The sequence below is a fragment of the Prosopis cineraria genome, unplaced genomic scaffold, assembly GCF_029017545.1.
Source record: "Prosopis cineraria cultivar Desert tree isolate PC_DT_omini unplaced genomic scaffold, ASM2901754v1 PC8, whole genome shotgun sequence".
Taxonomy (NCBI): Eukaryota; Viridiplantae; Streptophyta; class Magnoliopsida; order Fabales; family Fabaceae; genus Prosopis; species Prosopis cineraria.
This window is the reverse complement of record NW_026555339.1, coordinates 31,599,384-31,671,472: the sequence shown is the minus strand read 5'-3', so window position 1 is coordinate 31,671,472 and position 72,089 is coordinate 31,599,384. Positions and strand designations below refer to the sequence as shown.

General features: G+C 34.3%; 2 protein-coding genes across 6 annotated transcripts; one reads left to right on the top strand and one right to left on the bottom strand.

Annotated features, from left to right (window-relative positions):
• Positions 1-11,680: 11,680 nt before the first annotated feature.
• LOC129317533 (uncharacterized) lies at positions 11,681-12,538 on the top strand. The gene has a single exon (XM_054961846.1). It carries the CDS (start codon positions 11,681-11,683, stop codon positions 12,536-12,538), a length of 858 nt encoding a protein of 285 aa, XP_054817821.1.
• A 23,030-nt stretch (positions 12,539-35,568) lies between these two features.
• On the bottom strand, positions 35,569-50,885 carry LOC129317698 (uncharacterized). 5 transcript variants are annotated; one of them, XM_054962052.1, is made up of 11 exons: positions 48,181-50,702; positions 47,830-48,069; positions 44,391-44,520; positions 42,942-43,094; positions 42,560-42,804; positions 42,350-42,410; positions 41,674-41,880; positions 40,815-41,050; positions 36,804-36,882; positions 36,597-36,734; positions 35,569-36,426 (listed from the first exon to the last, which is right to left on the bottom strand). In XM_054962052.1, the coding sequence occupies exons 1-11, from the start codon at positions 50,376-50,378 to the stop codon at positions 36,226-36,228; spliced, it is 3,888 nt and encodes a 1,295-aa protein (XP_054818027.1). In that variant the 5' UTR covers positions 50,379-50,702; the 3' UTR covers positions 35,569-36,225. The 5 variants fall into 5 exon arrangements, 4 of the variants coding, with proteins under 4 accessions (XP_054818027.1, XP_054818026.1, XP_054818028.1 ...); XM_054962051.1 differs by having other exon boundaries at positions 42,350-42,419; positions 48,181-50,694; XM_054962053.1 differs by lacking the exon at positions 42,942-43,094 and having other exon boundaries at positions 42,350-42,419; positions 48,181-50,699.
• Positions 50,886-72,089: the final 21,204 nt, after the last annotated feature.

The window sequence follows — 72,089 nt, the reverse complement described above, 5'->3', positions numbered from 1 at the left end:
TTATTACTGACATATAAATAAATTTAATTCTTTTATTGTGAGAGATTTTGAAATCTCCGTAGATATTCAGAATGATTGCATTATTATATGAGCCAATAAGGCTCTATAGGAACTGTGATTAAATTCTCAATCATAAAATATAAAAAAATAATTTTAAATCCTTTTATTTTCCAAAAATTCAAAGATTAAGAAAATAATTGAAATTAAGTTACTTTTTGCAATTTGAAACACATATATCAAAAATTTCAGAAATTGTTTTATTCGCAAAAATGGTAAATTATTTCTAATTAATTTTTCTTCAAAAAATATTTTCACCAACAACTTATAAGACCCGAACTACATGGACTTTGATCCCTATCACAGGGTACGTAGGCCTCAGAGCCAGGTTCTGAGTCAAGTCCTCCCCGTAAATAAATAAACATTTCACACTTAATTCTTATTATTTTTATATCAAACACATGAATATAAAAGGGATAATTAAAATAATTTTAAAACCATATTTATATAGCACAATAAACTTCAGGTAACCGTTCTTACGAATGGGTGTTGTGGGGTGCCTAACACCTTCTCCACACTCAATTGACTCCCAAACCTATTTTCTATTTGCGCAGACCACCCTTATTCACCTTTAAATGGTTTCCCGAGATTTCCATCAAAATCTTGGTGGCGACTCCCATTTCTCCGTTCTTCCTTCTGAAGGCCAGAACCTCCGCTCTCACATCGTCGGCGTCGCATTTTCGGGTGTGACAGTTGGCATCTCCACTAGGGACAGTTAGATTCAAGCCTATATAAGTTTGTTGTGCTCAAAATATAATATACTTTTTTTATTATTATTATCTCTTTCAATTTGTGTGTGCTTTTTTTCCCCTTATTTATTTATTTATTTATTTTTCTCTTCTCTCTCTGTTTATTTGTTTTATAACATGTCTTAGGCTAAATGACATGTGGAATAAATCCTAAGATTGAAGACTTTTATATGAATATATATTTATCTCTTTATTTGACTTGATTGGTAGATGAGGGATGGGTAATATTAGATCTGCATATACTTACCCTCACACACATAACGGGCCCTATACCCGGGTCTAAGGGAGCCTTAGGTTAGAAGAAGTTGTTAATGGTTTTCCTGAGGAATGTTTATGTTCCTGGAGATTACTATGAAAACTTCGCCCGAGTTGTTACTTATTTATTAAGTTTACTCCCTGAAGGGTTGAAAAGCTCTCAGAGGAATAAATTCATTAAATGAGGTTTCTAACTTCAAGGTGGAAGCAACTTGGTTGCCCATGCTAGGATTGTTAGATCAAACCAAGAACTTTGCACATAATAGGTCAAGCCTGCTAATATCCCTATAGTATGTTGATGAAGCACTCATGAGATATCCTGACTAAGGATAATATTTGATGTAGGACAAAAAAAAACTTTATTCCACATCATTTCCTTAAACAAATAATAGGTAGCAAATTTTTTTTAATTTTTTTATGAGTATTAAGTGTTATCAATGTTAAAATATACTATTTGGGATTATAAATATTCTATAAAAGCCATCGGTAATATATATATATATATCATTTAATTGATGGGCATTTTTCCTTAAGGAGCAGTAAGGATTCAGAGGAGTGAGTAAAATTGTTAATGAGTTAGTATTTGTTAATTAGACTTGCAAAAAAAAATTAACTATAATTGTGAAAATACTCCATCTCTTGTAAAATAAACTTTAGTTTTTACTCCCCTGAAATTCAATAAGGATTTGGAGGGATAGAAGCTATGATATTTGTGACATAGTTCCTTTTCATTTATTTTCTTTTCCTTTTCTTTTCTTATTTTAATAGGAAATAAAGTGGATTGATAAGAAAGGTTAGCATACAAGTGAAAAGCACCATGAATGTCATAGATGCAATTCCAACGGGAGTGGTGTATAGAGGCAAGGGAATAAAGTTGGAGGCAATGATGGAAACATTAGATGACTTGAAAGAACTTTCTCGACACATCAAAAGGAATTCATTATCTGATTTTAGGAAGAAATATGGGGATCTTTTGGACTTGCTTTACATACCAGTTCAAATTGATGCCATGATTGTTTTAGGGCAGTATTGGGATGATACGTTAAGATGTTTTACATTCCCAGACTTTCAACTCGCTCCTACAATAAAGGAATATGGAGCTTTCTTAGGGATGCCTCTTGAGGAAGGAGATCAAGTTTATAAATACCCAGGATATCTACCATCAAAAAATCAAATTGCCAAGCTTCTTGATATAAATATTGAGGAGGTCAAATTGCTTTGTCCAGGAAAGGAGGAGGGGATTTCAAGGGCATTTATGGAGAAATACTTGGTCAAATTAGCTGAGCAAAAAAGATGGATTGTTTTCAATAGGGTTTTTGCTATGGTAATTTATGGAATAATCCTATTCCTATTTGTTATAGGGATAATTGATTTACATGCAATCAGTGTATTTTACATGGTAGAATATCATTGAATTAACCCCGTACAAGCAATTCTGGTAGAAACCTACATGACTTTAAGCCATTACCATGCCAAGAAAAAGGGAAGATTGAGGTGTTGCCTTCACTTATTAAATGTGTGGATCATGAATCACTTGTTCGGAAAAGAATTCCAAGAATGGCATGATTCTTATAATCCACTTACTGCATTCAAGAATAAAGAAGGCAGGACCATATTAGACTGAAAAGGGTGGAGCGAAGTTTTTAACCAACTTCAAGAAGGAAGAGTTTATTGGAAATTGATATGGTGGAGCAATGAGGAAATAATTTATCAATGCGGGGATTTCTTAAATGTTTCACTCATAGGGCCACGGGGAGGCATAAACTACAATCCTGTATTATTATTGAGACAACTGGGTTTCCAACAAAAAATTCCTTCGGGAGATGAAGTTCAGAGTATTCAATTCCTTCATGATGATGCCACAACTAAGGATCTAAGCCAAAAGGTGGTAAATGCATGGGGTAAAGTTCTATATAGAGGAAAGACGGAGTTAGGGGTGCGTCTGATGAGGGCAGATGAAGATTATCTAACTTGGTTAACAAAAAGAATTTAGGGAACTAATCCAGCATTCACTCGCCTTGATCCTTTACTTAGCAGTGACACAACAGAAGCACAAAAGGAGTTAACAAGACAATTTGAGAGAAGGGGTGAGGAGATAGAAAGATTGACCAAAGTAGATCAGGAGAACAAAGAAGTTTTAACCCACCTACAACACGAGTATACTTCCTTATAAGAGCAAATACCAAGGATGAAGAGACAAGATGCATGGCAAGAGAGTACAAAGATAGATCAATTGAAAAAGGAGAACTTGAAGCTCAAACGCGCATATACAACTTAAAGAGCATGATCAGAAGGTGAAGGATAACCAGATTAAGTTGATAAAGGTCATTAAAGAAAGGAACGCTCTTAATAATAAAGTACAAGCCCTTCGTCCTTTAAAGAGTTTATCACAAAAGTGGAGATGGTTACTAAGCAGTTAGAGGCAAAGGTGAATGAATTAGCAGTAGTTAGAAGAGATACATCTGGCACAATTCAAAATTTGATAGAACAAATACACCAATAAACTGACGCGTTAGATGATTGGAGGACACTTTATTCCAGAAAAGCAGAAGAGGCAGAAAAATAGAGGGATCAAGCTGAAAGTTGGAGTCAATTGGCAAATATAACTATTCCAAGATTCTAGGATGTTTACACACAAGCAGAGCACATGAGCCATCCCTTTAATACTTCAGCAGAAATATAAGATTTCATTATGCTATGTGATGACGTCATGGAGGAAATAAGGGTATTAGCGCAATCATGGTGATGTGAGGGAATTATATGTAAAACGTTTGGGCTGCTTGTATTTTGCACCAAGAGATTCTCTTTTGTAATGGACATCATTTATAAAGAAACTAGAGTTCTATAATACGTATCTTAAGGGAATAAGGAAACTATGATAATTCTTCAAATAAGTGGTGATTCACATTCAGGTGACCTAGTATTTTGTATGCCAACTCTAAGTGACAATCCACTAATTTCCATTTTTTTTAAAAAAAAAAAGATCTATAATTTATTTATTTATTTATTTATTTTTAATCAGGAAGATAACATTGCTCCGGTAAAGAATTCATTTAACCAAACTCATCACCCTACCCGAGTTTATTTGACTCGTGCCTGAGTTAAGGCTATGGCAATGGAGGTTCGTGACATTGAGCATGAGGAAAGAATGGAAGAAGAAGTATCATCTTTGAAACATCAAGTGACCCTTATACAAGCTCAAATGGGTGAAATGATAAAGTTGTTGCAAAATATGAATGCAAGTGGGATAGTTAACACTAGCAACCCCCAACCCCCTAGTGGAAACTAAGGAAATGAGTCTTTACAGCCATAAGGGTGGGTTGTTAATAGTATGGCAGTCGGTAGAAGGATTGATCCTATAGCAAAATCCCCTGAACAACCTACCCAAGAGTAGAATAAGGGAGAAGTATATACATATAACATTCCGGTTATAGATCCAACTAAAGGTTTTAATAATGCATCACTAAAAGGCATGGAAGACAATTCCAATGATAGCTGGAAAGAAGAGATGTCAGAAATGAAGGATCAACTTTAGGCTTTACAAGGTCCAGTCACCTAGGGATCCCTTAAGATTGACGAACTTTGCTTACCACCGGAAGTGACTGTTCTAAAAAAAATTTAAAGTACCAGACCTCACCAAGTATGATGGTAATGGTGATCCTGAATATCATTTGGTTACTTATTGCACAAAGATGTTAGTTTGGTCAAGGGAAGAAAAGTTCCTCATTAATTTCTTCTAGGAAAGTATCACAGGGAGTGCATTAAGGTGGTTTATGAAATTTGATCGCTCCAAATATAAGAAATGGGGTGATTTGGTTAGGGCATTCATGAAATAATACAAGTTTAACCTAAGCATAGCCCCAACAAGGGAACAGTTAGAAGGGATGAAGAAGAAGGCTAATGAGACTTTTAAGGAATATGCCCAAAGATGGAGATCAGTTGCCTCCAAAGTTCAACCTCCTCTAATTGAGTCGAAGTTACGAACTTATTTTATTAATGCTCTAGCTGATCCTTATCATAAGATTATGTTAGGAATGCAGGCTCAAGATTTTTCTGATCTTATTGAAGTAGGTGAACGAATTGATACAAGCATACAGAGAGGAAGATTAGAAAATACACCCTCAGAAGCCAAGAAAGCACAAGTGGGGAAGAAAAAGGAGGGAGACATTAATTATGTGCAAGAACCCTACCAACAATCCTTCAATCGCGTCCATAACCCTTTGTATTCCCAACCAAACAACTTTGCACGGTTTGATTCAACACGACCAAGGGCAGATTTTTATCATACTCCTCCAAATGCTCAATTTAATCATCAAATGGGTAATAACACCATATTGGAGCAAGACCAGTAAGGCCGCCTCGGGACGAGCGCCATTACCAAACTTTAATGTTACACGGACAGAGTTGTATAAAGATTTAGTTGCAAAGAATCTTATAGTGTAACATCCCAATTTAAATTTTAATAGTTAATTTAAGTTAATAAAAATTTTGAAAAATATTTAGAGGTAAGCAAATTAGTAGAAAATGATTATTAAATCTAATTTAGGATATAATTCTAAATTAAAAAAATTTAAAAAATTAATTAATTAAAAAAATAAATAAATAAAATATTATTAAAATATTATTATTATTATTATAAAAAGAAAGAAAGAGAAAAGGTATGAGAAAGAGGAAGGAAAGAAGGAAGAAAACGTGAGCGCTTTCAGTGCAATCATTGTATATAATAATAATATAAAAAAAGGAGAGAGAGAAAAGAAGAAATAATAAAAAAAGATGTGGGACCCACTGAATTTTTATAAAAACTCACTTGTTTCCTTCGTTCCTTCATTCATTCCTTCGTGCGCGAGCTGAGGCAGAGTGAGCGTGAGTCGCCGGTGCGGGAGATCTGAGTTTTTAAGGTAAGAGTTTTTAATAGGATATTTAGGGTGTGATTTTAAGCTTTTCAAGACTAAGTAAGTGTTCTAAAATTTTTTTTAGTCATTCTTCTTCTTTAGTTTCTGAGTTTGTAGTGGTAGAAAATTTAAGATCTGGAAGAGGGATGAATTTATGTTGAATAAATATGATTTTTGAGGTTGTCAGTAGTATAATAAATGTTCTAGAGTATAAATTTATTGATGATCTTTGAATCTGTGGCTTATGGATCAAATTCTAAACTAGATCTGAAAATATATGTTGATTTATTGAGGTTTAGATGATTATTTGGGATGAGAAATGAATTATTATGGCTATAGGATTATAATTCTAAGCTAGAGACTCAATTTTTAATTTTTGGGTATTTTAGGTGCGAATTTATAAAATAAAAAGAAAATTTTGATAATAGAAATTAGTTTAAAATTTGATTTTTAGATTTTTAGATTATTAATGTTTATTGATAATTAAAAGAGGAGTTAAAAATTTTACTTAATAGTATTAACTATAGATTTGTATTAAGATTGAGATTAGGAATTATGTTATATTTTTAATTCTATTATTAGAATTATTTTATTAGTTTCAAAAATTGAAACTAATATTTATAAATAATATGTTATTTGTAGATTGTATTACTGGTGAAGATTGTGGTGAGAGAGAAATTTTAAGGAATAATTTATTAAAAAAGCAACAAGGTAACCATGCTTTTAATTTATGATTAGTGTTACTTCATGTTAATTGGGTGATTATTGAGAAAATTATGAATTTTTTTATATTGTATATTGTGCAATATTATTATGAATTTGTTTGATTATTGTGGGAGGTGTTGGGAGACTTGCTATTATTGTTGTATTTATGTGCCATGTGGTACGCCCCTATTGGAGCTCAATAGGTGGCTTATAAGGGCTCGGGCTAATCTACCTTTGGCCGGGTAATTTAGTACCGAGTGAGGGCTACGGCTCGAGGTTAATGGAGGGATATAAGGATGGTTGTTTGTGTGTATTGTAATATTTCTTATATTTGTTGGAATTATATTATTTTTAATTCTCACTTAGTAAGCACACACTTAACTATTTGTATACACTATCATAAATTGGCTTTGGTTACTGGGACTTTTGAGTCTCATTATGTGGTTAACAATTTTTAGGAGAAGAGCCACGAGTGACACGTGGAGGAGTCCCAGAGGCTTAGTAGTATAGATCCACTGTCTCTTTTGGGTATTTAATTTATGATTTATAATGTGTTATATTGCCAATATTAGAGCTTTTTGTTTATTGTCAATTATATGAATATATAAATGTAATCATGCCTTTCAAACTATTTCTATTTTTGGTACAATTTGGATGACTGTAATTTTAATATTTGGTTTACTTTGGATTAGTTAAAATGGCATGATTATAAGGCCAAATAACTGGCTTGTGTTGAAAATTGACTAAATTGCTTATTTTACTTATTGGGAGTATAAGGATGGACAAATGTGATTTAGTTTACTTATTGGGAGTATAAGGATGGACAAATGTGATTTAGCCTAATGGCATGTGGGAGGTAAAAATTTATCTGAAATGTTATAGTGTGTGAGTTGAAGCCAATTATAAAATATTTTATATTGAAATTATTGATATAAAAATGTGTTGGGTGGCTGTAACCCAACTATGGTTGAGTTAAATTATTTAAAAAAAAATTTTTTTGGTGTGTTACATATGGGACCTTAACCTATTAAACCTCTCCAACTACCTTTCCCAGCTTGGTATGATCCGAACACAACATGTGAATACCACATGGGGGTGGCTGGCCACTCTATTGACAAATGTGATGCTTTCAGAAGACATGTGCTTCTTCTGTTAGATAACAATCATATTGGGATCAAGACAGGTAGCAATCCTAATATCACCACCAATCCCCTACCTGAGCATGAGAAAGGAAAGCCAGTTGCCATGATAGATAATGACATTAGCCTCTCAAAAGCAGTAGAGGACATTCCTTGCACCATGAAGCAGCTGTATGAGCACTTAAGAGAATTGGGCTACATCCAGCAAAGATTTGGGAGTAATGAAAGAACTTCTCGAGCTATGTTTGATTTTTGTGAATATCACTAAGAGGTTATAGGTCATGATATTGAAAAATATATTCCTTTCAAAGAGTTAGCTCAAAAAATGATGATATTAGGGATTGTGGTCATTGACAAAAAAAATACGAGAAATGTATGTGCATTAGATGGGAAGGTTACATATTTTGTAATCAATAAGGAGTTGCAAGCTACAGAAGGAGAAAATTCATCCTTTTCGATAAATAAGCCAATTTATGAAGTGAAGGAATCAGCAGAAAAATCCTTTTTGCTTATTGGCAAAACATCTCATAATGTCAGTAACAAGAAACCTATTGCTCTCCTTCACGTACCAGCACCATTCCTATATCATAGCAATCATGCTGTACCCTGGAATTATGGCTTAAGAATTGAAGGCCCTCACGATTAAGGGATACTAAACAAAGCTAGTAATGTTGACATTACTGTTGGTGGAATTACACGAAGTAGTCGAATTTACACCGACGAAACCTATACGCTAGGGGGTAAGGGTTTAAAAGTTGGAGAAAGCTCAGGCATTAAAGAATTTACCATGAAAGGCAAAGAAGAAGGGACCGATGAATTTTTAAAGATTATGAAACAAAGCGAATATAACATTATAGAACAATTGAATAAGACCCCAACACGAATTTCAATATTGTCCCTCATTTTCAGTTTTGAAGTACATTGAAAGGCTTTACAAAAGGTTCTAAATGAAGCTTATGTGTCCCCAAACATACTCCTAAGAAAGTGGTTAATCTAGTTAATGCTATGAAAAACTCTACATTGATTGCATTCTCCGAAGATGATATCTTCCCGATAGCTTCTCAACGCCCAAAGGCACTCCACATTACTTTAAAGTGCCATGGTTATGTAATAGCCAAGGTATTGATTGATGGGGGTTCTGCCTTAAATGTCTTACCTTGATCTACCATGGAACTTTTACCTGTTGATGCATCTTGTATGAAACATAGCGACATGGTAGTTAGGGCATTTGATGGGATAAGATGAGAAGTTGTAGGCAATGTCTACCTCCCATTGCAAATTGGACCAAGTACTTTCGTGGTAGAATTTCAAGTTATGGACATCGATGCTGCATATACCATGTTACTTGGTAGACCCTGGATTCATGATGCTGGGGCTATACCCTCGACTCTACACCAAAGACTCAAATACATTAATGATGGAAGACTTATTACCATAAGAGGAGAAGAAGAACTAATAATTAGTAAGCTAAGTGCGGTGCCTTCTATTGAGAATACTGAGCAATCATTTAAAAGTGCATATCAAAACTTTGAGTTTGTTGAGATTGACCAGTCAAGTAAGGAGGTGAATCAAATCATGGCTAAGATCATGAAGAACCATAGATTTAAATCGGGAAAAAGATTGGGAACAAAGTTGCAAGGGATAAAAGAACCAATAGTACTCCCAGAAAACCCAAAATGTCAAGGTCTAGGATATGAGCCTTCTTTAGAAGCATCAATGACAAGGCAAATGAAGTTGAAGAAAGGAAGGAAGCAAGATAAGCAAGAAATCCCACATATTCGTGAAACGTTTCCATCACCTACAAAGATAATCAATCTAAATGGTTTTATAGCTATGATGAGTGAAGAATACAAAGGAAGTATGGATACAGCCAGACGCACTAGTAAAAGAGTTGGGCAACTGGGAATCTAAGGAGATTGTTGATGTTATGTCACTAAAGTAATATTTCAATGTGTTGTTTCACTTTTTAGGTTAATTTGTGTACTCTTAAACTTTATTTAAATAATGAATGCAATATTTTGTTTCTTTGTTTTCTCTCTTCACTCTCCCCATTATTTCATTCATTATCCACTCTTTCTCTCTCCATCCATAGTATTTTTCTCATATTCTTATTTTCACCTTATACGCATAAATACTCATTCACCTTGCACGATAATTTTCCAAGGAATTAGAATTCTCGAAACTCCTGTCTAATTCATTAGTTCCTGAGCATAGTTTGCATGAACCATGTTTCACTATGGATACATATGATTATGAAACTGATTAAGATGAAGAAATGCCCCTAATCTTTGCAAAAATGATAGAATCTTCCGAACGAGGCATCATGCCACACAAGGAGTCGATTGAAATTGTAAATTTAGGGACGGAGGAAGATAAAAAGGAGTTAAAAATTGTTGATAATCTAGAGAAAGAAGAGATGATTAGTTTGTTTCGAGAGTACCTTGATGTGTTTGCATGGTCATACTTGGATATGCCAGGGATTGATTCAAAGATTGCTGCTCATAGGCTACCTTTACATCCTGATAGTAAACCTAAGAAGCAAAAATTGTTAAGAATAAGCCCTGATATGTCACTTAAAATTAGAGAAGAAGTAAAGAAACAATAGGAAGCCGAATTCTTAAAAGTAGTCAAATATCCACAATGGGTTGCAAACATTGTTCCAGTACCAAAAAAGGATGGATGAGTTAGAATGTGTGTGGATTATAGGGACTTGAATCGTGCTAGCCCTAAGGATGACTTTCCTTTACCCCATATTGATGTGCTTGTAGATAATACAGCACACAGTTATAGGTATTCCTTTATAGATGGTTATTCAGGGTACAACCAGATTCCTATGCATATGGAGGACAAACATAAAACTACTTTAATTACACCTTGGGGTACCTTTTGTTATAAGGTGATGCCCTTTGGATTAAAGAATGCAGGTGCAACTTATCAGCGAGCCATGGTAGCACTGTTTCATGACATGATGCATAAGGAGATTGAGGTGTATATGGATGACATTGTAGCTAAGTCTGCTGAAGATGAAAGCCATGTAGTTGTTCTTCAAAAATTGTTTGAACGCTTGCGTAAATACAAGCTTAGGTTAAACCTTAATAAATGCATATTTTGAGCCTTATCGGGAAAATTATTAGGTTTTATTATCAGTAATAAAGGCATAGAGGTAGATCCTAACAAGGTCAAAGCAATTCATGACATGAGGCCACCACAAACAAAGAAAGAGGTTCGTAATTTTTTAGGGCACCTGAATTATATATCCAGATTCATAGCCAATCTAACTGCTACTTGTGAGCCACTTTTTAAATTATTATGAAAAAGTCATACTGACACGTGGGATGAACATTGTCAACAAGCTTTTGACAAGATTAAGGATTATTTATTAAACCCTCCACTATTAGTACCTCCAACACCTGGTCGGCCTTTGATTCTTTACTTAACTATAAGACCTACATCTATAGGTGAAATGCTGGGACAACTTGATGAAGCCGGTAAAAAGGAAAAGGCATTTTATTATTTGAGCAAAAAATTCACTGATTGTGAATCACGCTATTCACTAATTGAAAAGACATGTTGTGGTTTGGTATGGGTTACTCGACGACTAAGGTAATACATGTTGTATTATACCACATGGTTGATTTCATGAATGGATCCAATAAAATATATTTTTGAGAGTCTTCACGTGTGAGGTCGAGTTTCTAGGTGGCAGGTGATACTCTCGGAATATGATGTGAAATACATGACTCATAAGTCAATTAAAGGAAATATCATTGCAAATTATTTGGCAACAAATCCAATGGAGGAATACCAACCTATAAGTTTTCAATTCCCAGGCGAGGATGTTCTTGTGGCAGAAGAGGAAGAACGAGGGGAAGAGAAATGAAAGATGTATTTTGATGGGGCAGCGAACATTTACGGAAATGGATTAGGAGCAGTGTTGACATCCCCAGAAGGCAGACAATTCCCATTAACTATCAAATTAGGTTTTGACTGCACCAACAATATGGCTGAGTATGAAGCATGTTTAAATGGCTTACAAGTTGCCGTGACATTAGGCATTAAGGAACTTGATGTTTTTGGAGATTTCGCTCTTGTTATTTATCAAGCAACCGGCGAGTGGCAAACTAAGGATTCCAAGTTAATCCCATATCAAAAATATCTCACCCAGTTGATTAATAAATTCGACAAGGTGAGATTCCACCACTTATCTCGTGATAAGAATCAATTCGCAGATGCTTTAGCGACACTAGCTATCATGGTTAAGTTGGATTGTGGAATTCACGTTCAACCAATTAGGATTGAGACTAAAATTAATCTTGCATATTGCTTGAATGTTGAAAATGAAATGAAGATACATCCATGGTTCCATGATATAAAAATTTATGTAAAAAGCAGAGAATACCCTTTGGAAGCAATGGAAAATGACAAGAAGACTATCCGACGTATGGCAATGAATTTCTTCCTTAGTGGGGATGTACTGTATAAAAGAACTTTTGATGGTATACTACTTTGGTGTGTTGACTCAGGGGATGCACGAAAAATTTTAGAGGAGGTTCATGAAGGAATATGTGGAACTCATGCTAATGGCCATACTATGGCCAAACAATTTCAGAGACATGGTTACTTTTGGCTAACTATAGAAAGAGATTGCATTGAAGATGTCAAAAAGTGTCATAAATGCCAAGTTTATGCTAATCGAGTACATGCCCCACCTCAACCGCTTCATAATCTTGTGACCCCTTAGCCTTTCTCTTTATGGGGACTTGATGTTATCGGTCCAATCAATCCTAAGGCCTCACATGGGCACCATTTCATCCTTGTAGCTATCGATTATTTTGCAAAGTGGATAAAGGTTGCCTCTTTTGCTAGCATTACCCAGAAGGCTTTTCTTAGGTTTCTAAAAATAAACATTATTTGTAGATATGGCCTACTAAAAAGGATTATTACGGATAATGCACCTAATTTGAATGGGATTGAAGTTCAAAAGTTGTGTGAACAATTCAAGATTAAACACCATAACTCAGCACCTTATCGACCTCAAATAAATAGGGCGGTTGAGGCAGCCAATAAAAATATTAAGATCATTGGAAAGATGACAATTACATATAAGGATTGGCATGAGATGCTTCCCTATACTCTTTATAGGTATCGCATGACTATGCGTGTGTCAACTAAGGCAATACCCTACTCGTTGGTATATGGCATGGAGGCTGTGACTCCAATTGAAGTAGAGATACCCTCATTAAGGGTAGTCATAGAATCTGTGATAGAAGAAGATGAATGGATTAAAACTCAATTTGAACAATTGAACATGATAGAAGAGAAGCGATTAGTAACCATATGTCATGGACAATTATACCAAAGGAGGATGGCAAAAACTTTTAATAATAAGCTGCGTCTAAGAGAATTTAAGCCAGGGGACCTAGTCTTGAAAAAAATCCTCCTGAATCAGGAAGATTGCCGAGGTAAATGGGCTCCTTCATACGAAGGCCCTTATATTGTGAAGCAAGCCTTTTCAGGAGGTACCCTTATTTTGGTAGATATGGAAGGCCAAGAATTGTCAAAACCTATAAACTCAGATGCTGTGAAGAGATATTTTGCTTGAGGCTAAAGTACCTGCTAGATTGAAAACCCGAAAGGGGAACCTAGGCAAAAGTTAAGGTAAAAAAAAAAGATCAAACAGAGAAGCCTGCTAGGTAGAAAACCTAAAAACGGCACCTAGGCAAAAGATAAGGCAAAAGAAGGGAAGATTTGAGCAAAAGTTATGGCCAACTGAAATGTTGATTAAGGAGTTAGAAAGGCTGGTATCTTACTAGAATGAGGTGGATAGATGCTTCATATAATCAATTCTTACAACATATATTCATAGTGACATATAAGTCTGTTGCAAATGTTGTAAAGGACCCAATGGAAAGACTTCTTTCATTCCAATCATTTTTTATTATTATTCTTTTGAGATTCCTCCTGTTAAATTCCTCTCTTTCTTGTGACTCCAAGTAGTTTATTTAGTCGGTAAACTAACTTTTCATGAAGTATAATCTTTTATATAATCCTTATTGCACTCTTTCTTGTTTGTAAAATTAGCCTTATTAGAGACACAACACTTTATATTATACTTTTTTACATGTGATACAAGACTCTCTCCCTTATTCCCACAAATTTCAACAATAAAGGTTCTATTCTTGGGATGTTAGATGAAATCAGAGGCACGTACCTTATCCGAGTTGCACTAGATTCTGTTATCCACCAATCCTATGTGTTGCCACTAAATCTTGAGAACAAGTTGGTTAAACGAAATGATTACATAAAGCAATGATATCTTCTACCTAGTGTGAGGGCATATGTTAGTACCGCTTTTATTATTGTGATTATTATTAATATTTATTTACAAGAAATGTAATAAAAATAAGTTAAAAAAATGATGAATGATGAAAGAAGGAAGTGAAAGAGAGAAGATACATAAGAAAATTATCATTACAAATAATATATTAATTTATAACTCAAAGCCTTGTAAAGACAAGCACTCACCAAAAGCCCTACATGGTTAAGCACTTCCTCACCGTTCAAAGCCCTGTAAAGACAAGCACTCACCAAAAGCCCTACATGGCTAGGCACTTCCTCACCGTTCAAAGCCCTGTAAAGACAGGCACTCACCAAAAGCCCTACATGGCTAGGCACTTCCTCACCGTTCAAAGCCCTGTAAAGACAGGCACTCACCAAAAGCCCTATATGGCTAGGCACTTCTTCACTGTTCAAAGCCTTGTAAAGACAGGCACTCACCAAAAGCCCTACATGGCTAGGCACTTCCTCACTGTTCAAAGCCCTGTAAAGACAGGCACTCACCAAAAGCCCTACATGGCTAGGCACTTCCTTACCGTTCAAAGCCCTGTAAAGACAGGCACTCACCAAAAGCCCTACATGGCTAGGCACTTCCTCACCGTTCAAAGCCCTATAAAGACAGGCACTCACCAAAAGCCCTACATGGCTAGGCACTTCCTCACCGTTCAAAGCCCTATAAAGACAGGCACTCACCAAAAGCCCTACATGGCTAGGCACTTCCTCACCGTTCAAAGCCCTGTAAAGACAGGCACTCACCAAAAGCCCTACATGGCTAGGCACTTCTTCACCGTTCAAAGCCCTGTAAAGACAGGCACTCACCAAAAGCCCTACATGGCTAGGTTCACTAAAAGTCCTACATGGCTAGGCACTTCCTTACCGTTCAGAGTCCTGTAAAGACAGGCACCCACCAAAAGCCCTACATTGATAGGCATTTCCTTACCGCTCAAAAGAAAGGTATTTTTGAGTAGATGACAAAGCATATGCTTCTTTCTTCATTCATATTTGGTCTGAGTCATGGTCATTCATTTACAGCATCTTTTTATGACAAATGATCACTTTTTGCATCGCATCACCTCATCACATTAAAAAAAAATCAAATCATGTCATTGTGTTTTTATGCAATAATCTTGCATTTAATCATATCTTGTCGTGTCAGGGGCAGCGAGGTCTTTTCATTGCATGGCCGATCAAAATACATGTTCTATCTTTACTTGTCACTTATGAAAGAATTCAAATTCTTGCAACAAAATATTTGTGTAAATTTCTGTCATCATAGGGACCCTTAATGATAACTACTCATATTTGAAATAAGGAAATTTGGAAATTTTGAGAGTTTAAGCATGGATTGAAAATATCTAAGAAAATATTTGAAGAGAAAGTAGCTTTATATCAATGTATTTATTTTCTCTAAAGAATAATGTTGCATACCTTAAATATGCTCTAACATGTGTTTATATGCTTTACAAATGTGGTTGATTTAGTTATAATACTTTTGCATGATTATTTGTATATATTCTAACATTTTGAACAAAAATTTATGGTTGAGCTAAGTGATAAGAAGATTCAAGTTTGTCTTTTAGCATGAAAGAATATTAATCAACTTAAATTTGATCTCTATTTCTTTATTTTGTGTTTAATTTTCATTTAATAATAATTGATAAATTCTTGAAGGTAATTTCAATTTTACATGATATCATTTTCATATGGAGATTTTAAATGTGTGGTTAAAAGAAAGAGTTTGTTCTTGTTATTTCACAAATACAATCAATTAAAATATTTGAATGGTATCGTGAGAGATTAGAAAATCTCCGCAGATATTCAGCATAATTGCCTCATTGTGAAGGATAATAAGTCCTCACAAATGTCATGGTCATTAACTTATAAAATAAATAAATAAATAAATTTTGTAAATAAAATTAATTTTTTTAAATAAAATTAATTAATTAAATTAATGCATTAAATCTTTTGTTCATATGAGATTTTTGAATATCCATAGACCTCTAGGATAGTCATATTACCACAAAAGTCAATAAGGCTTTATAGGTATGATGATTACAATTCTCTAAAAATATATACATGCATGCTTGAATAAATTATTACTGACATATAAATAAATTTAATTCTTTTATTGTGAGAGATTTTGAAATCTCCACAGATATTCAGAATGATTGCATTATTATATGAGCCAATAAGGCTCTATAGGAACTGCGATTAAATTCTCAATCATAAAATATAAAAAAATAATTTTAAATCCTTTTATTTTCTAAAAATTCAAAAATTGAGAAAATATCTTCATATGATTCTGCAGATTTGAGGGTGAATCCTTTCCAACTAAGAGGGAATGATGGACCCCATGGCACGGATGACATGACATTAATGGCAACGAAGCTTGAGAATGGTAATCATGAGCATGGTGACATGCAAGGAGCCCAAGGCAAGGAGCAAGGAGCCTAATACTTCCAATCCAACGTACCTAAAGACCCATTACAACATATTAGAGGTCCAATGATAACCCCAAACTAAAGCCATGAAGCAAGCCTTGTTTAGTGCAAGAAGTCCAAGAGCTTGGAGAGCATTGAGACACTCCTCTCAAGCCTAAAGGAGAGCATCTATACATGTATAATGTGCTTAAGATCCAAATCCATAAAGAGCCAAGCCCAAGAGATGCAAACCTTAGCCCAATGCAAGGAAGACTACAAGTTGAGCCTCTTGCAAGCAAGGAGGCATGAAACCCTAGTGAAGAAGTCAAGGGTGGCATGATTTTAAATCCTTTATGATCCCTTGATTGTCTCCTAAATTATTTTTTATTTTAATGGTCCTTTGATTTGATTTCCTATTTTGAGTCTAGTCAAAGATTAGAATTAATTATATTATTAATTTCTAAATTTTGTAATCCCATAATTTTAGGATTATATCTCTTAAATTATGTGGCTAAATATTTTCTCATTATTTTATATTATTTCTCCTTTTAGTATTAGGAAATTAGGGTTTTAAATTTAGGAAATAGTCTTTTTTATGAGCCTGTAAATATTAGGCATGCTCTCTCTTGTAAACAGAACAGAAGTTGAATGAAATTATTCATTTTTAGAGTTTATAACTCTTGTGAGCCTTAGTGCTTTATGGTGACTTCCTATGTAAGAAACAGACATGATCAAGAGTGTGATCAACTCTTATGGTGTCTTCAAAGGTTGAGGTTCCTAAAGGCAGGTACTCTAGAGGATCTTATGCTTGATCATTATCCAATTATTTATTTCCTTTCATTCTTTACTTTCATCATAAATTTCATCCCTTTCTTTTTGTTCTGGTGTTTTTATTATGTTTTAAGGTTCTGTCCCTAAACTAGCATGATTCTGCTTTCACGTCCCCTATCACCAGTACTTAGATATGAAAACTTGAACCTAAAGAGCATCATTGTTTGTCACCAAATTCCAACACAACTTCATAATAAAATTTTGATTTTGGGAAGCCAAATCTTTCATACCTAAACCATTACACTCTCTCTTATTCTTGATCAACTCCCAAGAGACCAAATGAAGCTTCCTCTCATCACTGAAATTACCCTAAAGGAAAGATCTAGTTTTCTCAATCTCATTAAGGAGTTTCTTTGAGAGTAACATTGTTTGCATACAGTAATTAGGTAACATAGGATGGAATTGACCAAGATTGATCTACCCACAAGATTCATAAGTTTAACTTTCCAACTCGAGAGTTTCTTTCTCACCTTTTTTAAGATAGGTTTAAATATAGAATATAATGCCCTAGAGTGAAGGAGAGGTATTCCAAGATATTTCCCAAGGTTATTGGTAAGCCCAATACCCATAAGATGACTCGATTCCATTTTTCAAGACCTATAAACATGATTAGAAGCACACATCTAAGTCTTGCTTTTATTGACTTTTTTCCTAGATGTAGAACAAAACCTCTCTAAGCAAGAGTTCATGGTTTCCATTTGATCCAAAGTCGCTTCTCTAAAGAAAAAAAGCAAAAAGCAAATGCAAGATTGGTGGACCATTCTTGTGTAACTTAATAGGTTTTCACTTACCCATTTATACTTCATCTTCAATTCTATGATTAAGTTTCTCCATGTAAATAGTAAAAATGAAAGGGAGATCAAGTCCCCCTAATGAATGGCCCTAATGGGCTTAAACTCTTATGAATGTTCTCTATTCCATAGGATCCTCATCTTAGAACTTTTCATGCAAGCAAGAACGAGATCTAGGATTTTGCCCATGAATCCTACCTCTTCAAGACAATTTTAACAAAATTTCGTTCCAATATATGGCTTTTCATGTTTGACCTTGATAGCAACTATGCCGTTCTTAGACTTGGAAGATCTCATAGTATGGATGGCTTCTTGAGAAATAATTACATTTCCATTACCTTATCACCTTCTAATAAAGCTACTCTGATGTTTCCCTATAATCTTATCTATGATCAACTTGATCTAGTGTGTAAGTACTTTGGAGATTACCTTATAGCTAACATTGTATAAAGATATCGGCTTGAAATCCCTCATATTTTTCAAATGTTTTAGTTTTAATAATTACAACTAGATGTGTTTGGTTAATTTTCCAAACTTCCGTAGGATCTTTGAAAGCCTTTTTCACAAGTGCGATTATATCATTACCCAAAATTATCCAGTATTATTGGTAAAAGAAAGATTGAATGCTATATGGATATGGGGCTTTCATTGCTCTAATATCAAACAAAGCCATTTTAATTTCTTCTAGAATTAGATTAGTATGCAACTCATCTAACTCTTCTTTGTTGAGTTGAGAAAAGGTAGAGCGAGAAGAAAGATAGGAGAAGCTTGATTTAGATTGAAACATATTTTAGAAAAACTACACTACCATAACTTTGAGGTCCTTTTGGTTCTCAACCCACTCCTCATTATAATTTTTCAAAGCTTCTATAGTTTTCCCACATCTCCTCATTTTACTAGTGGTGTGAAAAAAGATACTATTTCTATCACCCTATCGGAGCCAATTGCACCTTGATTTTTGGTACCAAAAGAGTTCTTCCTACACTAGAGTTTTGTTGTATTCACTCCACAAATTTGCTTCTACTTTTTGTAAATACTGGTTGTCCTTTTTACTTCTTGCCTTATCAATACCATGGAGTCAAAAGTTCCATTTGTTAGCTTTAAGTTGAAAAGAAGATACATTTCTTGTCCAGTTGTCAAAAGTCTAGGCTTTCTTAATGATTTCAGTAACATCTTCTTCAAGAGTCCATAACGCTTGCACATAGAAGATCTTGATCCCCTTAGGATGGTTCAAAGAAGAACTAGCTCTAAAGAAAAGAGGTTAGTGGTCCGAGTAGTTTTTAAGTAGGTATTGGATTTTGAAATAATAAAAGTAAAACATCAATTGATGATTAGAAAAACACTAGTCAATTTTTTCTCTGATAGTACTCTTATCCCATGTATACCTATCACCCATATTATCTCTTTCCAACAACTAAGAGCTATTAATACAGTTACCAAAATGTTTCATACTTGAAGATTTATGCTGAGAACTACCTTAGCATCCACTAAAAGGTAGGCATTAAAATCACCCATTATAACCCAAGGTATAGGCAAGGAATGACTAAGAGCAACCAAGTCATCCCACAAGCTTTTATGAAGACTATAGTTAGGTTTATCATAGACACCAGTAAACCGAAAACCATTACTCCCATCCATTTTTTCCAAAAAGACATTATGAAATTGTGTAAGGGATTTATAGTAACAAACTTTAATATCACTTTCATTCCAAAATAACTAGATACCCCGAGTATAACTTGGCACTTCAGCTATGATCCAATTAGAATATCCCAATTTTCTTGAAATCAAATTAGCCTTTGGACCACTAACTCTAATTTCCAATAGAACCATAACTTTAATTGATTTATTTTGAATCAAATCACAAATTCAAAAGGGAATTTTTTTAAGGCTGAGACTTTGTAATTTCCTAATAGAACCAGAACTTTAATTGATTTATTTTGAATCAAATCAAGAATTCAAAAGGGAAACTTTTTTTAAGGAAGAGCCTTTGTAATTCTAGACAACAATATAAAAAACAATAAAGGAAGAACTAGATTAATGATTTGAAGACTTTGGGGGCATCTTAGGCACACCCTCTTCTTCATCAACCCTCCAGCTTAAACAAGTGTTTGGGTGACTCATAGAAATCATCTTCATGACTCATGTCCTCTAAAGCACTTTGTAAGGGTAGGTCATTTGGGTGTGATGTTGGATTACTTTGCATTTGCTTTAGAATATTGAATCCCTCTCTAGAGGAATGTTTAGGTTCTATGGCTAGAGTAGGCTCCATTAGCAAAACTGGTTATACTTCTTGGGTATTATTCTAGACCACAGGGTTTGCAAAAAATGGGCTTTTCATGTTAATCTTACCCAAATACAGCCTAATGGAGGTTTGCCATTTTAAAATAAGTGAAAGTAACTTGGGCCTTGTATTTTGATTTCTCTTAAGCCCAATAAGACTCTTTTTATCTTAAGCCCAATATTAGCAACATGCTTCTTATCAATCTTAAAAGTGAATATCCTCTCTCTATATCTTCTTTTATTATTTTGGATAAAAGTACTGGTGCCTTAATGTTGACTTATACAGGGGCTGATGGGATGTCTTTCTTTAGGTCAATTTTCACTAAGCTACTTGCTACTACAGGGGTTCCTTGTCCTCCATCAACTTTCGTTGAATCATCAGGCCTTTTTTTCCTACAGATAGTGGCAAAAGCTTTTCTAGAGTAAGATGAACCTTTTTCCTTCCTCGTATCAACTTCCATATAATCTGAAAGGACAATAAATTTGGATGAGGTAGCTTTTTCTTTGACCTCCCTATGCATTCTCTTTTCTCTAGCATTTGTCATGACTTTTAACTTGTATGGCTTGTCCTTCTATACTTTGTTTTTGAACATATTTTAAGGAAGCATCCACTCTCTATACCGTTCCTCTAACAAAATATAGTTGAGTTTATCGACGACATTACTACTGGTGGCTACTGCTTTTGTGGAGACTCTGACTCATTCATCTCCTCACCAAATTTTTTAGGGGGGATATCAGTTTTTTGCATCAAACAATCTTCGCTTTTTTGCTTGACTTTCCCACACATTAATCCCTTCATACTTAACCGTAAACACCTTATTTCTAGTGACAAAATGTGAGTGTAATTTCTTGGTGAGGTTACTTGACACTAACACGAGAAGATCTCCATCTTGCTACTGTGTTCTTTTGGTTAGTCTTAGCTAAGGTATTCATGTCAACCTTAATAGCTATCCCCATAAGTTACCTATCTCCCTAATGAAATCTTTATCACAATAAAGCATGGGCAGAACAAGAACTCTCACCTATATAGCAATCTTCTTGAGTTAGTTAGTTAAAGGGTTAAAGTTAGGGCTCCATCTTTGAACAACTAGACAGTGTCCGGAAACAACCCATAAGCCATCACTAAGAACTTTCTTCTTAAGTTCAGTATTCTTAGTATGGAAAGTAAAGTAGTAATTCTCAAAATCAATAAGTTCAAAGTTAAACATACCCCACATGCGATCCAACTTTGTCTCAAGTTCTAATAGCCATATTTTCTTTCCCAATAAGGTTAAAAGCAAGGCATCCTTCCATGGCTTGTAAAGCACACTTTAAGCTTCTCATTAGGAACATCTAGCTTAGGAAGACTGTCCACAATAGCTTGTTGATCTTTAGACTAGTTAGTCACCATCAACTCTTCCTCTTGCAGTCATTCCTTGAATTGTTCATCGTAGTCCTATTTAATCATCTTTCCTTCTTCACCCAATAGTTTTGCCTTGTAAGTCATCTGAGTTGGCTATTGTGAATTTACGTTCTATTGTTCTTCAACTAAAGGATTGTTCATTTCCTCTATATACGCACCTTAATGCTTAGGTTTATCTTGTATGATATTATTATCATCCAAACGTTCATTACTCCTATCCAACGCATCTGTTTTGGTTGATCGTGAACCATCATCCTTCCCAAGTAATGGTGAAGCCAAGTGTTGGAATATTTTATATATAGATTTACATTAATTAATAAGCCCAAATAGATTAGTCTTTATGATCTTATGTGGATTGTGATAGGTGGACCACACAAGTAAGCCCAATGGGCAGAGGCCCAACCTACAACCTAGTAGCCATTAGTTATTTCCTATCTCTTGATTGACTGAGTTAAAGATAATGGAATATAATTAATTAATTATTTAATAAAGCGATTACTGATCTAATCCTTAAAAGCCGATCAATCAATAACCATAAGACACATGATACATTTTCTTTTACTCCATTATCTCTGCACTCTCTGAAGACTCTGAGGTCTAGTGGGTTGTACTGATGTCTATACTCGAGGTAATCGAGGTGTCTCTAGTAAGCGGTCATGAATTATTCAAGTACACATATGTTACTTTATTCTATCATTTTCGATCATATGTGAATTGAGATATTAAATTTAACATGTGGTATCAGAGCCTGGTTGTGAATATTAAATTTGAAGTATCTCAATTTAATGTGATTAATTAAATATAAATTCTTTTAATCTTATCTAATTTGATTTAAAGGTTCTCTTTTTCTTTTATTGTTGATTTTGAGAATTCTTGATTGATTCCCCATATTAGATTAGACATATGAATCAGTTCGTGAATTCTTTCTTTTGTTCCTAATGTCACTGTAATTGAAGTTCGCCAAAAATAAATTCTAAATAGATTCTTCAGCTTCATGGAAGTCAATGAGGCTGTGTTCTTCACTGTACCATTGCTAGAGAATGGCTACAACATCTTTGTTTCTAGTTCACGGTGTCTTTCACTTAACCTCACAAGTAGTGCAGCAAGCTCCGGAGTCATCAGAATTCACCATCGAAGATTCTGGTTCACGTATCATCAGATGATAGTCGCTGCTCCTTCCTGTTGCTGTTTCACAGTGGTCGTTTTTTAGTTCATAATGATGCACCTACTGCACAGTCACCAAAAATGAAGCTATAGGGGCCAGCATCGTGGGCGTCACATGCTGGAAGCAGTCAGGTGTATGTGATACTCATTTGATGATATCATTCTTGTCAACTCTTCATACATTGTCCGTTCCTTTATTGTTCTTGTTCTATCACTTCCCCTAACATATTACATACTTCCTTGGTCATAATTCTAAAAATGTTCCCTGTATGGAAAAAAAAATAATATATGTTCTCCAGAAGAACTTGCCATCTTACAAGTCAACCAACACTACACACAGTGTATTGACAACTATACACAGCATAATGTCAACACATTTATCCACTATTGACAAGAAGCAATGTTGTTTCATAATAGAGATTTTGCAACAAAAGAAGCTTACATCACATGCTTGAGAGTAATATATAAAATGTCTCCTATATGAAAAAAACATAACATAATACATGTTTTTCGGTGGTATAAGCATTCTTACAAGTCATCCTGCACAATACAGTGCATTAACAACTATCGATAGCATATTGACAATACAAGAATACACTATTGACAACATGTAGAGTTGTTTGTATCAGATATTTTTCAATGTATCAATGTCACACCAGATGAATCCATACCCATTAGCTATGCAAATCAAATGATCATAGGCATACCCAAAAAGCATTATCCTACCCTTAAACAATAATGAAATCATTAATGCATGAGAAATCATTTACTCACTCAACAATCATTGTATTGTTTTTTATCATGCGATGAAATACTGCAGTTGCGGATGAATACTCCTACCTTGCTTAGACGAAGACAATGGCAGTAATCATAGATATGGGGAAGTGAAAATTATCCTACCATGATCAACAATTATGGATATACATCAATCTTCAGTCTTGCTGATCATGGGTTTCGTGAGATCTACGTTCAAGCAAAATTTCCTTTTTAATGGTTGAGGACAAATTAATAATTTCATTTTTAGACTTATTCACCCTTAAGTCCCTTAGGATTTGGTAGCTATTTGATGAATTCATGGGACTTCAGCTTATTTTGAATGCTTCCATGATACCTTAGAATGATTTTCCCTTCATATTGTGCTAATGATGTTGGTATAAATTCATTATTTTTTAGTATATTAAATGTAGCTTGAAAAGGTATATTATCTGTTTTAATTGATCTTACAAAGTCTGTTTCATAATTTGATAAATGTTCATCTTGTTCTAACATTCTTGTATCTCTTGGTTCTTCGGATATTCTACTTGATTCTACATTTCTATTATTATAAGATAGATCATCTAAATTTGGTGGTCTAAATTCTTCAGGTATTCCATAAGGTTGTTCATAATTTACTATTTGTGAATTTTGCATATTTATAAAGGCTTCATCATAATTATTATTTATCAAATATTTATATTCTTGTTTTATTTTTTCTAATTATTCTCTTTCTTCATTTTCTTCATTTTCTAATAATTTTTGTAATTTTATTTCTAATTCTTCATATTGACTTTCTATTTCATCTTCTATTTCATTTATTGCATGTGCCATATTTATACTTACTTTTTGTTATGGTTTTTGTTGAATTTTCTTTCTAGGTTTATAATTATAATTTTCTAACATTATTTCTATAGCCCTATTTGCACTTTACCATTCTTCTTTATCTATTTCATTTTCTCCTCTTAATTCTTTTTCTACTTCTATTTCTAATTTTTGTTTTATTTCTCTTTCTTTTTTCTTTGCATAATTAGTTCCATTTTCTCTATCAAATATTTGTAATTCTAATTTTTTTATTTATGCATGTATAAACCATATATTATTATTCATTAATTCTAATTATTTTTTTTATTTTTATTCTTGTTTGTTTTATATTTTCATGCATATCTTGTTTTTTTTTTAATTTTTTTTCTTCATTTATACCTTCCTCTTCAACTATTCTCATCATATTTACTTGTGATTATTTTTCTTCTTCTTTACTATGAGGATTTATTCCTAAATATTCCATTATTCTATAAATATTATGACTTATCATACTTTGTTCAGTTCTTAATCTTTCTGTATCATGTTTTATTTTATCTAATTTTTCATTGCAGTCTTTCTTTATTTCATATACTTTTTGTTCTAAAGGTTTAGCATATTCTTTCAGTCTTTTCATTTTTTCTCTAGGGTCTTGTTTTTCTATTATTTGTACTTCTTCTAGTAACATATTTATTATTTCTTTTTCATTAAATAGATGTTCTAAATCTTTTATATTTTCATTTATATAACATCCTAATTGTTTCATTAAAAACATATTTGTCCAATTTTCTTGATTACTTATACTATCTCCTTCTTATCCTAATAAGAAAAGTACTAATATATATAATAAATTTTCTACTGGTATGTAAGAACTTTCTGGAATCTTATTTTGTTCTACTTCATACATTTTTGGTTCAATTGTTTTTATGATATTCATTATGGAAAATTTTCTAATGCTCCTATAATTGCAATGCTTAGATATAGACAATAACAATACTCTATATAATTTCTATCTACCTCTGGTTTATTTAGAAATTCTATTGTTTCAAACCTAATGGATTCTGCAATTAATTGTTGTAACCTAGTTTTATTTATTTGTAAATTATCATACAAATAATGATATGAGTATTATCTTTGAAAGAAAGTTGTTAACATTATTTAACTTATTATTTGAACAACTATTCGCCCAATTGTAATACTATCAGCCAAACTAATTGACTATTAAAATATTCAAACTATTCAAAGCAACAGATAAGAAAAGCAAGTAGACAGATAGGGAAAACAGGAAAGCAGGCAACTGAGTTAAACAACAATAAACTTTAGGGACTAAGAAGTTGTTGTTTTTATTCCTTTATTCAACCATTGCTTTACTTGAGTATTATCAGCTCTTATAATGAATCTAGTATTAATAATAAATAATTCAAACTTCTATACGGCTTTTATTATTGCTAAAAACTCTTTCCAATTAGAATGATATTTAGTTTGAGAATCATTAAATTTTCCACTAGCATATATGGTTATTACTTCTTCTTTTTCATTAATGTAGTATAAAGCTGCTCCCCAATAATTTTCACTAGCATTTATGTAAATTATCCATATTACATCATTGTTTATTGGGATAGTTAATTTAGGTAGATTTTGACATAAAGTTTTTATCTGACTTACTATTTTTTCTTTTTCTTTATCCCATATCCATACTGTGTTTTCTCTAGCTAATTTACTTATTTTTGCTGTTAGTTTTGATAAGCTTGAAGTATAATTTCTAGCTTGATTTGCTAATCCTAAGAATGATTGAAGTTCTTTTTTGTTTTTAATTTCATCAAATTCTAATATTTTCTTACTAATATGTTCTTGTAACTCCATTCCATTATTGGTTATGTATTATCTTAAAAATTCTATTCTTTCTTTTCTTAATTCAGCCTTCTTAGGTAATATATTTAATCCTTTTTCTTCTATAAGATCTATAAATTGTTCTAAGTGTTTTTCATGTTCTTCTTTATCTTTTGAAAATATTAATATGTCATCTATATATCTTTTTTTCATTTTCTCCTCTTAATTCTTTTTCTACTTCTATTTCTAATGTTTGTTTTATTTCTCTTTCTTTTTTCTTTGCATAATTAGTTCCATTTTCTCTATCAAATATTTGTAATTCTAATTTTTCTATTTGTGCATATATAAACCATATATTATTATTCATTATTTCTTGACCTTTTCTTATTTTTTTCTATTTCTATTCTTGTTTGTTTTATATATTCATGCATATTGTGTTTTCTTATTTTTTTTTTTCTTCATTTATACCTTCCTCTTCAACTATTCTCATCATATTTACTTGTAACCATTCTTCTTCTACTTTACTATAAGGATTTATTCCTAAATATTTTATTATTCTATAAATATTATGACTTATCATACTTTGTTCAGTTCTTAATCTTTTTGTATCATGTTTTATTAGATATATATATGATATATGTTTATGATATATAAAATTAAATATAGATAATATAATATATATACATATATATATTTTCAAAATATATATGTATATATATATTCAAATATATATATATAATAAAATATGTATATGTGATATATATTATATCATATTATCTTATCTTATATTATCTTATGTTAGTTTTAAATTTAATTTTATATGATAGATTAAATTTAATAATTAATATGATAAGAGATAATATCATGCCAGTTTTTTAATTTGAATTTATAATATAAATTCAAATTAGATATGATATTATGGATTAAATTTATGAGATAAATTTAATTAAATTTTTGTGAGCCTTTAAGTAGAAGACAAAAACCCTTATCTATATACTATATATAGATAGGGACATCCTTATGAAGGGAGAGAGTTAGAAAAGTTCTAACGATAAAAACACTCTGAGAGCCATAAAACACCCTATATAAAGGAAAATTAACGTTCAAAGAAGAACAGACACTAAGAGTGCTTGCACGCTGTTCGAGTTAGAGAGCTATTCATGTGGATACTGGTAGAGGGAGCAGATCTACATTGTCAGCTCCTGAGATCTAAATGTGCACCAATTTCAAAGAATTAAAAAGGTAACTCTTCTGTCCACCTTGATTTAAACGAGTTCATTTGATTTATATCAGGATAGGGACTTTAAAATTTTAATCTTTCACTATGCCTCCCTATCCAAAAGTGGTACCAGAGCCAAGTCAAATTTTCATTTAAGTTGGATTTTGGTTGATTATGTTCTTAAATCTTCGAATGTTATTTTAAGATTTTCAAAATTTATATGTGATATTTTTGAAATATATATATATATATATATATTTTCATGTGATGTTTTCAAAACATATATATATATATCTATAAACTCATTATATATATATATATATTCAAATTTATATGAATTTAAATAAATTAATATGATTAATATTTAGCTATATGATTTGCATTCTCAATATGACTAATGTTCATCCATATGATGTGCGTTCTCAATGTCATTATTGTTCATTAGCGTTCTCATATGGTTTAGGCTAGATTGTCAGTATGATTGATAAATCCAAAGGGTCCGCCATGGCTAACTCTGCATAGCGCAATCTAATTCATGATTTATAGCCTTTCATTATATATAAATTGTTTATTTGTTGTGTTTTCTTTACCTTGAAGTTGTTTGGGTATAGTGACACATATGGCTCTAGTTTTACAAGGGTTGTAAATTTTAAATATGGCCTGCGTGTTGTGCCTCTCTCTATGAACACTAAATGTAAATTCTCTTCTCATCTCAATCCCCTTATATGAATAAATGAGATTTCTTGATGTAATTTATCTTCTTAGAGAGGTCCTCTCATTGACTTGGAATGGACATAGGTTAAGTGAGCCATATTGTGTCACGTTTAATTATGCTTTTGATTAGATCATAATATACATGATTTTGTATGAGATACAACCGCTTTCACTTTATACATTTAGTAAATTAATAAATCAAACCCTCTAATCAAAATCTTAAGTCATAATGCTGTCATAATATGAATACTTGTCAAAATCTAGATCACTCAAATGTAGGATCCACCAAAGTAGATATATTTAGGTTATCTTGGTGAGACAAGCGTGAGTAATAGTGCTACTCATAAAGATTCATTATTGTTTGACTTAATTGAGATCTTCAAAAATAGTTTTGGATCTCAAGGTATTAGATGGGATTGAATATGCCAGATCATATGATGATTGAATCCCATAAAGATCTAAGAGTTACATGTGATGTAATTGATAAATGAGTTACCTACCTAAATAACTTAATTTTAAGCGTCCTGCCAAAGCGGACTTAAATTTAAGTGAAATATAGGTCTTAGCCCACTAATCAAATTTGAGGGTTGTTAGTTTTAATAAGAGTTATAAAATTAACTTTGTGTATTTTATTGTAGAATCATGTCGACTAGTAACACTACTACACTATCATTGCAATCAGTCCTTGAGAAGGACAAACTCAATGGGACGAACTGTCTTGACTGCTTCAGGAACTTGAGAATTGTTCTCAAGCAGAAAAGAAAGGCTTATGTCCTAGATGAACCCATTCCTGAAGAGCCTGTGGCCAACACTCCAAAAGCTCAAAGGGATGCTTACACAAAGCATACTAATGACTCGGTGGATGTAGGATGCCTCATGCTAGCTACCATGGTTCCAGAACTTCAAAGAGATTCGGAACACATGGAGGCTTATGAAATGATTGTACATCTCATGGAAATGTTCCAACAATAGGCAAGGCAAGAGAGGTATGAGACCATAAAGGCCTTACAATCCTATAAGATGGCTAAGGGTGCATCAGTTAGCACTCATGTTTTAAAGATAAAGAGCTATATTAATCACCTTGAGAGGCTTGGATTTCCCTTAAGCGAGGAGTTAGCTACAGATTTGATCTTGAACTCACTCTCAAAAAGTTATGACTAGTTTGTTATGAACTATAATATGAATGACATGGAGAAATTCATTTCTAAACTGCATGGGATACTTAAAACTATTGAGCCAAACATTAAGAAAAAGCCTAGCACTGTTTTAATGGTTCAAAAAGAAAAGGGTATAAAAAAGAAAGGTAAAGGCAAGGGCAAGGGCAAGGGAAAGGGTAAAGGCTCAGATGGTAAGACAAAAGAGTCAAACAAGCCCAAAACCAAGCCTCCAACCAAGAAGGCAAAGCCTCCAAAGGAAGGAGTTTGCTTCTTTTGCAATGAACGGGGTCATTGGAAGAGGAACTGCAAGCTCTACCTGGAAGATTTGAAAAAGAAGAAGGATAGCGGGACTACTCCTTCAGCTATTTATGTTATAGACATTCACCTTTCTACTTCTTCTACATGGATATTAGATATTGCATGTAGTTCTCACATTTATACAAATGTGAAAGGTCTCAGAAACAGTAGAAAGTTGATTAAGGGCGAAGTGGACCTACGAGTTGGAAATAAAGCAACAGTTGCTGCTTTAGCTATAGGCACTTATGAATTACTTTTACCCAGCGGGTTTTTGTTAGTTTTGGATAATTGCTATTATGTTCCTGCTTTAAATAGCAACATTATTTCTCTTTCTTATTTGGATAAGGTTTTACTTCCATTACTAGGAATGGTAAATGTTCTATTTATTAAAATGACATTTTTTATGCTAATGGTGATTTACATTTTGGTCATTATCTTTTAAATCTAGAACATTCTAATAATGAAGACATCTATAATGTAACTACTAAAAGGATCAAATCAAACAATTTGAATCCAACCTATCTATGGCATTATCGTCTCAGCCATATAAATGAGAAATGCATTTCTAAGCTCCATCAAGATGGACTTCTCAACTCGTTTGATTTTAAATCTTATGACACTTGTGAATCTTGTTTATTAGGAAAGATGACAAAAGCACCTTTTATTGCACATAGTGAGAGGTCTAATGGCTTATTGGGACTTATACATACAGATATATGTGGACCAATGAGTACAACTGCCAGATGGGGTTATCTGTACTTTATTACCTTTATTGATGACTACAGTAGATATGGATACACCTACCTAATGAAACACAAATCTGAATCTTTTAAAATGTTCAAAGTAATCCAAAATGAAGTACAAAATCAACTTGAAAAGACTATTAAAACTCTTCAATCTGATCAAGGAGGTGAATATTTAAGCCAAGAATTCATTGATCATCTCAGGAGTTGTGGGATAATCTCACAATTAACTCCTCCAACAATACCACAATGGAATGGTGTTTTTGAGCAGAGAAATCAAACACTATTAGATATGGTTCAATCTATGATAAGTCAAGTAGATCTTCTACCATCATTTTGGGGCCATGCACTAGAAATAGCTACATTTACACTGAACTGTGTTCTATCTAAGGCAATTGAGAAGACACCATATGAGATATGGACTGGGAAGAAACCTAGTTTGTCTTTTCTCAAGATTTGGAGAAGTGAGGTTTATGTTAAAAAACAAGCCTCAGACAAGTTAGCACCTAAATTCACAAAGTGCCTTTTTGTGGGGTATCCTAAAGAAACAAAGGGATATTATGTCTATAATCCCACCGATAACAAAGTATTTGTAATTTGAAATGGTATCTTTCTACAAAAAATTTATCTCTAAAAGAACCTGTGAGAGCAAGATACATCTTGAAGAAATTCAAGAACCATAAAATAGCACAGTCACAGATAGAAAATCGAGAAGACTCATAAGAAGTAAATGAGCCTACTCAAATAACACAAGGCCCATGAATGTCTAATAAAATACGGCATCATCCTCAGAGATATAGATTTCTGATTAATGAATGTCGTGATGTGTTGCTCATTGAACACAATGAACTAACCACCTACCAAGAAGCCATAGTGGGACCAAATTTTGAGAAATAGCTAAATGCCATGAAGTCTAAAATGCAATCTATATATGATAACAAGGTATGGACCTTAATTGATCCACTTGAAGGAATAAAAACCATTAGGTGCAAGTGGGTTTTTAAGAAAAAAACTAATATGGATGGAAAAGTAAATGTCTTTAAGGCACGAATGGTTGCAAAAGGATTCACCCAAACTCATGGTGTAGACTATGATAAAACCTTTTTACTAGTCATAATGGCCAAATCAATCAGAATCCTCTTTGCCATTGCAGCACATTATGACTATGAAATATGGTAGATGAATGTTAAAACAACATTCCTTAATGGACGTCTACTTGAGGAAGTGTACATGACACAACCTAAAGATTTTGTGTGTCCAGAGGACTCTAGAAAGGTGTGCAAGCTTCATAGATCCATTTATAGATTGAATCAAGCATCTCGGAGTTGGAATAAATGTTTTGATGAAGTAATCAAATAGTTTGGATTCATTCAAAACATTAATGAACCTTGTATTTGTAAAAAGGTTAATAGCAGCACAGTTATATTTCTAGTGCTATATGTAGATGATATCCTACTCATTAGGAATGACATTCCTACCTTGCAAAATGTCAAGTCTTGATTAGGAAAATCTTTCTCTATGAAGGACTTAGGTGAAGCCACTTACATCCTTGGGATTAAGATCTATAGAGATAGATCCAAAAAACTGATAGGCCTAAGTCAGAGCACAAACATAAACAAGATACTACATAGGTTTAGTATGCAGGATTTAAAGAGGAGTTTCATCCTCATGTCTCATGGCATTTATCTCAGCAAAGGCTAATGTCCTAGTACACAAAATCAGTGAGATTGCATAAGTAAGGTTCCACATGCCTTAACAATTGGATCTATCATGTATGCCATGCTGCGCGTGCACTTGATTGGATGTTTCATTTGCCTTAAGTATGACCAGCAGATACTAAGAAGATCCAGGAGAGGATCATTGGACTACTGTTAAGAATATCCTAAAGTACTTAAAAAGGACTAAGGATTTATTCTTGGTATATAGCGGATTGGATGACGAGCCAGTTGTAACAGGTTACACAGATGCAAGCTTCCAAACTGACCAGAATGACCTTAAATCACAATCAGGATATGTGTTCACCTTAAATAGTGGGGAGTGAGCTGGAAGAGCTCAAAACAGAGCACAACAACTAATTTTGCAATAGAATCTAAGTATATAGCAGCATCAGATGCAGCTAAGGAAGCCATTTGGATCAGGAAGTTCATTGTTGAACTAGGAGTGGTGCCTAGCATCTCAGATCCAATAAACTTGTTCTGTGACAATAGTGGTGCAATTGCACAGAGCAAGGAGCTAAGGTCACACCAAAAGATCAAGCATATACTCAGGCGTTTCTACCTTATTAGAGAGATCAATGATAGAGGTGACATAAAAGTATGCAAAGTAGCAGGAGAAGACAGTGTTACTGATCCTTTTACAAAGCCTCTTGCACAGGTGAAGCATGAGCATCGTGTCAGGACTATGGGAATTAGACAAATTAATGATTGTACTTAGTGCAAGTGGGACGATATTGGAAATTATACCCTAAGGCCAATCATTATACTATGCACATCGTTATTTAATAAATTTCTCTTTTGTTATCATAACAATTACATGTTCAATATGATAACTATATCCCTGGATAAACTATAGTGATTGTCCTAAATGTTCCTAGTCGGTCATCTTTGAGGGATCATAGATGAAACAAGATTACTATGACTTTGATTAATGATAGATACAAATTAAAGTCATAAGCACTTGAAAGGGTACGAGGTGCTAGACTGACCTGCTATGAAAAAGTTGTATGGTACAAGTCATAAGCTTATCTCATATGTAACTATATCACTAAGCTCTTTGACCTGAAATCATCATGGATTCCTACATGATGACCACTGAACATTGACCTAGTCAAAAGTCACCTTTGACCGGGTGATCATAAACGCTATGATTGAGTTTAGTGATATTCATGCAGAGGAATATGAGTAGTCAAGATGGAATTTGTCCCTCACATTAAGTGAGAGATATTACTGGGCCCCTCGATGAGTAAGACTGAGAAAATGTATAGCCATACTACAATGGAAAAGGTTTTTCCATTGCTACTATCAGTCTACTCAAAGATCAAGAAAGTAATGGTCAGGTAAAGGAGAATGACAATGCCATGTCTTATACTTGACCGAAATATCACGTGACAAAAAGGATGTGATATGGTTGCATGATAGGTTACATTGGATCATCGATCCCTATGTGAATTGGGTAGTTACAATGTCTTACTAGAGGCCACTTGTAACTTGTGGGCTAATAGCGTAATTAGCCTACTGCCAATTTCATATGGGCCTACAGGGTCGCACACAAGAACGGCTCAACTCGAGCTATAATGTCCAAGTTCATTGAATTTAGAATATATCTAGATTCAATGAATGTAATATAGGGTGAATGAAATTTTTATATATATATATATATATTCATATATATATAAAATATAATATGTATATGCGATATATATTATATTATATTATATTATCTTATGTTAGTTTTAAATTTAATTTTATATGATAGATTAAATTTAATAACTAACATGATAAGAGAAAATATCATATCAATTTTATAATTTAAATTTATAAGATAAATTTATATCATATCAGTTTTATAATTTAAATTTATAAGATAAATTTAAATTAAATATGATATTATGAATTAAATTTATGAAATAAATTTAATTAAATTTTTGTGAACTTTTAAGTAGAAGATGAAAACCCTTATCTATATAATATATATAGATAGGGACATCCTTATAAAGAGAGAGAGAGAGAGAGTTAGAAAAGTTCTGACGGCAAAAACACTCTGAGAGCCACGAAACACCCTATAGAAAGAAAAATTAACGTTCAAAGAAGAACAGACGCTGAGTGCGCTAACACGCTATTCGAGTTAGAGAGCTATTCGTGTGGATATCGATAGAGGGAGCAGATTTATGTTGTCAGCTCCTGAGATCCAAATGTGTGCCAACTTCAAAGAATTAAAAAGATAACTCTTCTATCTACCTTGACTTAAATGAGTTCATTCGATCCATATCAGGACAGAGACTTTAAAATTTTAATCTTTCACTGCGTCTCCCTATCCAACAAACATGCCATATAAATTGAAATTTCCAGGTCCAAAAAATATGAATTGAAATATTACATATGTTTGAATCTTCATCTATACTCATACATGCAATTCACAAATCAAAAGATAACGCTTTACTCATCATCCTCAATGATAATAATGTTTGATCCTCGATGGGACACATGCTTTGTTTTTTTTTTTTTTCTTGGGTACAGAGAGGGCTTGCTTAGCCCAAGAAAAGGGATTAAATAGTTTAAGGGATTGCACGTTTGATTAATGAGTTAAAATGAGTTATAATAAAAACAAAAAACAAAAAAAGAGTTACATGAGTCTACTTTTGCCATTTGAAATTTCAAAGCTGATCCTCACATTTGAACAAGCTAATAGGCGAAACCATATGAATTAATAAAAATGAGTTAATTATTTAAGAAAGAAAAAAAATAAACTCAATTTTCTTAAAAATAAGTGAACAAAATGCAACATAAAAGGATTAAATTGATAAAATAAATAAATTGATTTTTGGGCCAAATTATTTTATTTAACCACATGAATATCAAGTCATATACATACTCTGTACATTTGATTAATTTAAGGGTTAATTTGTATTTCAAAACTTAAAAATCAAATCAATAACTGAATCAAACTTGAAAGATTAAAAATTTTACTATTCCAATTTTAATACATCAAGTTTACATCATAGCAAACTGCAAACTTTGGAGAGGATCGTATAATTAAAAGTCGTATCAACCTTATTACAATTTAAGCTAATTTCGAGACATTTATTGAATATTGATTCATATTATGAAATTTAAGCTAATTTAAGCTAATAGGAAATTTAAAAAATGAGTCCTTCGACTTAATATATGCAATCCATATTGAATATTGAGTAATAATTATCCTCACAATCCCTACAATGTAAGCAAAAAATTATGAAAATTATATTTTTTTTCTATATATCTTTAATAAAAAAGTGGACATTATGCTAAATTGTGTGTTTGTGTATTGCAAGTGCATTAAAAAAATAAAAACGACTTCATTGAATAAACCAGGGAGAAATCGAACTCCCCCTTTGCATACATTGTAAGGTTACAGGCAAAACTGGTTACATATTTGAATATCAACTTTCTGACAAGTAACTACGGAACATTTACATGTCTCAAAAAATGAGATCACCTCAGTTGGTCTCATTGCAAAATTTCAAGCTTTTAAATAAAACCAAGCTCATTTTGCTCTAAAACAAGTAAAAATGAAAACCAAGCTCATAATTTTTCAATCACCAAACCCTTCCTCATGTAGAAGGTAAGCCACGAAAGGAACGCAACGATCACGGAATGCAAGCATGTTGTGCTTTCTTTCCGTTGCCAATTGAATTATTATTTTTTTTTTTTGGCCCGGGGGGAAGGGGGGGGGGGGGGGAGACTATTGCCTCCAAGGCAATCACAATTATTCACCAAGCAAGATTTTGAATGGTCATGCCAGCGATCTCAAATCCTATGAGTGAACCTGATGAAGTCAATGAGCAGCTGAACTAAGGCATAACTGATCTTGCTAAGTGCATATAGATGCTTATGTTTGGCGGGTAAAAAGCAGCTGGTGAATCATATAAATTGGTCACATTCCAAGAGTTTCAATCCAGATTCTTGCCATTGATTGATGTTTCCCACTTAGTTTTAGTACCTGCCTGACTGACCAGTTTCAAAACCTCTGGAAGAAGAACCGCCATACGATCTCCGCAAATCTCTCCAGTGTCTCCTAATGTTGCTTTGCTCAAATGGATAAGATTGGGTGTCAACATTAGTTCTAGCCATGATACCACCATGGCGCTTCTTTCGAGCATTTCTCATTTCTTCTTCAGCATCATATTGTGCACGCTGCAAAAGAGGAGTAAAGAACAAATGAAACAACAACAAGCCTATCTGACTAGGTGGCGTTGGAAACGAAAAAAAGAACATTTTTAAGAGCATGAAGCATGCTGTACAGATCAATTTTTCAAGTAATTAAGCCCGCACTACTGCTAGTTATCTAAACACAAGCAAAATACCTTGGCAGGGTCCGACAATACTGCATAGGCCTCTCCAATAATTTTGAAAAGCCTATCAGCATCTCGACGTACTTCTTCAGCAATATCCTTCCACATCTGATCATCACCATTGTCACTCCGTGCCAAAGATTGGCCAGCCTATGGTATTACAAAATCTGTTAATATGATACAAACGTAAGAACATCAAGCAACTGCTGAGTAAAAAACCTTGTCAGGATGATGCCTAAGTGCAGCTTTTCGATAGGCCTTCTTGATTTCAGATGTAGAAACAGATGGTTCAACTCCCCTGCCATCATAATCTGAATCAGCAAATGGCTTCGAATTATTGATATTATTACTGACCGTTCTAAGCAACAGTAGGTTGCTCTAATAGCAAAGAAGCTTTTGTCACACTAGAAACACAGCTACAGAAACTACTGATGACAAACACAAAACAGCATCAAACGCAACTAATGCTGTTCTAAGCAACAGTAGGCTGCTCCAATAGCAAAAAAGCTTTTGTCACACTAGAAACACAGCTACAGACACTACGGATGACAAACACAAAACAGCATCAAACGCAATGAATGCTGTTTGACATTTACGCATGCATTAGAGCATGCAAATGAATACTCATAACCACCATTATCAGACTCCACAAAACAAACTGAATACTCATAACCACCAACAACCCCGACATAAACTAAAACTGTGAGAAAAAGAAGTCTCTCTAACTAGGATTCACTTGGGTTGTGTTCTAATTGAGAACTTAGATATTGATAGAGACTTGATATTATGGGATACCAAGTCCCACATTGAGTAGCATGAGATGCTCAATGGGATATTCAAGTGGGCTGATTCTCTCACCTCAACAGCTAACTCTTGAGGTAGGGTTTCCTGTCCCACTTAGGTACCCATCAATTTGTATCAAAGCTAAGTAGTCCACAATTTCAAAGAGGGTTGCCCATGGAGAATTCTGACTAGTAAGGGACCGACTTAGGTGCTATGGAGCATGGAGTGCCAATTGATGGAGACTTAATAATATGGGATACCAAGTCACACATTGAATAATATGAGATGCTCAATAGAGCATTTAAGTGGGTTGGTTCTCCCACTTTAGCTGCTAGCTTTTATGGTAGAATTTCCTATTCTACTTAGGTACCCATCAGATACCAAGTGTTTATTTATCTAAGGGAATTTTATGTTCAGGTTATATATGTCATTAATGTTAAAAATGACACTTGAGGCTAATTTTTTATTGAATGAATTTTATTAGAAACAGAATACTATACATCCAGCTAGAGTATGAGAAAATCTCAAGTAAGAAAACACTAGAAAAGGCTCAAAATGAGAACAGTAATAGAAACAGAAGTTCCCTACAAAAAACTATGGGTTGGAGAAGTCAGCTATCTATCCCATAGCACAATAAAAGAAAATCTACCCTTGAAGATACACACATTCCTCTCCAACAATACTAACCACAAATTTCATAAACTGCGCATTGCCACAGTTTTGTTATCCATCTTATAACAAACTCATTTAATCAAATTAGGAAAAACTATTCCAGAGCACTAGGTCACACCCAACTCTAGCCAGAAATACCAGAGTTCTCTCACTCCAGATTTATCATCCTTTCCATGCCCTGTCTCATCTGTCTGTCACAATGGACTGAGGAAACCCATGAAATTTAATAATGCTGTCCATGAGAGCCTGTGCTTCAATTGCCGTAAGTAGATGATTTAAACCAATACAAGGGCTGCCTTTGTGAATTTGTCTACTAATACCGATCCTAGTATCTGGATTTTCCAATATTTCAAACTTGTACCTCTGGCATGTTTGGCACACCTGGGCAAATCCCCTAATGCCTTTCTCCATGCCCTCCAATTCAACAATGTCATATGCCATCATATACCAGGCCATAGAATCTGCCAGTAATTAAAATGCTCTGAGGTGACAACTTTTGGATTCAAGAGGTGTATCAAGAGTAAATGATCAGTAACATAGATGAACAGGTACCAATGCTTTAACTAGAAACAAAATGGTTGTGAAATCCCTTTTCTATTTAGATAGTGCCTTCTCCTTAGGCGAAAGGCTGATAGATTTCCGAAATAATGGGTGATCTGGGAAGATAGATATTATGAATAAATATTATTTTTAATTTATTTTAGATATTTTCTATTTAATAATATTCTTTAGATTTTATTTAGGTATTTAGTTATCTAGATTTTATATAAATATTTATTTAAATATCTATATATTTATCCAGATATTTAGTTATTTAGATTTTATTCAGATATTTATTTCTTTAGATTTTATTTAGTATTTTATATAGATATAGATTCTAGGAGATTTATTCAATTTTATTTAATTATCTAGTTATCTAGATTTATTAATTATTTTAAATTGTATTTAACATTATAAATATGCTTAGCAACTTAAAAGCAAGCATATCATGAATAAAATAGACTTTTGAGACTTTTGGCTCTTTGGAGATTCTCTTAAGTGTGACTATTGAGAGAAGTATAGGACGAGATTTTTATTCTATATCATCTTGATAAATTTATTTCTTCTATTTTCTTCTATTAGTTCTATATTCTCTTATTAATATTATGAAGTTAGATTCTGATTTCATATGTTAATAGGGATTTATCTTCCCTATTTCTCTTTAATCATCTTGGAACCTATCAAAGACTCTTGCTGACAAACGAAATTGGGTGTCCAGTGTCCTTGCTGGGATAGAACAACTCCCACACCTAGTTTAGAAGCATCAATTTCAACTTAAAATTAAAATTGAGCCCAATAATTTGGAAAAGCTTGGGCCAAAGTGTTACTCATAGCTGTCTTCAATAGCTGAAAGGCATTGGTTGCCTCCTTATTCTATTGAAAGCCCCCTTCCTTAATAAAAATCATAAGTGGTTTACTCACTCATCTACAATGGCACAAGAATTTTTCATATTACGCCACAAGGCCTCAAAGGGATTTGATTCTCACAGGTCTAGGTCATTCCTTCATAGCCTCATAAGCGACAGTAATACATTGAGCATTACACTCTAATAAGTAACAAGAACAAAAAAACATAGGATTGCATGATCCCCATGCAAGTTCAAACAATGAAACCAGGATCATCACTGACGTGACACAAGCAAGTTGAGTCAAATGCTTCAAGTGATCCTTGACACCTTCCAAGTCATAAGAGCAAAAGCTAAAATACTTGAAGAAGCATTCACTCATTCAAGAAATTTGAGCAAAACAGATCGCAAATGGGCCAACAAATCTAGCCAATAATGATTAGAACATCATTGATTTATTTGGGCAAAAGATGGATCTGTCAAAGGTATTTTGGGCTAGAGCTTGGACCAAAGGATCATACATGGAATTACTCATTTGAGCCTAACTGATGCTATTGTAGGCTGCACATGCTGATTTAAAGTTGTTGAATATATTTGGAGAAAGCTAGAGACAGATTTGACAATTTGACAAATTGTATTGCTGATTCTTAAGACATTGAATTAGGATTATGCTTTGATTTTCCCCAGTTTTCCTTTCCCAGGGTAATCAAAGACAGATTTGATTTATAAGCTATAAAAATGTATTCTGCCTCCATTTGTAATCAGATTTAATGGATGAATGAGAATTATGTTTTGGGATTTCCAAACTTGAGAGTGGATTCTCTCTAAGGCTTTTCATTGAACTCACTTGTCAAGGCTTGATCAACCTTGTGGCATCTTCCAACACTTCGGAGTCTTTGTCAAGTTCAAGGATTCAAATGGATCAAGAAGCCCTTTGTTTTGCTTTCTTGGGGTGCGCATATTCTAATTGGCTGCAAGTTCAAGGATCTAATCCTTGTAGGTTCATGCCAATGTCTATTTGCCAGGCCATTTTGTATTACATCATCTCAAGCTTTTGTCATTTTACTGAAAAGCTCACAAATAGCATAACCACATCAAATTTTCCAAATCCCCTTCACTGAATACTGGTATTTATTGAATTTTGTACATATTTTTCAAGGAATTTCAGAGATTGAGATAATAAATGCAAGCTTTGCATGAACCACAAATCTATTCAATCTATGCAAGACTGTTGATCACATATTCAACCTTTGCAGTTCTTTGAAACAAGGAATATTGAGAAAACTATAAGCAATGCTCCCTTTAGGAAATTCGATTCTGACTGCTAAAATATGTGGTTATCCTGCTTTAAATAAATTTATAATAAAGAATAAGTAATAAAAGAGCTTACAATATGAGGTACATGTCAAGAGCGATCTCCTTTCTGGCTTCCTCCTCCATTTCAGAAAGCCGAATAGAATTCTGTTTCAAGTCATTAGCATAATTATAAGATCTATCAGATATTCCATGCTGATTGGCCTTATCATCCACCCGCTTATTGAGAATAGAGACAAGCCTCCGAATATCACTAGCTGCTTGGGCGTAATCTCTGATCATCTCATACAGAGTTGCACGCCTAGAAAGTGCCTGCAATGGTAAGAAAGCAGTCAGCCAAAAATATCATGTCTAATCAATCTGAAATAGATAGAATTTTTTATAATCAGACTAGCATGCAATAAAAACATAGTTGGAAACTGCCAGAAATGAACACCATACATAACAGAACAGTAAAGGCTGAAGTAACATTTAAAATACAAAAATTACAATTTCTGAAACATCCTATAGCCTATATAAGAGGGGGAAAATGTTGTTATTGAGTGATTGGTCAAAGGAATTGTTGATAACCAAGTTATCAAACCTCTCACGTCCATTCAGTTCTTTAGTAGTTAGCCATGTTAAAATATGATTGTGGTGTTTGTTGGCAAACTAAAGAAGGCTGAACCAGCATACAGTCAAAACAGGAGGGGAAAAAAAACAAAAAGAAATCAGCTGCAGTAGTTGAAGCTTTATTATATGGACTCTTTAATGCTTGTCAATTCTCTAAGCTGGTCTTACGTGGACATTCAAAAATACTGCCTTTAGGACCTAACAAGGATGCTGGAATTTCTTGTAAAAGTTTAATTCTTATGTCTCCTTAATAATCAAACAGGTTTTTCCCATTTGACATCAATTCTAACAACTCAAATTGTACTTCCAGTTGAAGAGGGAACCTTCAAATAATTTTCATCCAGAGCTATAGCTAGACAGCAATCTGCAATAGCATCAGTAATTTGACCTAGTGCTGTATAAGCAGCAGCACGATTACAAAAGCAGACAGCTGAAAATGGGCGGGACTCCACATTAGATAACAAAGCTGCTGTATAATGCTCAACAGCTTCTGCATGCCTTCCTGCCTGAAATGCTTCATTCCCTGCAGTCTGGAATTGAACAAATTTGAGACAAGCCTCACACAAGCAATTTTCATGCAACAGCAAAATTTACTGTATGAAAATAGGTGAGCATGGCATAGAAATGCTTTGGATATGACTGAAGAAGTTCTAGAAGTTACAAAATCAAAGGCAGCAAAACATTAAGTAAAAAGTTCAACTCTTTACTTGACACCGTCTTGCAGTTCTAAGGAACAATTGAACAGATGTTAAAGTATTGATATCTGAAGCAATCAAAGTTCCCTAATTATTGATAACTGGACACTTAACAGAACACCAAATACTGAATTTGCAAAATAAACACATCAATTGAACAGAAGCAGGTACAACTTATAATTTGGATGTCATATAAGCATCCATAGACACATTATAAAAAACAGCCAAACTACTCAAATGAAGCATTAAAATCATAGAGAAGATTTTAAGGGGAAAAATCACATACAAAATGGCACAAACTAACCTTGTGATGTAATAGTTCACGTACAATGGCAGCCAGGGGAATCAGTGAGTCAAAAAAATTGCTTCCACTCCTGCAAGGTCAGCATCAAAGCTCATCCCCATAAAACTATTATCATCATCAAACGTATCCATTTTTCTTTATCCTATTTCTTCCAACTCCTCAAGGGGTAGAGAGAAATGGGGAAAATGATCAAATATTAGTAATCCTTACTTGTTCATGGAAGAGACCATTTTTTCTTGTTCCTCTAGCGAACAAAGACCTTCTTCAAGCTTTCCAAGGTGACAGTAGGATTTAATTTTCATTGAGCATCGCCATAGCCTGAAGTAGAAGCATTTTGAGAGTTTTGAGTTATCCAAATTTATGACTTCTCCATCAGCATCCAATGAACAAAAATTCTTCTCAGCAGAACCAAGGGTTTGGTCACACAACTGAATCACCTCTTCAAATTTACACAACTGCCATTAAAGAAACAGTTATCCAACACAGACTTAATTGGTGTTATAGTAAATTCTTACACAAACAACCTACAACTAACTGTCCAAAGACATCATCATAGCAAAATGCCAGCATATAACGAGAAGGTGGCAGAGACCATGAAAAGAGCTTCTGCTTTCATTTCAAGTAATTTTTCAGAGTATGAACTTATCATCAATGCCTCATTAATTTGTTCCAATGCCCTATCCATGTCAGACGTTGTCCTTCTTTGCAAAAGTTCAATAGAATGATTGATGAATTCTGATACTTTCTGTCATCCATTGAAAGAATTAATCAGTTCATGAAGAGTTTCTATTTAACATCAAATTTAAAAAGTCACAAGAAAATACAACAAAGGAAACCTTCACATCTCATGAAAAATTACCAAAGAAATTGAGAATTTAGCACTTTCATTTTAGAAAATAAGCAGTTGCTAGAAGTTAGGTTCATCATAAACAGTGATCTCATTAACTCTTAGCATGATAATTACTTGATTCTTTCCTTATTTTCTTTGTTTCTTAGTCCATTAGAATTCCAATATAGGAATTTTACCTTTTCTTCTTTATAGTAATCACCCTTATGTCCTTTCATTAATTTTTTGACCTGGTTTTAGAAGTTTTAACTAAGCATGTACAAGAGAAAATCCCAAAATGCATAATTATTCAGGGATTGATAAATCAAATTATAGTCATAGATACATCTCAAACGAGAAAGTATGAACATTTAGTGAAATTCTTCAAAATGAAATTAAACATCAAAGAAATGAAATAGTAAGATACTGGAATGAAAAACAAAAAATGGCAGGGGTGACTTCCACACAGCAAAATAGCTCAACAGATGACTCAGAATTTCTGCACAGGATTGTTAACAAGGTGGCATATGAAAAGGAAACTCATAGAAGACATGGCACCATAATTGGGGAACTGACAAGAAATCAGACAGTAGAATGTTAAGAGTACAAAATAATAGAATCAAACATTCTCTCCCTCTCTCCCTCTCTTTCACACACAGACCCATGCATGCATGCCACATCTCTCCAGTGTGGCAATATTTTCACTCTCAGATTATGAGACCTACTTCCAATAGTTTCAAAAACTTATACCAGAAACATGATTCTAGAATACGACGAGGGATGTTCCTCATCTCTCTCCAGTTTGGCAATATTTTAACTCTCAGATTATGAGACCTACTTCCGATAGTTTCAAAAACTTATCCCAGAAACATAATTCTAGAATACGAGGAGAGGAAAAAATAATATTTTATTTGAAGTATCAAACTCCCAAATATGCCCCAATAACACATTGAAATAAATGCCAAAAGCATTAGCTTTCACAACAATGATGATAGAATGTTCTGAAATCTGAAGCCATGAAAATGATTTCCCATCTTACAGTATATGATTATATAATATGATATCAGGACAGTTGGATGTAACAAGTTTCTAATGCTAAAGCATTATGTGCACAGCCAATAGCCAATAGAACAAAACCATTTAGAAAAGACAATGAATTAAATCTACAAATAATACATTCAGTTATCCATACAAAATGACAAAATGTTGTTGAACCTGTGCCTTTTGTAAGCCATCAGAAGCTTCCACAGCAATTTTTCGATCTACACAAACACCAGCTCCTGTTTGCAAGCACCTCTTGAAATATTGCAATGCATCTTCAACTTTCCCCAAAGCAAGGTAACAACTTAACAATATAGAAAAATAAAAAATAATAACAAAAAGAAAAGTCAGCAGATATAATTATCTCTCTTGGTAACTATAAATGAAGCATGTCAGGCCACACACATGCATTTCTATATACACAAACGTAGAAGGAGGACAGATGAGATAGATCATAGAACATCTAGTGATGATCATAAAACAAAGAGAAGAGTGGACAATATATCGAGGCTTTGGATATCTAGTTTCAATAGCCTTGGAGGAACATAATCATGGTATTTTCAAGGAAAGCCAAATTCCGTCTAGCTGATCAAGTATTTACACTATTTATGGTTCATTTATTTAGTTTTGGGAAGATTAATGTTGTGCTGTAATTTTTTTCCATTAATAACAGATAACCCTTACTTGATCCCAAAAGTTAAAACTATTAAAAAAAAGAAGTCCAAATAAATATTTTCAATGAAAATTTACTATTTATGATCATAAATGTCAGGTATTGAAGGGACAAGAGCAAAAAATAAAGGGTAGCAAAGATAAGAACATTAAGATAGATATGCAGTCATACAAGAAAAGACAAGATTCAAAAATATGAGAAAATGTTAAAGTGGCATCTACCAAGGAGAAACAACAACAACAAGCCCTATCTCACTAGGTAGAATCAGCTACATGAATTATATGACGCTGCTATACTCTATCATTTACCAAACTTCCAGAAATGTTGTTCATTAAGAGGTCTCGGTCAACAACTTTCAAAAGTTTTCTCTTTAACCTTCCTTTACCCCTCTTAACAGGAATCAAAGTTATCCATTCCACTCTCCTTACTGGTACCTCCCGCGGTCTTTTTGTACATATCCAAATCATCTTAAATAATCTTCTACCATTTTCCCCTTAATAAATGTTACAACTTTTTCTCGTATGTGCTATTTCAGATTTTATCTTTATGTGTATGTCCGCACATCCATCTCAACATTTTCATCTCTACTACTCCAATTTTATACTCTTGTTGTTTCGTTAAAATCTAACATTCACTACCATATAACATAGCTGGTCTTATAACAGTTCAATAAAACTTTCCTTTAAATTTATTTGATACCTTATGATCACAAATAACTCCTTTAGCTTTTTTCCAATTAAACCATAACTTGTATCCTATGTGCAATATCCCCATCAATTTTTCCATCATGTTAAATAATAGCTCCCAAATATCTAAACTTCTCTACTTGAGGTACAATCTGATCTCCCAATTTCACCTCCAAATTACTACTAACTGACCTCTTATCAAAATTGCTATACAAATATTCTATCTTAATCCTACTTAGGCGGAAACCTTTTGACTCCAATGTCCTCCTCTATAACTCAAGTTTACAATTAATCTTTTTTTGTCTCTGCAATAAAAACTATATCATCCGTGAAAAACATGCATTTGGGGATTTCCTCTTGAATATGCCCGGTCAAAACATCTAATACCAAGTCAAACAAATATGGAATCAAAGAGGATCTCTGATGTAGTCCAATTGTTATAGGAAAGTTCTTTGTTTCACCGCCAGGTGTTCTTATACTAGTTGTTACCCCCAAATACTTAAGGAGGTTTGGACACATTCAAAAATGGCCACTATAAGCTAAACGGCCTTGTGGGCTAGTGGCATTAGGTTCACTCCACATGCAAGAGTTTGTGGGTTCAATCCCATTAGCTTTTAAGCTGGTTTCAACTTGCTCCTTGTACTAAAAAAAAAAAACAAATGGCCTCACAAGCATTGGTGAAGGGAGTTAATTGGATGGCTTTTAGGCCTACGAAATGATAGAGAGGAGGACCACCTAAAGAAGTTATACAATGAGATCACATGGTGAATGGTATATCTGAAAAGTTAGTTGTTAATAGAGCCTAATAATATCATATAATCCATATAACCAACCTTATTTAATGGAATAAGGCTTGTTGTTGCAGCATCTCTAACAAACCCCCCCCCCCCCCCCCCGTGCAAGAGTTTAGTTTTTAATAAATAATTGGGGTGACAAGGATCCTATTCCCAATCATTTGATCATGAAAGCCCTAATTCATTACAACACTATAAAGAGAGAAGAGACAAAGAAAAGAAACTCTTGTTTATCAATCATTAATGATTCAGATATCTGCAGTTATTTATTAAATTGGTTCTGCTGCTACAGCTATCTACAATCAAGGGTACAATACTAGAATTGGTATAGCCATAGGCACAGTCCCACACTTTTCTTTGCTGTAATGGTTTAAGCTTGACTTCAATTACTTTGTAACCTTTATTAATCAATATTGTGAGTGAACACAATAATTTCTGATAAAACACAGTCACAAGCTATTCAGTAATTTCCAACAAATTTGTGGTGAATTTTATGTGAGGTCCAAATTTTGCAGTGAAAATACATGTGAACACATTTCTACAGCATCCTGTAAAAGGATCTATCAACCACTGACGTTATCAATTTTGTTACAAAATAGTCAATGATTAACTACATAACAAAATAAACAACATTAGGGGTCAATGGACCCTCTTTGATAAAAACTAGCAAGCTGGTTATTTCTTCCAGTTCAATTTTTTGGAACAATAATTAGCATTGTTAGAAGAAAAAGCAGAGTACCAATTTGTGAAATTCTAATTTCATAACTCACTGTTTAAACTTGTTCCAGTTCTTCTGATTTTTATGAATATCATATCATCAAAACTATAAAATTCTTTTTTTTTTTTCTTTATCTATTTCTTACTCCATATATACAATTAGAGTAAAATAATCCAACATAACCTAATCCTACGAGGGTGATATGGTTGAGAGACACATATGAACAGCAATCAATCACATGAGAAGATCCTCAAAATCACACATAAGAAAAAACACAAGAACATTTTTTGGAATGATAATACTTAAATTTATTCTACCAATCCGATTCCTACTATAAGACACCTCTAACCACCTTACTAGAATCAAGGAAAGGTGGTTAAGTAGCTAATTTTATCTGAAAATAGAACCAATTTTTGATTTTACCCACATTTAAATGGAAAATTCACATATTTGCATTACATTTTCTCTCATAGTTAATGACTCTAAATAGGGGTAACATTGGAAAAGGTTAATTAATACCTCATCAAGTGACTTATAATAAGGACCATCTATCTCTTCTAGAAGATACCTTAAAAGAGGGAGCAGAATGGTAGCTTAAAAATGGAAAACTTAAATAGCAAAGGTCAATCGAAAATGGAATGGTACATTAGGATAAACTAGATGCTCGCTCCCTTTAAATTCTTTCTCATTCCTACAACTTAATCAACATGTACAGATATTGCAAGCAGAATGGAAACCTTACTTCGCAGCTCTAAGTTGTACCCTGAGGAAATTTGGATCTATTTCAGCTGCCAGTATACAATCTTTTAGTGCATCTCTCATCCTTCCAAGAGACATGCGCGTAGCAGCACGATTGCTATAACAAAGCATCAAAGCTCTCATGGAGCTCCTGGATGTTGCTTCTTTAGAAACACATTGAAGTCCTTTAGTGTAACAATCCTCTGCCATAGATAGATCCCCATTTTTATAGGCTTGGTTTCCCCTGAATAGAAGCTACTTCAGCATAGATGTGATGTGAATATAATGAATCTTATCACATCATAAACTAGTGTAAATGTAAAGAGAGAAAAACACTGTCAAAGTGCATAATAACCTGAGTCGCCACTTTTCACAAGCTTCCTGAGCAGCAATGCTTGCAGCAGTATTAGAAGCAGGCTCCTCTTTCATCCCCTGCTCCTTACTAATCTCAGAATCCCATGTTTTAGGTTGAGGAGTTGATACTTTGTCTTTTTGAGCTTGCCCAGATGTGAAAAGAGATGATGTTTTGGAACAAGAAGAAAAGGACTTTGATGGTGATGAATAGGAAATTTTCAAGTTTGGAGTGGAGCTGTGAGCATCATAACCAACTTTTACCCAACTTTTCTTTTTGAGGTGGCGCTTAGGGCTAGATGATTGAACCTCAGAGGAGTAAGAGGCAGAAAATGTGAAGGGGAACCCAGTTATATCATTGGAACTTGAAGCACGACTGAGATGTGGAATACTATCACCACCACAGGCTTCAACACTTGAGCTTGGACTGCTTGCAACATCTACTGATGTGTTAGCTGCATCACTGATTATGTCCACGTCATCATTTGCAGACTTAAAGCTTTCAGTTTCCACCCCAGATGCGGACCCATCTTGTGGATCTTCATTGAAAATATTTTTAGGAATGTGATACTCTGAAGCTTTCTCCTTTGTTTCATTGCATGCAGCATCACATTCAGCAATAAAGAGTTCTGTTTTCATTATTACATCTTCATCAATAGGATCATGAGCAGTTGTCTGCACTACGGAGTTGGTATCAAGACTCGATGACTCATTGGACGTCACAGAGTTCTCCCTTGACCACCGAGTTTCAGCCAACGTTTCCTGATATGGAGACACTTCCATTGGTGAATAAGCCTCAGAAGCCTCAGGGTTTCCTTCGGTAACATTCTCCTTTGAAACAAAATCTTGTCCATGAAACAGCTGGACAGGGGTAGACAGCTTCAGTTTACCTCTCCTTTTCTTCACTCTTGTGTAGCAACTTTGTTCGTTCCTTAATGCAGGTGTTTTGAACTCAACAAAAGATGAGTTTGAATTATCTTTGATCCCTGTAAAGACAAATTCATCTGTCCTAGTAACTCCAGAATCATTTCCAACCATGGGAAAATTAATGCCTCCAGATAAGAATGATGATGACGACGTGGCATTTTGTGTCATTCTGTTGCCTTCCTTGGGTTTGTCTACCTGACCACCACTTGCATCTGTTTGATTAATTTCCCCCACATGTACCTGAGAGGAAGGATTCCAAAATTTTGGTCTAGTGAAGTCCCCCTTCTCACTTAACAACTTTAACTTCTCCATTTCTCTCAACAGACTGGCCTCTTTTCTTCCCCCAATATAACTAGTTGTTGTTTTACTGCTTGCAGACGTAGACTTTTTTTTGCCACCAGTCGTTGCGTCAACTTCATTCTTCTTAACACTATCAAAACCTGAAGAATCCTTTACATTTAGATTCTTCATACGGTCGAGAACTTCGTTTGTTGACTTATCAATATGTAGACCACCAGAACAACTATCTATAATACTCAATTTCTTGTTTAACTCACATTGGAGTTCTATTTCAACACTGGAAGAAACGCTTGGGTTGGATATGCTTCGGAATTTGAATTTAGACAAATTATCTGTATATGAATTTAAACACCTGCTTTTGGCTTTGTCAATGTCTTCAAATCCACCAACACCAATATTCAACTTCCTCATATCTTCTGGAAGCGTAGATGCCATGCTTCCATCATGACTGGAACTCTTCTTATGACCGCTCTGAAATGAATACTCGCCCTTCTTATAACCCCCATCTTTAAAGTTTGAAACACTATTCACATTGCTCATTTTCAGATTTTTCATTTGATCAACAATTCCTTGATCGAAATTCAAACCAGAACCCATGTTGTTCTTATTTAAATTCGAACCCGAATCAACCGTCTTTGCTCCAAAGACAAATGGCTCATTTCCAGTCTGAACAGCATCAATTTCACTGAATATAGACGACGAAGCCATCCCCGACCCAGAAAAGGGTCGAACCAAGTTATCGTCATCAGAAGCAAAAGGATTGAAACCAGAAGCAAGCAGATTCTCCCCGATCCCTGTCGTCGACCTCAAACTCTGAGCATTATTCTGCTTTCGAACCTTCATCAATCTCGGCCTAGACAGGCCCGAAACCGGGCGCGAAGATGAAGCTGAAGGAGTGTTGAAGGTGAAATTCGAATTCTTGACATTCGATTTTGAAATCCCAGGAGCTCCATCCATGGCATTGGTGCGTTCCATATGGTATGGAAACTTTTGATGTCGTTCGAATTGGCTGATTCGAGAAAACCGAGTTCGAAGGAGATTGGGTAAGAGGCCCGAAAAGTGGGATTGTCGATATGCACTGGAGCTACGAGGACTACCAACGCCGGCGACATGCCAAAATCGGCGTCATCTAATTGGAATAAATATAATGACAATTAACAGTGGCGAAGAGAGAGTCTCAAGTTAATCGAGTATATTTGGGCAGATGATCGAAATGAATGCAAATTATGAAGAAGTAGGCAAATTAAAATAATTAATACTAATAATTATTAATATTAAAATAAATAATATTAATAATTTAATAATTATTTATCATTATTGGTAATTAGTATTAGCAATAATAATATTGAAAAAGGTTAAGCAGACGGTGTTTGCTTCGTCCAAGTTCTGGTCTGTCTTCCTTTGGCTGGAAGAAAAAAGATAGAAAGGACTTGGCCAAATTTGAATGGTGAAAGACAGAAAGAGGGTTTTTGATGGAGCCGAATGACAGAAAGGGTTCCAGGTGCTCTGAACTTTCGACATTCGGGTGATAGAAACGGTCATGGCTACAAATGAACTGCTCCAACACAAGAATGGATAAGAGTAGATGTTATGTGGCATGTGAAGGATTGGCTCGAAATTTTGAGGGTGAGCGGTTTGGTGGATTCCTGCACAACCTGGGCAACATACCTAAGGCAGAATCTGCTTGCTAATATTTTAAATTTTTATAGTGATTTTTATTTTAAAAATAATAATCAAATCATAATATCAATATTTTTTGCCATAAATGTAGGATAGATGAATCAAATCTCATAATTAACTCAACTCAACTCAATCCATGAATTAATTTATTATAAAAAATGAAATCCCAAAGCTGATAACTGCCACAATATTTTTCAATAGAATTAATTGATATTAATAATTTATTAATTTTGAGATTTCTATCACCAAAGCATATGAGATGCGCTTCTTCCATCATTTTCACCTTAACTGTCGAGACTTTCTTTTCTTCCCTCGCTCTAGCCACCCTTTTTCTAACTTTATTCACTTCCAAGGCTTCATTTTCTCCCCTCTATTGGTTTCATCTCTTGCCCTTGCCTCTTGATATTTCCTTCTTTGCTTTAGTATTTGTTCCCACAGATGAAGGATGATGATGAAGATTAGAGAAGAGATTATAAATCAAGATCAGAATAATGAAAACCCAAGATGACAGGTTGTAGTCACATAGAAGGAGTGGCAAGTTACAGACGTGGAGAGTGGAGATAGTGTTGAAGCAATCAATCAAAGCTTGAGGGAAGAAAGGAAAGTACATAGAAGAGTCTTAGATGGTGTTGAAGAATGGTTTTTGGGAATCAGAAAATTATTTTAGATGACCCATTAGAATTGCTTTCAACTCACTCCAGGTTCTGGTCTAACTCAGGTTGCTCAAAACCGCTTGATCCAAAGTAGTTCAAAAATGGCCAACTCTTCAAATAATTCAATGAGCTAAACTAAGCCATCTTCATGCCCAAGTGATGGTCAGACCGATCAGACCACCTAGTTCTGAAAACACTGCCCATAACCTCTTGCTATTCATTTATTTATTTTTTGAATTTTGATTATCAAAATTACCTCCTATTTAACTCAAATTGACTCACTGGTTGGACTCCTTTCATTGTTTGTTCATATTCTGTCTTATTTCCTTATGCAACCCTAATTCATATATTGCACATCAATATTTTTTTTTCTTTCCACAACTAATTTGTCATTTCATCCATAATTCTTTAATTCTTTTTCTTCACTAATTTTAATAGATGCAAAAGAGGGCATCTTGTCCTTCTTTCTATTATATTATCTCATCTCCAAACAAACATGTTTTTACTTTTCGCGTGATCCATGTAGAGTCTTTGACCTCATGAGTGTGCTTATCTACCTTGACATGCTGGTACATTCTCATAGCCTTATCATGAAAATTACAAAGTTAATAATCATTTATCAAATATCACAAATAATGCTTTACAATGAGGGAATACTTAGTGGTTCACCGTCTTCTTCAAATCCTTCCCCACTTTATGGTAAAGGGGGCAAAAAAAGAGGACAATGTTTCTCTTCACAATAGGAAGTGCCAATTGCTAGTAGCCACTACCAAAAAAAAAAAACATTAATAGGAGCTAAAGACAGAAAAGTCTTTGGATATATGGTATAATGTAGCACTCCCTCCTTTTAGTAAACCTTTGATATATATGTATATGCATGTCTTAGCTTAGGAGTATTCCCAACTTCTTGGGTGTGAATCGGACAAAGCAATCAAAACTTGTCATTTTTTCCTAATGACACTAGTACATGATGCATATACCTACAACATTGAGTGTAAGTTTGCCGAATTCTTTATTTATACTAATTTAAGACAATATACTTACATTATCCATGATTACATGTGCATTAAGGTGAGTTAATCATCATTCAACATCTGCATCAAGTCCTCCTTCTCAATCCTAACATCTACTTTCGCCTTTCTAAATAACTGCTGGATCCATTCAAAAGATTGCTTCCTTAAAGGACTTACCATACACCATCAAAATATATCATTCCATCCAATTCTATTATGACTACAACTAGGGATAACCACTTGATTGGAGGGGGTAATCTGCAAAATAATTTCAAGTCAATAAAATATGTATAAATGTAAAATATAAATCTAATAGAAAACATAATTACTGTAATGACCCCAATCACAACCCCCATTTACAACATACATCAATCTTTTAAGGAGATTAGACTAGCTTTAAGGGTGCACATATCTTAAATTAAGATAATTAGATTTCACACAAATTTAGCAGCCATTCAAAAGCATTCAACATACATAGATCATATCTATATAAGGTTTCCCTATCTTAGTCCCTACTTACTCGCCTGGCTTGCAGAACCACTCACCTTGGCTTGCGTACTCACCCCCACCCTGTAACTCAACTTGCCTCAGCAAGGGCTTACCTCACTCACCTCGAAAAGCATTTACTCGCCTTAAAGAGAAGCCACTTACTCGCCTAGGCCTAGGTGATGTGCTCCACTCGCCTAGGCCTATGCTCCACTCGCCTAGGCCTATGCTCCACTTGCCCAGGTAGGAACTTGTCTCACAGCCTTCAGTTTCAACCAATCCCAATAATTTCAGATAAAACATAATTTATATCAAAGGTTTTTATATAAGAATCATTACATTAAACCATATAAATCATACTAGAATTCCCAAGCATGTTTTTAAATAATTAAAGTCTCATAGCATTCAAAGATAAGTTAAGGCCCTTGAAATCAATTCAGGCCATAATATCAAGTAATTACCATAAATTAAATATGAACTACATGTCCCTATAGTTGGAAAAATCCTAACTCAAATGCATTATAGAAATTTCACAAAAAGCTTAGGAGCTCTAGTGTCTTGTTCTTGTGGTCTCGCCCCCTTCCTTGCCCATTCCTTCTCCTAAAAATGGTAAAATAATGGGGGTGAGATTCCACACAAAATCTTAATAACCAGGATATTTAAATTAACATCTAAAACAATGGTAATACATAATTCATACGATCTACACATTCATCTTAAACTACATACAAGGTATATTTCAGAGCTTATATCAATCATTTACTTCCATGTTGATTCACCAAAAATATATATCAGATGATACATCTTAAATCCCCCTTATCACCTCCTTATCACCTCTGACTGAACTCATAGGCAACTCATTATAGCTCTAGTCCACATTACTAGGCCAGTTCTGCTCTTCAAATTAAAAGGGGTTGCCTAGTCAAAGGCTTCCTCACTCTAGTTTAGACCATGGTTTCCCTTACTTAAACTTCAGAGTGTCATGATATGCTTGACCATCACTACTAATCTAAGTAGTGAACCTGAGCAAGTGACTAACCAACACTTCCAATTCAAGCAGTAAAACTAAGCGCGCATGTGCGCGTGAGTGCACACACACACATTTATATGAATTACTACTGAGGGGTAACCTCAGTAAGGCAAACCATAGATTTTTCATAATGTTTACAATTCCTCTATAGGTAAACTCCTACATTTATGCATGTATTCAAATAATCAGGGACCCATATGCATATCTATCTTAGATTAGGATTTCATATAAAGTTCATATTATCATAGAGCAATTTCATTATTTAATAATTCCAAACTTCTTATATAAGCATATCACACAATCAGGCACTTCTAGTAACAATTAATCATATTTTATATACTCAGAATATGATCATGGACTCACACAGTACACAAATCATTACTTAGAATCAAATTTTATATCTCAAATGTAACATGTATATTAATAAGTAAGAGAGCATAAACAATCTCTTAGGAAGTGTTACATACTATAATATATATAAATTTAAATTCCCAGTTACCTCAAACCTTTAAGAGATTAAAGGTTCAATATCTCACTCTTGAGTTCTATTATACTTGGATTATGGCAGTTTCTTAGATGAACTTGCAGTACAGATAGGCTTTATATAAATAATTAAGCTAGTTAGAACTCTTCTTTTTTGTAGACTCAAATGGATAAACTATAAGGATTCAAACTTGAGATCCAAGCCTAGGGTAAAATCATAGACATTATATCTATCGAACAGAGATGTAGAAGGTGTAGATTGGTCCTAGAGGACTTACCTTGGTGAAATCAAACTCGATCGTAGCTCCTTAGGTCATTGGAGGCTAACTAGCTAAGAGAACTCAAACTGCACTTCTAAAATGATTAAAATGAGTTTTTGGTTCTAGTTTTTGGATGAGATGTCTATGTTGTTGGATTATGTGTTTTGATGATTATAAAACCAAGAGAAAAGGTATTTGTTATGTGTGCAAATATATAAAGAATCATGGATGAAGACAAAACCTCAAGAGCATGAAGAATTAAGAGAAGATGAAGATGAAGAATGTTAGGATAAGTCATTTAAATTCTCTTAGATTCAATGTAAAAGCTTTGAGAGCTTAATCACATTTCATAATCATTAAAATGAATGCATCATCTTTAGCTCATAAGTCTCATTTATATATATTAAGACTCATCTAAATATATTCAAGCTTGCAAGTTATGGTTCATAAAAGCTAAATTCTTTAAGGATTGTAGAATCACGTGTGATTTTGCTTGGTCACTCACGAGATTTAGTATGTTGGGCATACTAACTAACGTTTCACGTAAGAATCAGGGAGTGATTCATACATGATTTGTCATTTGTGTTATGTGATGCCTTGACTTTGCTTCTGTGTTCCAAATCACACAAGTAACCCACTAGTTTGCATGCAAGTTTTGTCAAGTTGTATTTCATTACATTATGTCATGACCCATTTCACCTGTGAGAGCTGATGGTAGCTGCGAGTGATTTGTCATTTGTTTCTTAAACACATCTTGCCATATTGAGTCTTAAATTATCTCAAGCCAAGTTCAATTTGCTCAATTGTATGATCTATGATTCATATATTCATATCTTTTGATCATGCAAAATCTTGCTTGAGTGCATTGCAATTCCATACATGATATGTACCCTTAAATGGTTTAAGCGTTGCTGCTTGCTATTTCACAAGTGAATAATGTTGTGTTCCACGTGTGATTTATCTTCCCAAATAATTTGAGTTTAAAGCTGGTCATTTCATGCGTGATAATTCTTTACTTCCATGCTAGTTTTGTTCACAAGAATTAGCTTTGGAATTCTGCCAGCCATTTCATGTGTGAGAGCATGGTAGTTCCATGTAAGTTCTATCACACAAATTTGGGCTTAGATTTTTGCAAGCCAAATCACTCATGATGACAAGTTGGTTGCATGCGAGATTTGTCACACATAACTAGTATTGGCTTTCTATAAGCTAAACCACATATGAGAGCAAGAGGGTCGCACGTGAGTTTTTGCACACAAAATAGATTGCATATTCTTTTTGTCATGACATTTAGCATTCATTGTCATTCTTGAAAAGAATTGAGATAAAGCTCTCATAAGTTTATAAGCTATCAACTATAATTTATCCACTCTTTAGGAGAGTTTTTTTGTGAAAGTTTATCTCATTCTTTTGAAATCTTGAAAGGTATTTTTCAAGTATTTGTAACAATTTACTAGATTGTAGTAAGGTTTGTTGGTTGATTTAAGACAAGTTAAGTCTTAAGAGCTATACTGTGGTGGCAAGCACCCATTGAAACTTGTGAATTTAATTGAAAATCTCAAGTGTGATTTTAAAGACTGCATATATGCCAAGTTTAAGGCTAAACCAGTATAAATCATGTGTCTCATCTTCTTCCTTCATACTAAAGCATTTCACTCTTTAAGTTTTTGAAAATTTCTTAAGTGTCACCTAATTCACTCCCCTCTCCGATGCTAACCTATCCTATATATTTATAAGTTTCTCAAAACGCACTGCTCGCCCTAGCGAGCTACTTTATTTGCCCAGTAAGAACAACACTTCTTGTGTAATATCCATCTTGACATTACCAAAAGTTAATACACAATCACAACAAACAATCATAATTAGGAGCAAAGATTGCTCCTAAGCTCACATCATCCATATAAGGGTTAAAACTAATAATTTTTTAAAAATAATTGTCAAATAATTTGGATCCCATAAAAAATATTTAAATTGATAGTTTGAGCTCAAACTTAATGATTTATAAAGGTATTGGAAGTATAGAAAAGTTTTGGGAAGCAAACTACTTCAAAACAGGGCTAAAAATGTCATTTTTGAGGGTTTTGGTCTATGCGCCGCGGCTAGTGGTCCATGCATCGCGGCATGTGACACAAAAAGCCAAGTTCGCTTATTGTACCATGTGCTATGGCTTGTGAGAAATGCGCCGTGGTGCACGTGTCCATGACAACAATGCTGTCATGACAGCTTTTTTCGACGAACTTTGAATGCGTGCTATTTTTGCATTTGACGTCCGATTGGAGTGATTCAAGTGCCTATGCAAAGCTTATTTAATAAGCTAACTAATGATACAAGTTTTGTTACTACCCAACACTATATGAGAATTTTAAAAACTTGGATGCAAAAGTCAGTTTTTAAATAAATTTTCAACCATCCAAATACCCAAAACTCATAACTTACACCATTAACCTATTGTGAGGCTTGAATCAAATCCAATAGACTAAAATACACTTGAGTGACCAATCAAACACATAAAAACATACCAAATACAAAATTTGGCCACTTAATGGCCATTTCACCCAATATGGCTAAAACACACAATCAATACTACATGCACTATTTGGCTTCTATTGCCACATAATACATTACAATTACATTGTCACCACATAGATAAAACATTTCTTGCACTTGTATTAGTATTTTAGCCCATCACCATAAAAATTACCACATATTCACATCACATACCATATTGGGCTAAAATACAAAACATAGTATGAAACAAGTACAATCAAACAAAATGATATGCATTTCTAGTTGGCAACATATAATATCATTTATATGAGTTTATGTACACAACTCAAAATAAAATCAGCCTTTACAGTGAGAATGTAGCAAGTATGCTAGCCCTTGATCGATTCCCTCCCTAGCTCAATCTCACTGGTAGAACTTGTAAAATGATAACCACGGGGTGAGATAAAAATCTTAGTAACTAAGATAATCTACATTATTGATTAACAAGCCAAGTTATAAACAAGCATTAAAATAAGTAACATAATCACATCATATAAGATCACCTCAAATTACACGCATGATCCCTAACCATCCGGTCCTCTAATACTCTCAACCGAACTAGTAGGCTATTTCACAAAACCAAACCACATATATGGCTCCCAAGCTCACCATCCATGGTAGGACTACCCAATTAAGGTGTCCTAAACCACTTCTGGACTATTGGTTCCCCCTATTACAAGTAATTAGGGTGTCATTACTCTAACACCACATCCTACGGATGCTAAGGAGCATAGTCTCCAACTCCGTACCTTTTTGGGTACTAAGGAGAGTATGTCTCCAACACTGCACCCATTTTCAGGTACTAAGGAGAGTAAATGCTGCACTTGGCATCTCGAGGTGCCAGCAATGCTATATGGACTTAATCTTCACTATCTCCACTAAGGTGACCTCCCACCCTCTAATATGCCACATTTTACTACATATCTCCACTTGACCATGCATAAACAACTTTCCAAACAAATATAATAAAATCTTACCATTTATTTCAAAAATATAGAATTTCACAAAGCAATACTCCACTCATTTTCTAAAATAGTTAACCTTTAAAGAATTTATACATATATATTCAACAATTTATAGAAAAGCAACTTGAGAATAACTTATACAAGGTAATAAATAATGCAAATTATCTAGTTATCTCAACCCTTTTGTTACTAAAAGGGTTACCCATGTTACTAATTCTCTTCTCGTGTCAAGGTAAGTCTTCCCACTCCACAATCTACATCAACAAGTACTATATATTAATTTTCAATGAATACAAGCACTATTAGCTAATAATAACTTCCTAATTCTCCCACTTCTCACTCATATTCTTAACAAAGAGGCTTGTTAAGATTAGAATTTGTCCATACAATCCCTTTAAGCCTCTTTCTACTCTATCACAATATAAAACTTAATATCTCAACTTATCACACTTCAACACCCTATGATCAAGTTAGGGCTTGATCCAAAATTCACCAAACAAGAAAGTAGCTTCCTATTACCATATATCCAAGATCAATAAACCTAAATTAGAACTTTAGAATCAATAGAAACCTTTAAAATATTGACTCATGACTTAACCCAATCAAACTAAATTCTCACTTTTCCAAATCCTATGGAAAATGGGATGAAAAGGTAGAGGAGAAGGGTAGGAAACTTACTCAAGAGTTTGAAAGCTCAATTTGTCTTTAAAATCCTCCCAAAATGATGCCCTAGCAGTGCCCAAAGTTGCCCCTTCGTGCTCTAGGTTTTCCATCCCAAAATCTGTCAATTTCTGATAATTTGCGAAATTTTAAGTTACTTGCTATGTTGTGTGCCGCAGTATACACCGCGTAAGCCATGACTCACGACACAGCGAGCAAAATGTTGATTTTGCTACCCCCAATGCCACCCGACTTGATCCGACTTTCATCCTATCTCAATTTAGAGCCAAATATGACCCAAAAATTTAATTAGCAACCCAAAAATATAATTAAATAAATTAATCATATTTTTAACTTATTTATCCCTTAATTGATCATCTTTTCTAGATTTAAAGTTTTAGGATGTTACATCTCGCCCTAACAAGTACTCCCACTCACTTAGGCAAGTAACATAGCGAAGCACCTTTACTCTAGATTCTCTTCCTCTCATCCATCCCCAAATTACCCTATCCTAAGGGATACTCAAACCCCAAATTACCTTCTAACTCTTAAATTCTCATCTTTTACTAAGGTCTCATTTCCTAAGATGTCACAATTACACTTACCTTGGCTATAACCATATGAGCTGTAACATCCTCAATTTTAACTTCGAGTTTTTAGTGTTTAAAAAGGGATAAATTAGTAAACTAAGTGATTAATTAATTAGTGATGTTTTTGGATGACTAATGAGTTTATTGGATCATTGGATAGTCTTGAAAGAGGGCTTGATTGGAGTTCATATGAATTTGGTATTGAGTAAGGTCCAAAAATTGTTTTGAGCCACCATCTGCTATGGCAGATGTGCAAAAATATGAATATATTAGATAGTTGCACGCATTTAAAGCATAGGAGAAAAAGAAAGATAACGGGAGGAGTAACGGTAGAAGAATTCGTGGCTACTGGGTCTTCACTTTTGGAGCATTTTAGAGACATTGTGAGCTTGCTACATACTTGAGTAAGCTTCCTATTCCTCTTCCTTCCTCTCTATGCGAAAATTATATGAGTTTGGATGTTGTTAAGGGTTAATTTCAATTTTCCTTAGGTTTAGATTGAACCCAATGACTTGGGATCTTAGGGAGTTAAACAAAGCTTTTAAACCTTAGTTTAAGGATTTTATAGTGATTTAGGATTTTTGGTTAATGTTTGAACGAACCCTAGGGTAGGGTTTGGACGCACCCTAGGTGAAAATTGGAAGAACAGGAGTAATGTAGGTGAAGAATTGATATTATCTAAGTATTTGGATGTTAAATGAAATTAATGAGGTGTGTTGAAAGTGTAAATAGTGTTAAAGAGGGAATTTGGGTATAATGGGGTACCCAAAATTTGGTGAAAAAGAGGGTTTATTTAGAGTTATAATTAATTATTAGTGTTTAATTTTGTAAAATAAATATTGATTATGCTTTGTTGAGCGAGTGGACTCTTAAGGAGTTAGCAAATTGCCATGATAACACTTTTTATGACAAAAGGGTTAGGATAACTAGATAATTTAATCCTTTTACATGTATATTTGAGTGGTTATGGGTTTGCGAAAGCATATATGTATATTTTATTATGAAAGATTTGAATTTTTATAATTTGTTAATGCTTTGGAAAATTTGTGTGAAGTAATTATAATTTAAAGTATTATTCTGTCCTCAAAACCCTTTTTACTTGTATTTGTAAACAATTGTGAAATTGGATGCCATTTGAAATATTAGAAAATGTTATGTGATTATCCATGATGAAAAATATGTGTATGATTGGTTGGCATGAGCATGATCATTATGAGAGGGTGGGAGTTTACTTTAGAGTTTTCAGGGGATATTTATATAAAATCCATATGGTATATTAGCGCCGTGGAGGCCTCGGTGTATAGTCTATTTCTTGTTTGGAAGTCTTAGTATTACTTAAGATAAATTGGGCATACGACACCTTGGCTATTCGAGGAAAGGTGGAATCTGTAGTCCATAATGTGCAAATGTGCCTTAAACTAAGGTTGCCTACCATGATTGGTGAGCTTGGGCTAGTCTAGTCATATAGACTTAGTCCTAATATGTTATTAGCCCACAAATTCAGTTGGAAGAAAGAACGAAGATATAAGGTGGATAATGTTGATCATGCATTATATGTATTAGTACATGCTAATCGTGTGTTTGTGTGCATTCGGTAAATGTTTTACTTGCAACTTCATGCACTCATATACTATTCTATTATGCTTGTGAATCGATTAGATTATTTAGTTACTAAATACTCAACTCACCCTTGTGGTTAGATTTTATAGATGAAGGTTTTAATGGGGCAAAGGGAAGGAAGACTTTGCAAGGGTTTGAGGAGCTTAAGTTTGTAAAACTCTTCCCTTCTCCTTTGGTATTGTAACGAGTTAATGTATTTCTATGCCAACTTAAAGACATATTTTGTGTTAAGGTTACTTGCATGAAAATTTTGTGATTGTGGGTATCTTGACTTAGGAAAAATGTAATTGTGATGAAATTTTATGGGATAAAGATACTAATGCAAGTGGCATTTTTATTAGTAGTTGTATATGTTTGGATGGCTAAGAGATTGTTAGTTGTGAATTATTGCCACCCTTTGATTTATGTGTAATCAGGGTTTCAAATGACCAAATTATGTTTGGAATGTGTGTGATGTTAAATAACTATTCAATTAGGTGTGTTATGGTTAAATTAAGTTAGTTCAAGTGGTCCTAGGGTTATTGGCACTTGGTTGGTGAGTTTGGGCACACTTGTAGTTGTTTTGAAAGAAAAAAGGATAATTTTCTGTTCAGGTGTCCAACTTCTACATGGTAAAGTGTTTAGTTATGAAACCAATACTAATAGTTAGGTGGCTTAAAGAGCTACATGTGGATACTTGAGTTGCTCAAATCAGATGTTGGATGGCAAAATGGCATGCTCCAAAAGTTGGTCATGGAGTGTTGTCATAATAGTAGCGGTGTATCACAGTGTAAGGCATGTGCACCACAGTGCATTGCATAATAAGGGAGTTGATCCCTCTATGCCATCTACTGCAGTGAATGACACACGCACCACGATGGATGACACATGCATTGTGGCGGATGGTGCATTTTGGGGATTGTCTAAAATGCCCTCTTTGATGCTTGAAAGGGTTGTTACTTGTTTCCATGCTTTTGTTATTTTGTTAAGCTTGTTTTAAACTATGTTTTAGGCTCATCATCTTTTCAAAAAGGACTTCTTAGGATCCCAAATCTTTTAAACTTGATTTTTAAACCCTTGTTATGATAACCTAATATAAGAAATTAATTAATCTTGGTTATCATAACAGTGTTGTGTGTTCATGTATCGTGTCCTGGTAGTGTCAAGGAAGACATTACAAATATGTCTCTTTAGCCAGAAGAGAAATGTCTTCTCAGCATTACCAATAGTCTTTACCTCTTTAGTAAGGTGTGGGACAAGGACATCTACAACTACAACCTATTCAACTACTATCCTGACTTGATCATCTTGTATTTGCATGTGGTGGATGGTTGGTCCCAAGTTTTGGACATTACCACATGCTACTAAATGTCTATCAGGATCCTCAACATAAAACTCACAGGGATCATCCATGGCAAGATATAGTGCTCTCTAATAGATGACTAGTAATGTAATATCTCCCTTTTATGCTTTGATGAACGATAGGAGAGTAGGTTTGCAAGGTAGATATATGCAGTCTTGAGCTTAGGATATTCGTCATTCTCTTCTCCATTTGATTCATCCTAGTGCCTAGCTTGGCATCAAATGATCACAAGTAGCCATTTAATCTTTCTAATAAGATAATATGACCTAACATACACTTGCATTAGTATTTTGGCCTCATACAACTATTTCAACACAATTCACACATTCTAGGCCAAAATACAATACATATAATTAGCCCAATCATGCAAGTGTATCCAAAATAATGATATTGTCCTAGTTGGAGATAAATATGTGCACGCACTCATATGCATAACTATCTTTTACTTCCTAGTGCAATGTCTAGCAATAAAATTATACCAAATTTAGTTTACATTATGAATACTATTCCTTTAAAATATCAGCATTTCACATGTTTTTGGGAAACAAATCTATATAAAATCTAACACAACTAAGGACCTAGCATTTATATTGGAGCCAAGAGTAATAGTACTCAATGGCAAAGAATAAGGGAACATTAATATAGAAGTACTACTAATCTATATTCCTCCTAATATTTTATGAGCCAAGCCAAAAACATTATCAGCTCCAAACTTAAAAACCTATAGCAATGAATAGTTCTTAGCTTATCCTTGCATGTGGCTCCAAATTGGCTAATGAAGTACATGCTATTCCTTTCTTTCAAATTTAATCCCCCTCTTTTTTATGCTATAAATCCTTCTTTCTTTATATGTACACTTGTCAGCTTTTCTAATCCCATACATTTTCTCCCTCTCCCTACTACTCTTCGTTAGTTTGGTGCGTTCCTTCTTTCTCTCTTATTTCCACCAGTTCTTGATTTCTAGCTCCCTCTAATTTTTCCTCACCAACAACCCCTACTCTTCACTTACTGTAAAAGACTCCGCCTGTTTATTTCACTACTATAAAATTGCTCATATATGACACCCCTTATTAGACAGTTATATTGGAAAACTATCCATTAAGTAAAGGTAGGGAAGCATATTGGACGGTTAAAAAAGCAACTGTCCAATATATAAATATATATTGAATAGTTATTTTTAAAACTATCCTATATGTGTTTCAAAATTTTAATAATAATTAATATTAAATACGTATTGGACAGTTATGTAATCAACCGTCTAATGTATTAAATATGTTGGATGGTTGTTAAGTCCTTAATTCCAATGTTAGGTTAATAGCTTAGCATCCACTTACTTGTTCAGTAATCAGTCATTGTACCCAAGTTATTCTTTATCATTCCTTCTCGCACGTCACTGCTTCATCTTCCCTCCAATTGTCTTTCCTCTTCTGCCGCTACTCCAAATCTAGTCTTCCTCACCATTCATTGATTTGTTCTACAATGTCACTCCATTTATTAGGAGAGAAGGAGAATGAGGTTTGGCGAGGAGGACAAACAAGATTTGCCTCTAACATGAATTAATCAATTTCTGACCTTAGTTTTTGATTTTATAATTAAATGTATCATTACCCTGCCTTTTTCTATTTTAGTTCAACTACTTGTCTCATTTGTATGAATCGCCCCACAATACTATGATTTCATCATACAACACATCATCCCAAGAACATATATAACCTTCAGCAATAGCGGACAAGGTAAGAACCTTATCTCATTAATTATGAGATTGAAAGTGAAGTTTCTAGAACATTGTCGCTAGATTTACAATGACTGGATTCCTTACTTTATTCTTTAATTGATTTTTTTGAATTATCAATTATGTTCTTCGCATATATATTGTGTGAAACATTTAGGTTGGACCAATTTCACTATCTATATTTGTAACTTCCTGAATACGCTTGACATGAGAGGGCGAATGCACTCATAATTTGGTTTATTTTATTTTTTTTCCATAAATTTGTGGTTTGGATTTGGGTTCATTACTTTTAATTTGTTTTTTTGCATTGATTATCTTGAGTGCATCTAATTTATTGGCTTGTTAGCAAATAACAATTAAGTTTCTTGATTTCACAGAAGCAAACGTGTTGTATTTGCAAACATTAGTAGGGTGGGGTTTTTTATGCCAAAAGAAAGCTCCTATTTTATATTAGAATAAGAGGGTATATGTGCTATTATGCTTTTGATTTTGGCATGGTGTGGCTATTATGGCTATAGTCCTTGAATACTCAAATAGTCATTAGTTTGGATGACTGTTTAAATATTCATGAGAGCATTTTAGGATGTAATTGGATATGAATCTATATGTAACATCTTAAATTTCAATCCTATGAACTAGTTGCTAATCAGGGATAAATTAGTAATTAGTGGATTGATTATGGTTTGGGTGTTGAGTTGATAATTTGTATTGATTGGATGTTGTATTAATAGGATTAAAGGATAGGAAGACAATCAGGGGCAAAACGCGTGAGCACAAGTGAGAGTTTTCTCATTGTGCCATGCGCCACAGCAGAAGCCACATGTGTCATGGTGCATCATCTAAAGATCACTTAAATTGACATAAACAACTCATGAAATTAGAAAGGAAAAGGTTAGAAACACATCTAGAGGGGAGGAGGAGTCCATCTTTACTAAGGCAAGCCATAATTAGAGCTCGAGAGTTTGCTTTGATTAATAACTTGTTGGTTAAGTATCGCGCAATCCCAAGCTTCAATTCTACCCTTTTTTATTGAATTTCATTGGTTGAGAAATTGAATCATGAAATTCTAAGGTGTTGTAATCTAAAAGAAAGGGTTAAAACAGGCTATCGAATATAGAACTAAGGTTTTGTGACTAGTATGGAGTTGAATGGTTAAGCTTTGAGAGTTTAAGTTCAAAATGGCCTAAAAGTTAGGTTGAAACTGAGAAGTTAGGAAAATGAATAAGTTAGGAAGTTGTTATAGTTGTTTCAGTAGCTTATAGGGATAATGATTATGAATAATGGATAAGTGAATTCAAAATGGTTCAATTGAACTGTTTTATGTGTTAAGGGATTCAATTGAGTCGAATTAATGCCTATATAGAAGGTTGAAAATTGATTGAGGGGCACTGTGTTATGTAGATTGAGCACCTGTAAAGTTGCTCATGAGAATCTGCGCCCTTAGGAGCTTAGTACGGTTGGTAACCCTTTTATAACAAGGTTAAAGGTAATTAGAGTAACCATTTTACTTGTTTGTTTGTGAAATTGTTTGTAAGTATTTTGATATAACTATGTGCATTGTATTATGAACTGATAGAGTAGCAGCATTGTGAAAGTATTTTCATGTGGGTATGTGAGTATTGATTGAAATGAATTTGAGGCAACACGTGTATTGACATGTATCTCATCCACGAGATATACCCTAGATTATGGTAGCGAGACACGGCCCTACTGTGAGGAGGTCCAGAAAGTCCTAATAATCTAGAGTATAGAGCTTGACTCTGTCACAATGGACCTAGGATATTGAATGATCCATGAGGTTACCTTAAAGTAGGGTAGGGAGTCGTGGTCCTACTTTGTATAAGGCTAAGAAGTCTTGATGATCCAAAGCATAGAGTTTAACTCTGCCATGATGGACCTAAGAGACCACCCATACACGAAGAGGATTACCTAGTTTGATCAGTGGTATAGTGGGCCCTGTTCCTTGTAACTAGAAGTCTTAATCCGAGCATAGAGATTACTCTGCTAGGTGGAACCAAGAATGCATTACATGAGCATAACGAGATTGATGAGAATGAATTCCTGTGCATATAATATTGCTTCTACTAATACACATGCTACTTTATCATTTGTTTATGATTTTACTTCGTTACTTTCAAACATAGGTGAAGAGAGCATGAGAAGGCCAAGAAAGGAAGCGAGGAAAGAGTAGCTTCGCTTGGTAGTGATATGACTACCATTAAATGAAATGAATGTGTAAAGTTGTTTTTAGAGTTGAGTTGCCAAATAAGATGCATAACTGTATGTGAATATGAGAAAGTGATTTGTGATGTCAAACTTGCTTGTATGTGTATATATATATATGGTGTTGCATTATGTCGAGGGTGCCCCAATGAAAGGTGTGTGGGTAGGTCTAAATGTGAAACAAGCAAATATGTGTTTTTATGTAATTTGTTCTACTTGTATATATGTGAATTGATGTGATGATTATGTGTGTTGATTGTGAATTGTGTTATATGAGAACTTGACACAAATGGTGAGGCGAAGCCCCATTTGGAAGAGTCAAGTACATTTGTGATTTTTGACTATATGGTGAGGCGGAGCCCCACATGTAAGAGTCAGAGGGTTGAAAGTGGAACAAGTCTAATTGTATATGTGTGAATATGTGTTGTATGTGTATTCCTTATATAAGTCAACAAGTGTGTAATATGACGTTGAGAGGTCAAAATAGGCTATTGATGTGATATTTGTGATATATAGTGTCAATCAAGTGTGTGTGGTCCTTTTGGACTTAGTTCAAGGCCTGAAGTGGTCTAATGGGAAAAGAATTGAGAATTGAGCACTTAGGTTAATAGTTTTGAAAGAAAAAGTGACTTTTTACACCCGGGTGTTCAATTTTAGATTGGATCATTAGATCGAGTCTAAACTTGTTCCATTAGCTAGTATATGTTGTAAGCTTCATGTGGGTGCTTGAATCACTCCAATCGGAATCGAACGTGAAAATGATGCACGTTGAAAGTTCATCATTTTTGCTATCAAATGATAGTAGAAAATTTAGATTAGCACTTTACGGTGCATGACACAGTCAGAAACAGAGCGTGTAGCTCTGTGCCACATGCCACGGCATATGTATTACACGTCACGGCATATGGCCCATTTTTAAGGTCGAAGTTATTTACACTTTTGCTAGCCCTTTTATTTTGATTTATTGATTGTGTAATGTGGAATGGTAAAGCCTGGTATAAGCTGGGACTTTATAGTTTGGTATTAGTCTTCTTTGGTTTTACTCTTTGTGCATTACATCACATTAGTTGGCAACTTTTATACATTCATTACTCTTTTTCGACCTTTAACCATCCATTTACTAACTTTTTCTACCTTTACTCTAAAGGAGAGGAGAAAGGTACATGAAGCTACTATAGTACTACTGTAGAACTATGAGAGGATGTGGTAGAGTTCCACAATGCACACGGGCTCAGCATGCCCAAGATATGCAAGAACTAGAGGTGCCACCAGAACAACCTAAGGGTAATGACCCTATTATGGCATACATGCTGGAAGTAACGTTGGACATTCAGAGAAATCTAGTCAGCCATGATGCCTTGAACCATAATAGGGATCATGAAGAGCTGAGGCCAGAGTAAGAGGCAAGGCCTAAGGCTGAAGAGAGAGTAGAACCTGAGGTACAACTGAGTAGGCCAACAACCTTCCATGCTTCAGGGAGTAGGCTAGTGACCAAAGGGAAGATCAGAAGATTCCTATAGACCAAGTCTAGAGGACTTTTTCATGGTTGAATTTATCGAATTTTAACGGCAACATGAGAGAGGGGGATGTTGAAAACTGGATAGAGAGGATGGAAACTATCTTTGAAGTTACTCCATGTTCCTCTGAGCAAAAAGTGGTGTTAGCCATAGTGCAATTGATTAAGGATACCAAGCATTAGTGGTAGTCGACTTAGCTGGGAGCAATTCAAGGAGAGATTCTTTGACTATCACTTCCCTACGACATTTATAGATGATAAAGAAGTGGAGTTTTATGCTTTTCAACAAGGAGATCTAGATAAGGAGTCATTTATAAGGAAGTTCAACCAGCTTTCAAAATTTATAACTTATTTGTCTGAGAAAGATGATAGAAATAGAGAGCTAAGAGGTTGATTGAGAAGATGAGACCTGAGTATAGAAGGCATATTGCCTTATTGAGAGGCTACATATGAGAAAACTTGCAACTGGCTTTGTATAGCTGTGAGATGGGGTCGGGAAGCAGATGTTGAGAAGAAAAGAGACAATTATGAAAGGTCTTTTACTCTATTAGGTACAACTAGAGGGGTATCAAAGAGAGGCAGTTTGGTGGCAGTGGTTGTGGATCCTCGGGCAGGAAGATATTTGGTAGAGGATCACAGTCTCGAGGAGTAATTGGCCAGGGCAAGAGGTTTAGTGGGGCTAGAGATTTTAGAGCTCCACAATAGTCGAGTCAGACTGCTATTGCCCCCTTACGTCTCATATGAGCACTGCATACTCACCTATGTGTGCAATTTGTAGGCAAAGTATTTAAAAGCTCCATATAGGATGGCTCCTTCAAAATTGGTAGAGTTTAAGAAGTAACTTTAAGAATTATTAGAGAAGGCCTTCATACACTCTAATGTGTCACCATAAGGTTCGCCAATCTTGTTTGTGAAGAAGGATGGCTGCCTACAATTGTGTATCGACTATAAGCAACTGAATAAGGTGATAATAATGAAAAAATACCCACCCCAGAATAGATAACTTGCTTGATTAACTAGTAGGAGCTTCAGTGTTTTTCAAGTTTGATCTGTGATCTGGGTATCATCAGTTAAGGGTGAATGTTGAAGATGTACCTAAGACAGCATTTCATACTCAATTCGGTCACTTTAAGTTCTTAGTAATACTATTCAGGTTGACAAATGTGCTTGTGGTTTTCATGGACTACATGAACTGTATATTTCATCCCTTCTTGGATTATTTGTTATCATGTTCCTAGATTATATTTTGATATACTCTAAGGATGAGAAGGAGCACACAAGGCATTTGAGAACTGTGTTAAGAATTCTGAGAGATAACCGCTTGTATGCCAAGTTGAGCAAATTTGAATTCTGGCTATGGGAGGTAAGATTTCTCAGACAAGTGGTATTAGTAGAGGGTATTTCGATGGATCCTCACAAAGTGGATGCAGTATTGTAATGGGAACGGCCAAGTTTAATAACTGAGGTATGGAGTTTTTTGGGTTTGGCTGGTTATTATCAGAGATTCATTCAAGAATTTTCACAAATTACTATTCCTTTGACTCGATTAATGAGGAAGGATCAGCCTTTTATTTGGGATGAAGGATGTGAATTTGCTTTTGTGAAGCTTAAGGAGAAGTTAATCTCAGCATCGGTGTTGATTATTCCCAATCCATGGTTACCTTACGAGGTTTATACAGATGCTTCTTTGAAAGGACTAAGATGTGTATTGATGCAAGAAGATCGAGTTGTGGTTTACGTGTCTAGACAGCTACAACCTCATGAGGAGAGTTATCTGATACATGACTTAGAGTTACTAGCTATAGTTTTTGCTCTCAAGATTTGGCAACATTATCTTTATGGAGTAGAGTTTAATGTGCGTAGTGATCATAAGAGTTTGAAATATCTTGTGGATTAGAAAGAGCTTAATATGAGACAAAGGTGATGGATAGAATTCCTTAAAAATTATAATTTTAAGTGTAAACACCATCCAAGGAAAGCCAATATAGTAGCAAATGCTTTGAGTCAGAAGTTATTACATATGGTTAGATTGATGATTTAGACTAATTGTTATTGTCTTTGTTAGAAGTGCAGCTTGAGGCATCGGATTATACTCTGAACGCAATTTATTCAACCATGATTTCTAATGAGTTTTGGAAAGAAATATGGGAAGCTTAGTTGCAAGACAAGTTTATATCAAGTATATGAGAGGATATAGAAGAAGGTCATACTACTTTGTTTTGGTTCAGTGATGACGGGTTTATCCTATACAAAGACCGAATCTGTATACCTACAAATGAGAAGATCAGGAGATTGTTGGAAGAAGCTCATCTAAGTAGATATATGATACATCTTGGTGTAACTAAGATGTACCATGACTTGAGAAGCATTGGTGGTAGCAAGGTATGAAGAGGGGTGTTACCGAGTTTGAGTCAGTACCTCACGTGTCAAAAAGTGAAGATCGAGCATCAAAGACTGACTAGTATGTTACAACCTCTAAAGATTCCCTAATGGAAATGGGACAGCATTTTAATAGACTTTGTGTTTGCTCTACTAAGAACTCAGGCAGGATATGACTCTGCATAGGTTATTCTGGATCGATTGATGAAGTTAGCGCACTTTTGTTAATTAAGACCACCTACAATATGGAAAATATGTAAAAGTGTATGTGAGAGAGGTAGTAAGACTGCATGGTGTGCCCAAGGATATAGTATCAAATAGAGATCCTCGATTTACTTCAAGGTTCTAGGGAGCACTATAGAGAACAATGGGTACTAAATTAAGGTTTACTATCATCTATAGACTGATAGATAGATCGAGCGCATAATACAAACTTGGAGGACATGTTGCTATCATGCGCCCTTGAGTGGAAAGGTAGCTAGGACACCACTCATCTTTGGCTGAGTTTGCTACAACAATAGTTTTCACTCAAGTATTCAATGGCAGGGTTTATACAAGAAGGCTTATCACCTTGGGGGTCACCAATGCTGTTTTTAAGGAAAAAGGAAAGTAGTTTGCATCTTGGTATAGATTACTGGCAGTTGAATAATCCATAGATTTCATATCGGGGTTGTCGAGAACACATTTCAGGACATGATGCCATCTGGGTGATTGTTGATAGACTCACAAAATTGGCTCATTTCTTAACTATTCAGATTAGTAATTCTCTAGAAAAGCTGACAGAGATATATATCCAAGAAGTTTGTAAGGATGCATAGTGTATCAAAGAGTATAGTGTCAGATAGAGATTCAAGATATACATCCAAGTTCTGCGTAGCTTTGCAATGAGCTATAGATATTGAGTTGAGATTTAGTACAACTTTTCATCCATAGATAGAAGTGCAGATAAAGCATACCACACAAACTCTGGAGGATATGTTGAGAGCTCGTGTTTTGAAGTTGAAGGGTAATTGAGACAGCCATCTTCCTTTGGCTGAGTTTGCTTACAACAACAGTTACCACTCTAGTATTCAAATGGCACCGTATGAGGCATTGTATGGGAGGGGAGAAAGTATGGATCACCTTATGCTGGGCAAAGCTGAGTGAGAGGAGTATGTTGGGACCAAATATTATGGATCAGACGACTCAGAAGATTGAGTTGATCAAGCAAAAGTTATTAACGGCTCAGAGTTGACAGAAAAGTTATATGAATAGGAGTAGAAGGTCATTAGAGTTCTTAGTGAAAGACAATGTGTTTCTAAGGGTTACACTAGTGACAGGAATCGGGAGACCGACTAGAGCTAAGAAGTTAACTTCTAGATTTATTGGTCCATTCAAGATTTTGGAGAGAATTGGACCAGTTGCCTACAGGATTGCTTTGCCACCGCAATTGTCCAGTATGTGTAACACTTACCCCAAATGTTATCCAAAAATCACACAATTCAAATAAACTAAATGTGGTTAAGGA

What these genes read in the sequence shown, in the direction of transcription:
- LOC129317533 (XM_054961846.1), top strand. Translation starts at nt 11,681, where the DNA reads ATGTATTTTGATGGGGCAGCGAACATTTACGGAAATGGATTAGGAGCA.
- LOC129317698 (XM_054962051.1), bottom strand. Translation starts at nt 50,378, where the DNA reads ATGGAACGCACCAATGCCATGGATGGAGCTCCTGGGATTTCAAAATCG. An exon ending in GTACAACTTAGAGCTGCGAA is followed by an intron (nt 44,521 to 47,829) that starts GTAAGGTTTCCA and finishes TATATTGTTAAG; the next exon opens with TTGTTACCTTGCTTTGGGGA. An exon ending in ATGGCTTACAAAAGGCACAG is followed by an intron (nt 43,095 to 44,390) that starts GTTCAACAACAT and finishes AATGGATGACAG; the next exon opens with AAAGTATCAGAATTCATCAA.